Genomic DNA, 72,089 nt, shown 5'->3' on the forward strand with positions numbered 1-72,089 from the left:
AAAACTGCTGGTGCTCACAGAGGGGATCAGGAGGACGCAAAGAGCTTGTTAACTTCTGTCCAAATCACAGAGCGGCACCTGTTCAGAGTGCCTATAAAGAAATATGTCTACCTCTAAAGTTGACAGTTCCTCTCTATTTCAAGGAGATCTGAAGGTTTAACAGCAAAAAAAAAAATAACCTTATGTTTGTGCTTAGCAAATTTTTTTTTACTCAAACAAAACAAAACTATTTTGTATTTGAATATGCCTACTTTGCCAGTACAGAAGTGGTGGTTCAATCCTAATTTGTCCATGTAGTTTGCTTTGCTGACTAAAGTAATCATATGGCTCTATGTGAGGTGGAAGGCTGACATATGGAAAAAACCTGGGAAGAATATGATGAGTGGGACTTACCATTGTTTTCATGCTGGGATTTGTGCAGATTTAAGAGTCTTCCCAAAATCTGCTGTAATAGTTTCAAGAGAAGACTTCTGTTGAGCTGTTGGTACTTGCTTCTTTTCATTTAGTACTGGAAGACTGGTGAATTTATTAGATGCATTTGATTCATTACATTCATTAGATACAGAAAAAAATCCCAAACAACTGGAAGTAGGTGTCAGGGAACAGCCTGGGATTCTGGCTGCTCTGTGGATTTGCTAATTGCACATATTCTCCCTGCACCTCTTACCTTGTCTTTTATCTGAACTCTCCCTGAGTTCAGGTGACAGGGTTTTGTCCTTTAATTGGGCAGATCCTTAGGTAGCAGGGCAGTGCACTAAGCTTTTTTTCCTATGATCTGAGAAGCTTGCTTGCTTCCTCCCAGCTTTTCCAAGCCAAGTACCAAAGGGAAAAATGCATTACCCTCCTTAAAGGTGCTGGACCTGCCATCAGAGCTGACACAAATGCACGGCCATCCATCACTGAGTGGTGTTGGGGAAAGATTAGCTCCCTGCTGATGCACAAGAAAGCCCATATTGTTTGAGGGTTTAAATAGCTGTTTAATACATCCAAGCTTGGTTTTGCTGTTGTTGTTTGGATCTGTTTGTTCTTTTCAAAAAAGCTAGGGCTAACTTTCAGAAGAGTGAACTCTAACTTTGTGAAGAGCTGCAGACAAACACATTGGGACTGTGTTGGGACCATGCTTGAAAGAATGTTCAGGCAGTTTTCCTTGTCTGAGGGGCCTTGCTGTACTTTGAAAACAATTCTTTGCATGCATGTGAAAACATATTTATGCGTATCAAAGGGTTTTATGACATAAGGCAAACTGAAACACTAGAAATGGAAACCTGATGGCAATTCCTTTCTATATTTCTTCTTCAAAAGCTGAAAATTTGGCAAATGGACTAAACCCACACTTAGTAATGAGGGAACTATAGCAAATAATTACATGTGAAAATGATCCCCTGGTCATGCATGTGCCTATACAATAAAAGCTGGGATTTATGTATATATGTAGCCATTAAAAGATAAGTACTAGGGAATCACAAAGATGGTTATTAAATTATTTTAATTCCTGGTAGAAAAAAAGGCAAAGTACTGCTACCATATCATATAACATTTTAGGACAACAGCGGATGACCTAAAGAAGATAAAAACTGAATGTCTTACAGGACAAATCACTCTACTCACATAGCTAACTGTAAATTGCAGATTTTTATGATCTGACCTTTGAGTTTAATCAGTAAAACTGATTCCACCCAGAAGCTCTTTTAAAAAATGAGGTTAAAATAAGAAAGACATTTAGGGTGAGCTAATTTTTCCCCTTTGTTCCCCAGCTGATGCTCACAAAGGGCTCCCAGCCCTATCCAGCCTCTGATACATGGTGCTCTCAGGCCAGTCTGAGCTGCTTTTCTCTTCTTCATCAATAGATGTCAATAGCAAGCTTCCTACTCCGAGAGACTTCAGCCATTTCAGGGCTCTCACCACAACATTAAGGGGGAAATAGTGACTCCCTCCCCACCAAGAGTTCTGCTGCTGTGTACTTTCAGTTTGTCCTTAGAGGCTCATTCCTAATAGGACCGAGCATACTTCAGGCATACTTCTATATTTCACACTCTGAGACTGAAGCTGAGCCAATGTTTGTGAGCTTCAGTCATCTCATGACCCATAGAATCCCAAATTTTGATGCAGATTCAGTGAATTCAAAAGCATTTTGCAGGTCTGCAGGAACATGACTCAAAGTGAGCCCTTTCCTTGATGAATACTAAAGAAAGCACAAGCAAAAAAAGCTGGGCAGGGCACATGTTAATATCTTTCTTGTTTTTCCTCTTTCTTTGGTTTTGGTTTTTGATTTCCACACATGAAAAGTTCTGTCCAAGAATGTCAGTTACACACAAAATAGCCTTGTAAACAAATGACTACATTCTCCAGCCACATAAATTGAAGGTGAATGAAATTTAAATGCATTTTGCTTATCCATTAGTATATCACTGCAGAGATATCCTTCCTTCCTTCCTTCCTTCCTTCCTTCCTTCCTTCCTTCCTTCCTTCCTTCCTTCCTTCCTTCCTTCCTTCCTTCCTTCCTTCCTTCCTTCCTTCCTTCCGCTGCAAGACAGCAATCCACAAGTGATACTGAGCATGACAAACTCCAAAAAGAGTCTGGTAGCAAACTCTACCTGAATGTGCTGTGTAACTCGCTTTGCCACTTTCCTCTGAGTCCCAGCTAAAAATAAATAACTAAGAAGGTGGTGGTAGCAGCAGCCAAGAGGGCAGGAATGGCAATACCCTGTCTCTCTTCTATCACACAGGGATTTGGATTGCGAGGCAGGCGCCTGCCAGCTAAGTGCACTGCCTGCATTTTCCTGCCGTTCACCTGCCCAAAGAGCAGATCACAGATCATGCCAGCTGTTCACAGAGGCACCAGCAAATGTCAGAGTGCTTTGAGTGAAACAGCCAGCAGCCCTGCTGAAGCTAGCACATAGCTGTGATGGCAGGAGAAGCTAGCACATAGCTATGGTGGCAGGAAGTCTGTGTCTTCTGAACAGCTTTTTTTTTTATTATTATGTTTTGGATGGTAAGTGGAAGAGTGAACTCCAAAGAGTTATGGAGAATTCAGCTACTGATAAACACTGAAGTAAAAAGAGTTAGTGTCTGGAAATCCAGGGACCTCACATCAGAAAAGCTCTGTGGCATCTCCCAGTATCCTCAGATAAATTTGCTTTCACTGCTTTGCCTCTCAAGACAAGAATTTTCAAAAATAGTTCCAATTTCCTTATCTTCAAGATTTCTTTACAAAGAGGCAAGGAGATGAGGTATCTAAAAGCAATTGCAGGGGTTTAGTCTAGTCAGGTATTTAGAACCATATATAAATCACTATTGTCCCCATTTGGTCTTGCAATGCAAAACTTGAAATTATTATCATGGTAAATCTATTGCATATTATTCTCTGATGTTGCTATCTGGCAAAACAGAGAACTTCCAGAAGCCAAAGTAGGTTCTTGGAAACTGTAAACCAGAAGTTTTAGGGGAAAATTAAGAATAAAATAAAATAAGTAAAACCCACATTGGTATCTTGCCAAATGCATCCTTTCATATAAGACACTGTCATTTCTCTGCTAGATTAGGAGCTGACTAAAAGCATCAACAGTGGGAGTGTAAGAAAAGCACCTTAAGAACATGCTGCTGTTCTCCCTCAAGGAGAACAAGCTCAGACTTTTTACAAATCCCATCTCATCACCTTGATTGTCTTACAGAGACCCTGCCGTCATGATGAAGGAGGATCACAGCTTCCACTTCCTATGACTTCAAGAAGTTCTTCATTTCAGTTTGATTAAACTGATGTCTGGGTGTGCAGAGAAAGCTGCCTTTGCAGTGTCTGAACAAGAGATCAGGCACTGTCAGGGTGAGCTGTTCTCTAAAATGGAAAAGAATTTCCACCAACCTGAATTTTTTTATTTGCAATGAGAGTACTCAAGCTGCCACCGAGGGCTTTTGAATGCATGGGCTTCAGATTGCTGTTCACACAGCCTGAGACCCCTGAGCATGGGGTCAAAGTGATCCCTCCCCAAAAAGTCTATGCAATAGCTGGTTCTGCCAGGCTGGCTGCCAATCCTCAGTCACAGGTGTGATTCACTCTAGGGGGGGCCTACCTTTCTTTACCTATAAAGGGGACACATTGCTCTTGAGGCCCTCAATAATACAGGACTTTCCTGACTGAATTCTTGCTTGCAAGTCAAAAGCTGGCATTGAATCAGATGTGTCCTATATAAATACCCAGCCTTCAATTAAAATTTCCTGGAAGAAAACCTTTATCACCTCAGTTATTTCAATTGCCAATTTTGTTTCTGTCTTCTAGATTGTTTTTTTTGGGTCACTGAATGATATTGTATATTAATATCTCTTACCAGAGTTCCCTATAAGTTGTAATTACTGGCCCTGTAAATTCTTTCTGACAAGCTAGAGAGACAAAATTGTAGGGAAATCTGAGTTGGCAATGTTTTCTGGATCTTAAATTATTATTGTTAGAACTAAGGAGGAAGTAATTACTGGTAGTAAAGTCTTTTCTTTTCCTTCTCTCTGTCTCTTTCTTTCTTATAATGAAAATACTGAAATCTTCAAATTACTTTCTCTACTTAAGACAGAAGGAAAAAGCAAAATAACTTTTTTTTTTGTCCAAGCAACAACCCAAAGAAAATGGTATTGGATTATTTTTCTCTACAACAAAAGACATTTGCAGCTGAAAAAAAAAAAAAACAAAAAACCACAAATGACTCACACTGATTAAAGTGAAATTAATAAATGATCAATAAGAGTCTCCTAAACACTTTCAAGTTTTTCTGTGATTGACAGCACATTCAGAAATATTGGACAGAGATTCTGCTGCAACGCGACTTTGACTAGGAAAAGTTCAAGTACAGGCATCACAGTGGCACAAGGCCGTGCTACTTTTTAAAATTTCCATCCCTGATGCTGATTTCTGCCACATGAGTTCCATCACTCCTGTTTTGCATCACACTCTTCCTTTGCAGGCACTTTGGCCAACAGGCATGCCCTGACTCGAAGAAGTTCTGCAGGGATGTGTTCTGTCTGCCTGCCAGCTGGGGACCCCTTATCACCACAGCCTGTCAAAGATCCCCTTGTGTTTAGCAACTGTTGCTCTTGCTGCTCTTCTTTCTGCTTGGTAGCATTGTTATCTCCTCTGCAAGAACAGTATTCATGTCTGTCATTTCAACGACTCTGAATTTCTTATTTTTGTTGGGATGGATGGCAGTGCTGCCATTCCTGTTTGCTGTACACCCTCTGAGACTGACATAATGACTCATTCTAGTGTGCTCTGTGATTGTCAGGTCAAGTTCTTTTCATGCAGGGGAGAGGCTTGTAGAAAGATTGGATAAGGAATATGGCCCAACTAATGCCCTAATGTAGCTTTCCATGATGTGACTGGACAGTATAACTCAAAAGTTTAACATATAAGATTATTTTATTTGAGTAAAACAAACAAACAAACAAACAAACATCAAACAAAACAAAGACAAATAAAAACAGCAAATGAAAAGAAACAGAAGAGAAACAGAAGTTTTACAGTGGCTCATGGAAATATTCCTGTGGCTTTTCCAACAACAGCATTGGAAAGACTGTAGTGATTTGATACAGAAGAGAAATATGAAAGTGAGTTTGTTGAGCATGGAGGGAAGGATTCACACCAGTCACCCCTGGTTTTCCACGTAAAATTCAAATGACCAAGGAAACATTTGTGACCATCAAACTATTTTATGATTGTAAATCATTATTCAGCTGAAGTTATACAAGAATTGACCAGAAAAACACTTGGGGGTTTTTTGGCTTGGGGAGACAGTGAGCATTTTTACTTTTCCTAATTAAAGGTTCCTTTTTCCACCAAAGTGTAAACAAGCCAACACAGTTCTTGAGTCATAAATACAGGAATCTAAGTGTAGTTTGGTTAGTCCATATCAGAGGTCCATCCAGATGAGTGTCCTGTCTCCAAGAGTGTCTGTAGCAGATGTCTAGGGGAGGCAGAAAGAACTGTGCAGGTCTGCAATAATATTTCTTCAAAATACAACCTCAGTCTCACAGTAGCTGTAGCTTAGGGAGTATTCCAGTCTGGAACTGCTTTTTTGTTTACTGTTTCCAACTCAACCACCAGTTAGCATCCAAATTATTCAGTCACAAGGTGTTCCACAACTTACCACTGACTTCTGGAAGAAATAGACCCTTCTTCTCTTTCACAGCCATTAGTGCCATAGAAGGTCTCATTGTTCTGTTTTGACTGCTTTTGTCTTATAAGGGACAGTGGATATCTATTTCCTATTTGTCTTCTATAGCAGAAGCATGGTTTTAGAGAGCAGTACTGTATCTCTTGTCAGGTGTCTCATGCTCTCCTCAGTCACTTACAGAAGCTGTGCCCTGCTTTGACAGCTTTCTTGGCCAGCTCTTCTTTGCCAGCCTTTTCCCAGCTCTGTTACACCCCTTTGGATGGACAGAGGCCAGAACTCCATGCACTGCTCTAGACAGCTCCACCACAGGCTCCTTGGCAGCATAATCATAAGTATTTTTTGCCCTCTGTTTGCAGCCAATGCCTAACAATTATTTATTTTTTCATGGTCTCTGCAGATTTAGATGGTGTCTCAATGGAAGTGTGTATTGTAAGATCTCATTGGTACAAGGCTGTAGCAACAGACCTTGAGGCCCACCACTGAACAGGTAAAACTAGAATTGCTTTTTATTTAATGCATTATTTTACATTTACCTACATCAAATATCTTCTGTTTACTCAGTTACTTTATCTTGTCAGGTCCTTCTTCAACCATGAAGAGGCCCTTGTCCTTACCACCCTAAATAACTTACTATCATCAGTGTACCTTGTCACCTCATTATTCACTCCTTTTTCCATATCACTTATGAACATGTTGAACAGCACAGGCCAGTACACAGATCCTGCAGGATTTCACTCTTGACTTCTCTCCACCTTTCATTCCTAACCTTTTTTTCCTGTCTTTTAATCAGATAGAGACATGTCAGAGTTTTGGTTCTCATCCCATGGCAGCTTAGTTTTTGTAGCAGGCATTGGTGAGGAAACCTTGCTGAAAGCTTTCTGGATTTTCAAGAAGGAGAATACAGTTTCACCTTCCCTGATCTGTGTGCTTCAAAGAACTAATATGAAAGCTTGTAACGGTAAGCACTGAATACGTGGAACAAAACCTTAGATATTTTTTAAAAATGGAGATCACTCTACACATAATTCTCCTTGCAGCAATCAGCTCTGCCATGACTGCCATATCCACTTAGCTGACAGAAGACAGTGATGCTTATTTAGCCTCAGCAATATCCTTTCTGCTAATCCAAACAGCATTACAAGAGTGACTGTTGTTTTAAACTGTGACATTTTTTGCTCCACTGTTTGATTTTGTATAAGGCAATTGATAGCACAATTGACCCAAGGCCAAGAAGTGTGTGGTTTGGTTGTTCGAATGATACCTCCTGGCAAATAATCATCTTTTCTGCTCATTTTTTTGGACCTAAAACATACCCTGAGCAAAAATCCTCACTGAAGTCTGCTTTGAAAACACACATACCACATTATGAGCATGTACTAGGCTAAAATATTTTTGACATGTATATACACTCAGAAGGCTATTAAAAATATTCAGCTTGATATTACTTTAAATTAGGGAAACACTGAGGTATGGATATCAGGAGTTTTAATCAAAATTCCATTGGGACTTCAACGTGGGATTGAAGCTATACAAAATATTTGCATCTGAAGCAAAATCCACCAATATTTGGATTTTCATCAGTTCTGCTTGGATGAAAAACTGTCAGACTCTGCAGTTTTGGCAGTCAAAAATTGCTTTTCCTAAATGTTAACTGTGTTTCCCACCCATTGGAAAAATTGCAGAAGACCCAGGGGGTCTTCTAGCTTGTATAAAGCCAAGTGCCAAAGAAAAGAACTTCCTCAGGGGTTCCTTGTTTCTCCTCAGGGGTAGTCTGTCACCTCCAAGCCTATGCTTCATTTTCTTGGAGGAATAATTCCTTATGGCAATTTTCCATGATTCTGCCTTGGAACAGGGTAAGTCCCAGCAGCCATGGATGCTGCAGTCTTACGACTTTGTTTAAACATCTGCTTAGATTGAGAAAATATTAGCACAATATTGGGCACAATGGTCTTTCCATAAAAGGGCGGTAAAATGTATCTACTCACAAAGTATTGTTTTCCCTAATATGCAAGGGAGGGAACCAATGGTAGGTGTAAAATTTCACTGTGTGTAGATATTTTTCCAAAATCCTTTGATATTTTTCCTTTGAGAAAAATGTCACAGCTTGTGTCATAGCTTCAGAGATGGAAGAACCTAATTTCTGATGATGTCTGTGCTGAAACGTTATTGCATGACAGAAATACTGACTCATTCTCCCCTCTCAGCTTAGAATTCTCACATATAAATCTACCAATAAAGTAATCAACTTTTATGTTGTTTTATTAGCTTAAGATATCTTTTTCTTATAATAATAAATTCTTTAGTGAAGGATTAAGCAATTAACAGAGGAAAATCCAGCCACTTTTCCTCTTTTCTGATTTTCTTCTAAGAACAACATTGTTAATACACAATTTATCTTTCTAGATATTTAGAATGTACATCCCAATTATAAGTAAAGATTAGAAATTTATTTTTAATTCAGCAATGATCCCTTCAGCAAATGTAAATGAAAAATGATGTGAGACTTGCTCATGCTGACCATGTTCTGTGGCTACTATTGCAAGATCTTTTTTCTCTTCATTGACACCTTGGGGTCTGTGACTGACTAAAATAGTTAGGAGTCATTGCTGTCTCCTGCCTGAGGAGATGACTCCTGAAAGTGTAGGACTGTTTCCAATATAACTATTCAGGAGCTTGGAGCAGTTGTGTTTGCATTAGCACCCCTCCTTCTCTGAAAACCTTCTCATTGGCACGAATACAGAGACATGGGAAAGGAGGGAGAGCACAGAAGGAAACCAGCCAACCTATCTAAAGAGATGCTTCTGGCTAGTGGGTGGGTGACTTATTGCACACCAATCTCTGCCCTGCAATTTCAGTAGAAGAATAAAGTAGTGGTGTTACGCAGTGGATGAAAATATACAAAGAAACAAACATATAGATCCTTCCCATATACACAGATCAAGATTTCATTTTTGCCAATATATAGATCTCATTTCCTTTTTCTTTTTTTTTTTTCTTTTAGGGGCTGTTCAGCCATGTGAAGTTTTTGTGTGGAAATTTAAACCTTATTGTCCCATGTATTTTAACTATAAGCCTATCCCTCCTGCTAAAAATAAGTTGACTCCAGCCTGAGCAAAGTATTGGACTGAGTTTTGTGTCAGTAATGAAATCTTATAGCCTGTAAAGTTTTAAGTTTCATTGTGAACCTTTCACTCTGTTCTAACTTCATAATTCCTTGAAAGCCTAATGCTGAAATATTTTTCCTTATCAGTTTATGTGTCTATGTATGTATGTGTGCATGCTCATAAGTACTCATATAAAAGAACAAGTTATATGTGTAAATTTTATATATATAGAATATGAAGGCAAGATTGTGTGGCCATTGGTATGAAATAGAAATGATGACATTACTCATCACTGATAAAACCATGAATGCTTTTCTCAAATGAGTGTGACTACAATGTTTCAGCCATGTAAAACTGGTAGAAGATTAAGATTAAGAACATTATAATTAGATATGTAAGTGGGAGCTGTAACTGGAAGTTTCACTTCAGTCTTAACTGCAACAGTCACAACTGCAACAATGTGTTTATTTTAGCATAGATAAATAAATATACAGGGCTAGTTTACTGCTATTGAGTTACACTGAGTAAAGTAACAGCTATCCACTCTATGGACACTACCATTATTTACATGACTGCACAATTTTGTATCAGTTTAGTTCAATTTTATGCTAAAAAAAAAGCAGGAAAGAGAGGAACAATCGGCCCACACATAATTCTTAGTTATAGTAAGCCTCTTTGAGGTCTTTGACAAAGGAAAGGGATATTAACTTGTGAAATTACTGATGTCTGCTCTCAGGATTCTGTAAAAAGGCATGGTGTAGCAGCTCTAGTCAAAGCCTGGTTTAAGAACAGTGGTAGCTAAGTTGTGTTGCCAGTGCTTTACAGTGCTGGAAAAATTAGGCTACACCTGATGTTCAAAACACTAAGGTTTTAGGTTTCTGAACAGACAGTTGTGCATGTCCAGCACCAAGTGCAAAATGTTCCCAAGTGCCACTTCAGGAGGAGAAATAGAAGTAGCTCATGTTCAGCCCAGCAAAGTTTAGAGGGTGTTGCTCCAGGCACAGGTATAAATGTCACTCTGTCTAATGGATAGCACCTTGCAAAGCACTGATAGAAAAGCACTTCCTTTTCCAAAGAAACCACAGGACTGGAATGAGCAAATCTTACACAAATGACAAGTTGTTGTGTTCAAGGGCTGGGCTGCTGTGTGTTATATATTATGCCTGCGTATATGCAAGGAGATCCAGAGGAAGTCAGAATCATTAGGACACAGATTTTAGATAAAATTCATCCCACCTGATTACAGAAATCTTGTTACATCTGAGCTGGGTTTCTGTAACTGCCTTCTATAGTTCTGGAAGAGTTAGCAGTGCTTGTAGAAAGTAATTTATCTAACCTGCTTTATATATCTTCTTTGGGGGAAAAAGAGGAATGGAACCCTAGAAGTTTCAACTTTCTGCTGTAAGCTATAAAGTAGTAACTAGACAACAATCCATGTATTGTAGCCATGTATGAAAAGCATGTCTAAAACCTGTGTACATGCACAGACCCCCATCTTTACAAATGGTAGCTACTCTCTTTGTGTTTCCCCAGCTGCTGGTAAAGCTTCCATGGTACAAAATTACATGACCACAGCATGGCATGTTCATGCATGCATGATACATTCACATTTCACTCTATTTCAACGTTGTTCTGTTCTTATTCCAGCCTTGCCCCTCACCACACCCCAAATTCTGCCCCTGGAGGTATCCTAAATGATGCAGAAAAGATAACAACAGTGGTGAGCTGATCCTTAACCTTGCTTGTTCAGAGAATCTCTTTTGTGTGTCACTTTGATCTGCTGCTTAGGCATCCTGTTAACTAAAAAGGGCAAGAGCAGCAGGAGCAAAGGTAGTTTCTGCTCACAAATTTTACTTGAAAAAAATGTTCCCTTCCAATCTAACAACTTCTCCTTTCACGCTTGCGTCTTTTTGGATTCTCAGTTAAACATAGATAAATGTTTCTGTATTTTAAATCTGAAGTTTTGCAAGCATCACGATAGACAATCATATCCTTACAAAAAACACAGCATGGTTCTAATTAATTTTTTCAAACATCAGTATCTCAAGGCTTCAAAATATTTTTCTTTAGAAATGCTAATCATCAAAATTAAAAAAAAAAAATTCTCTGTATTCACTGAAGTCTAATTGTTTGCAACGATTGTAAATCACCACCAGTTAGAAATCTGTTTTTTTTTAACATCCTTTGTTTCCTTTTTTGCCACTTTTTCTTTGTAGGGGAAGGTATATGGAAGTAATGAACAGTATGTTAGAGAAGAAAAAGCAACAAGGCTGACAGTTTTTTGGGCAAGTTTCAGTTCGATGTGATTTCAAGTGGCAAAGATTTAGAAACCCTCCCAAATCATAGCTGACAGGGAGAAACAAAGCAGTATCTGCTGAAATGTATTCACTTTCCCAAAACTTAGATGCTTCACATTTCAAAAGATTGCAAAGTGCAGTGTTATGCAAAATCTTACTGTTTTACCTTTTGGGATAAGACGGCAGTGCTGGCAGCTAATAATATACCACATCAAATATACTTTTTTTTTTAATAGGAAACCCTTATAACATAGCTTGGTCTTAACACCTGGTGTATAGAAACAGCCAACCCGAGAACAACAAGATCTTAAGAACATGTGGACAAAATCTGCTCATGTGCTGGCATTTTAATTATGCTTGCCCTGACCCTTTTCCCATGTTCTATAAAACAGACCAACAGAATGGGGGATGGAGGAACCCACCTCAGTACCACCACCCCAGCTAAAACAGCTGAACACCATGTTCAGAATACTATTAGCAAATAGAAACAAAACAAAAAAATATATTGGAAATGAACAAGGAAGTTGAAGCTGATACTCAAAATAATTGTGTAAAGAGCTGTCACATAGTTCCTCTTAATAGCTTCAAGGACACCTTCCTCTGGCTTTTAAACAGTCACAGGCAGTGTTTCATGCTTTTATGGAGTCAGACCGTTTCTCTTCCCATCCACCATGCAAAAGGCAAGCAGGGTGAAATGGATTACAGGGATTACAGATGCTTATGACCGAACACACCACTGAATCAGGGGAAGCGCCCTCCGAGGCGATGAATTCCAGCCCCCAGATTCAAACCTGAAAACAGCCTGGGTAGAATTATTCCATTTGGAGTGTGAATGGAAGAGCCAAAGTTCAACACAGCCGGGACCCTGTTGACGGCCAGGGCACCTCCCCGGGCATGAGCACTATGTGAGGAACCCTGCTAGTGCATGCCAAGAATGGGTCGGCGTCACTTTTCTAATGGGGAAATTGCACTGCGTGCAAAATGCTATCACATTGCAAATTCTCCAGCTGAAGTTGCCAAAGTGAATGTGTTTTTTCTTAAAGTTCAAGCACTCCAATAGTCAAAGCTTAATCTTACCACTAATAGCACTGCTTTGTCTTGTTGTATTTTCCAAAAACTAATTAAAATAAACTGATAGCAAGTCCATCTGGGACACGTTTTTGCCTCAGAGTCCTATCATTTAGCAGCTGAATAAAGTTATGCATATTGCATCTGGGAATATGAAAATCAATAACCAAAGAAACAGCACAGGGAAGGCTTATTTCCTCCAACAGTAACACTTGAACTAGCAGTGACAATGGACTGAGCAGAGCATGGATTCCCTGTCCTCAGCTTCCAAACAGCAAGAAAAGAAGCAAGTTAGCCAGTGATCCAAGCAACCACTGTCCATAACACCTCGTGCAGAGCAGTAAAGAAGGGTAAATGCCTGGGCAGTTCTGGGAGGTTGTTGGGGTACCTATAGGCTCCTCAGGGATGATCTGAGGCTCTTTCACAAGGACAGGTTATTGCAGACTATTACAATGATTATGTGCTTCCAGAGAAGTGCCACTGCAATACACACTGTGTCTCTGCCCTCCACCTCGTGTCAGCAGGAGCAAGGCAGCACCTACAGCCCTGATCCTCCTGCCCTTACCATTCTGCTGCACCTCACTTGGGGTGTGAATTCACAGCTCCTCCAGTATTAACATAAAGCCCATAAGCCTGAGCAGAGGAAGGAAGCTGAAGTGGCAGGGACTATGACAGATGTTGCAAAACATCAACTTATTTATAACAGAAAGGCGGGCAATCTTTTGAAAGTTTTTTCTTTTCCCTCCACCCCCCCCCCCCCCCCCCCCCATTTTTTTAATGTGCAGACTTCAAAGCAATGAATTGTGGCATCTGTAACAGCTACCAAACCGTGCCAGTTGAAGCCAGTGGAGCACAGTCTACAGTGATAGAATGCAAGTCATGCAATTATTCGAGTTTGCAGTCCTGGTTTTTGAAAAAACATATGGTCTGCAGCAAGGAAGCCAGGATATTTTAAAAGAGCTCCTACAGGGTCTCAAACTTTGATTTTACAGAGGTGTGGGAAAAGAAGCAGACTCTGATATTTAAATACATATGTTGTCGTTTTGCTTGCTGAAGAGAGCTGTGCTGTGCTTTTACATATGCAGGGTGTATCCTCAGTTTCTAAGACACAGGCAGCAACATCTAGGCATTTCACACATTTTCTCCTTTTTGTTAACATTCAGGGAAACAGGGTGCAGTATTAGACCCTTACTGGACAACAAGTGGCATGAACAGCTTTTTAGAAAGTCTAACATGTGAGAAAATTCTTATTAATTATCACAATGAAACTGTCCATCCAAGCATTGTTAGTCACTGACTATATACTGAAACACTGTTGTCAATGCAAAGTGAGGATCCATGAGGTCCCATCAGGACTTACAGGCATAAAACCTGGTGAGAAAATGGTGTCAAACACTCTGGTTTAAACATCTGTCAGGTCAAAATGGTTGGATGAGTATCTGTGCTGTGTCCTTGCCTGCTCAGACACAGGGCTGCCAGAGCTGAAATATGAGCCTAGCCAAGCTGTAATACCATGAACTCCAGTTTGCATGTATTGATGATTTATATGTGCAAATGTCCCTTCAGTCTCCTCATCCCCTCTCGACCATGAAGTCTTCTTAGTCTAAACTCCACCTTTTAAAAGACCTGGACCTCCAAATCAGGCTTCTGTGTCAGCACCTGTCTCCAGGACACTTTCTTTTAGCTTTGGTACCTATATTTGCTATAACAGAAAGAAAGCTATTAGTGGCTCTGATAAAGCCGCTCTGGCTTTATCTTATAGCGAGCTACCTACAGTCCTTCAAAAGCCCTTATCACTCTTGGATGTTGAAAAGCTAATCCTGGACATAAAGCAAGCCTTATATAAAGCATAAAAAAATCAACACTAGGCACCACCACAACTATGGTATAGGATGTTTCTGTTTATTACATGTCTTATAACTCCATTTCCAACTTTTTTTATTGTCTGCCTTTTAAATATATTTTAAGCATCTATTGCCCAAGGCTAAGCTCCCAGGAAGTGTGGGACACCTTTTCTAGCTTTCAACACCAGAAAGTATCCCTGTCACATCTGGTTTAAACCTACACCTGACACAAATCAGAGCCCTGACTAGTAACTCCTGCAACAGGTCCAGATTATTTGACTGAGCTGCAGCTGCAGCAAAGCCCTTTGACCTCAAATACAAGGAAAGATATTAAACCTGTTCTGAAAAGTTGACTGGGTTAGCTTCAGAGTGTGAGATCTTAAGTACATATTTTTCATGAAGAGGAAAGAAACAACAGTTAGCTCAGAAAACTGGACTTGTTTCTTATCAGCAACCAGGTGCTGGTGCTTTATGGGACTACCCAAACTCTTTACCACATGGCTGTGTAAGCTTTCACCAATCTTCTGCACTTACTACTCTCTATCTCCAGAGTCAGTATCTTCCTACATGCATCATACTGGTTACTCAATTCTCTCTGGTTTAGCAGCAGTCATCCTCTATGAAGCTTCTGCAATTTTCTACTCTGTGCCCATGATCTGCGTAATGCAGAAAAGAGTCATGCAGGATGGGAGACCCAGCAAAGCAGTTTAATTTTGAGAGGCTGAGGGCCCAACCACTCTGCTTTCTGCTACACACTTGCTCAGAGATTCTGATGCTGCTTCAAATTTTCTTCTGGTCTCCCTGGAATGTTTTCACAAGGGAATGTTGAAAGAGTTAAATGCATATTGCTTGGCTACAGGATCACTGAAGAAGGTTATGGTAATGCCTGCTAATATATGAGGTACATAAAAAATCTGTGCAAGAGTAATGCTATTTAGACTCATTAAGAATGTTGAATTATCAAGAATGGGATGGTAATTATTGAAGCACACAATGCAGAAGTGTTTCCTAGCAGGAAGATCTATGGCTTATGAAATCATCCCTAAAAGTTATCAGCAGCCAGGTCTCAACTGTAAAGCAAACAGAGTATGTTATTACTGACACGGAAATTACTTCTATCTGATTTTTGCCTTGGTCCCCAGGAGCCTCCAGTGTTCACATGGTTTGTACAGAACTGACAGATATTTGTAAAGTCACTCCCTTATTCATAGTGAATCACTAGTGCTCCCATTCTAAACAACCTTCTTCCTATTTCTCAACCATCAAAGCCTTAACTCACACTTCTGTGCAAGGGGTCCTCTTGCCTAATGGAGTGTATTTGGATGTAGTCGGTAAGTCTCATCCCCTGCAAATTGCTGCAGAGAAGGAATGGAAAAGAATGCACTCTGAAGTGGTTAAAGTAAGTTCCAAACCATTTTGACATGTTTGGATTCTTGGATCTAGTCTTAAGGCTCTGTGTCTGCTTATAGAATAGAGGCTGAAGTTTTCCATTTTGCAGCCTTGGAAAAGATGTGCTAAAGAAGTAATTTATATTTGATTTGGTTTGAGGTATCCTACAGTGGTAAGTGAGGAACCTTCTTCACCAGCCATTATGCACTTAGGAGAGATTTTTGCCTCTCTGGAGAATGAAGCCACTTCAATGAGGTAGCTTAATGAATCCTTTTTGCATTACATACATTTTGCATGTGGATAGACAATCTGCACATAGCAGATCTTGTGCTTATGCAAACACTCAAGTAGCAAAACCCCAACAAGTACAGTTAAAAAACAACTAAAACACAGTCATTCCAGCTGCAAATTTGGTGTGCAGAAGCACACATGTAGGAGTGCAAATCAACCCCTCATGGCTCCTTTTAACTTCCTTTGAAGTCAGTAGCAAAATTCCCATTGAGTTCAATAAGAACAAGAGGCAGCTCTTGAACTAGTAAAAAGTCCTTATGACGTTTTATAAGCTTTTTATACAAAACTTTATTCTAGTTGTGTATTAAATATATTTTGACCCCATATCCATGCACAAGATTGTGTGGCTGGTTGAGAATAATGTGACACCTCCACTCTGCCCAGGCTGGGACTGTCACTCAAGCCCTGGCTGTGCAGATGTCTGAGGGATTCCAGATTACCTAAGCAAGTTTTGCTTTTCAGAGAAGAGCCACTAAAGAGAGGATGACAGCTCAAGCAGCTCATGTCCAGCTATTCAGGAGCAAGTTAGGTCAAGGCCATTTCTGGCCACTGATCCAGCCTCCCTCATGACGACGGACACATGACAAATGTCCCAGCTAATTCTGCTTAGTTTTGTGGTAGTCTTGGACACAGATCATCACAGAGTATTAATACCAAGACTAGGGAACCTGGCACAGGAAAGGAATTGCATTAGAGCAGTTCCCTTCCACTCTTTTCTGACCCTGTCCAGAGAGTGGTGATGGGCAGCTATTCCTCTGCTTGAGGGTGCTCAGCTGTGAATTCTCTAAGGGATCACTCATGTTGCTTCAGCTGTTCTACATTTATATGAAGTCTCTGCAAATTTGTGAGGCAATTTGGGAAAATTGTTATACTTGGTACTTTGTCTGGTCTCCAGCTGACTCAGAAACCATGGTCACTGGGCTTAACCAGTACTGACAGAAGTAATGTTTTAGCCAAAAGCCAGCTGGCAGAAAGTCTCCCCCAAAAATATGGAAAAGACGGTGATTGGCAAATATAAACACTCTTGGCCCTGGCAGCAGTAGAAGCTTCAAGGTGGTGATTCATACCTCTGTTATCTCAGTCTGGTGGCACCCAGATTAGGAAATCCATGTAGATCAATTAGGAGAAACTCTGGGGATTCCAGGCAGCTCCATAAAACTGCTGCTCAGAGACTCTGTAGTGGCTCTAGAGAAAATAATCCACTTCTGCACAAATGCTGGGGTCATGCAGATGAAATGCATGAGCAAGCCTACTCAGTCCAGACTTTGTAGCCCTGTGCTTCAGCCCTAAAAAAAACTATCAAACTGATCCACAATTCATATTCTCATCTTGAAAGCATGAGTATTATCTGCCTCGTGGGAACTTTGCTACAAAGTATGTAGTGGGGTAGAGACCAGGAAGAAATGGCTGCTTTATGGTTGATTCATCTACAAAAACATGAATGTTCTGTTGTTTAAAATATTTACATGAAAACAAATTTTCTTGGATTTTTGAAAACTTCCCAATTAAATTGTACCCAAATACTGGAAGAACTACTTCACGAAGACAGACACTATCATGTCAGGTATTGAAGTCCTTCGACTATCTGGAACAAAGGCAAACATTTTGTGGAAAATACACATTTCTAGTCTGAATTCATTAAATGCTAGTAATTTTAGCTCAGGTTAAAACATCTGAGCCCTCAATGGGTTCAAGGGCACAGTATTAATCAACAAAGAAAGCTTCTAATCAAATTTGGCCTTGAGAAATTCTTATATTCTTTCTGGGTGATGTTATTGTTTTTGGGCAGCTTATCTACTATCTTGCTGGGAACAACTATCCACTTTAATAAAGTGCCTAAAATAATGTAATAAACACACAGCTTATATCAATAGCATCATATTTCCCCACACAGTAATTGTGTGTGGTTTAATTAGATGGAAGGATTACAGGAAAAGTTTGTGTCATAATGATTCTTTAAAGCGAAACCATAGATCAAAGTTCATAGCTGCCAAATATACAACTTTCAAAACAAGCTCAAGTGCTGCTATTAATCATGGCTGCTGGGGGATTTGATGACAAAGATTAAACTGCTGTAAAGGATACTGCTGTGCATCAGATTCTTGCAACTGTCATCAAATAGTCTGCCAACTATTAACAGGTCAGAAGAGTTGTCCAGCATTTACCATGGGTGGCTCTGTCACTGCAGTTGGTGAGGCTGTCTATGCCATGGTGACAACCACACCCTCCCAGACAGACTTTTGTGGGTTGTTATTTTTTATAGTGTGGCTGAAGCCTTAAGGTCTGTCTGTAGAGCAAACGAGAGGGAAACTGCACAACTTCAGCTTCAAAGCACTGTATCCTCACAGGAACTTCCCTTGTATGGAGTATTTTCTCTCTTATTTTACACGTGGAGCACCTTCTTCTAACTGCATGTTAAGAGTGCCCACCTGTGGAGCTGAGGTGTTGTAAATTCACTCCTAGTTTATTTCTCAGCAACCACTCTGCATAGATAAGCCCTCAGAGAGTACCTCAAGGAGCAGCTTTCATCCCATTTGCAATTACACCAACCCTCTCTCCTTCCACACTTGATCATGTAAAATCCCTGTGGGAAGCTACAACTCTCATTTACACAGAAACATAATATGAAGGAAGCATGCAAAGCATACTTGGCAGGGTGGGAACCAACAACCTATGACCCACCAGCCAGAGCTCCGTGGTGGGTCATGGATGTCCACTGGATGGCACGTAGAGAGTTGTTAACCTACAGACCCACAAAATGCTGCTGTCGCTGCCCATATGTAACAGTGTGCTTGAGAAGGGGCCTGAGAAGGCTCTGCTGAGGCTGAAACTGGTATCAACCGTCTTGCACCGAGCTGCTGGTGGAACAGATGTGAATGACAGTCTGACGCAACAAGCAACTGGAGATCCAAATCCAAAACCACAGATTTGACTACAGTCTTCAAAGTTGAGGGGACTTACAGATCTGAATCCAAACTTCACAGCTGCAGCCAGCTATAAAACAAACTTATCTATATAATGGGTTTAATTCAAAATATATCTAAATATCTGTCATCTCTGGGAAAGTTTGGAGACATATCTGGCTGGAAATTTTTTAGCAACATCTCATCTTTGCTAATAGCATCTTAAAAAAACCAAAAAAACCAAAACAAAAAACCAAACCAAAACAAACCAAAACAAAACCCCAAAAACAAAACCAAACCAAACAAGAATACAAGAATGTTAAGACTTAAAATGGATGGCATTCAAACTTAGATTAAGTAGTTCAGCTTACCAAAATCTTTCATTCTACCCAACACTTTACAGATCACTCCTTAATGTAACTGTTCTATCCTCTACTGAATGCAAGGATGTGACACCACACAAAGCATTCTTAGACATTCATGATGGTATATTTTGATGTCTAAAGGGTCCTCACACATAGACCAGTCTCCATTTGCCTAAATTTAAATTTTGTTTTCCAAGGCTACTCTCTTTCCACAAAAAAAAAAATAGTGTGGGACTGGAACCTTCAGTGCTATAGCCCATAGATATTTAGACTGCTTCTCACCCTCACCAAATGTTCAGGAAATTAATATACCCAGTTATAGCAAAGTGAAATAAATGCCTGCTTAGATAATTGCCTTTATACTCACTGTAAAATGCTTTTGAGTTACCACCACAAGGATGGCTTGGCCTGAAATGAGTTCTCCCCAAGACCTGGTCTCTTAACACAGCTTTGGGGTCTGTTTAATACTTGTGAGGCTACACTTCTGCACAGGATTAGTAAAACCACATAAATGGCACTTGCTTGCACATCCTTGTGTGACACTGACAACACCCTGCCTGTGCATGTTGCAGGTAATCCGTAGTGCTCACTGCATCAGCAAGGCCTTTATCACACAACAACAGCAAACGTCTGCAGGACCTATCAAAGGTCTTTGCAGATGTGTCTGGAAGCATTAGTGTCCATATTGCACTTCAAAGAATACAAAGACTATCTGGGAACACTTCCCTGAATTGGGATCCATTTTTCTGCTTTTCTGGTTTCTGCCATCTTACATTTAAGTATGGCATCTGGTTTTCTTCTTACTGAGAACCATATACCGAGTATAGCAACCAGGAAAGGGTGGAGAGGCATTTTCCTTTGGGTTACTGAAAAACATTGCCTGAGGAATGGAAACACTGCTTTGGTTGTGATACAACCTCTATTTTTATTACTTTTCTCTGTAAAATACAGAATCATTGTGGGGAAATATATAGTCAATTATCTTCAGTGGAAAGGATACACCATCCATCAGCAGAGCTTCTGGGGGATGGAGCAATGAGTTGCAACTTTGTCTTGTCTTTCAGTCTATGCCTCAAAAACTGCAGAATCACAAATATAAAAACAAAATATGAGAATGTGAAATGCAAAAAAGCCAGTTATCCATCTGAAAAAGATCACAAATGGACAGAAAAATGGCCAAGACATTATGACTACAGCTGCTGTGTGGGTAAAGAAGTCTGGAACAGAAAGGGGGATGTCTTAGGGACTGGAAATGTGGTATCCATAAAGCTCAAGTCAGTGGCAACATTACCAGTGGCCACAGTGGGTCCAGTTTTCCTTCAATGTGCTCTAAATTTATTCTTGGCTCTCTATTATAGCATCTAAATAAAAGCAGTGGTGTGCAAATGAACATAAGGGTGTGGATTAGTCAAAGTGGCAGCAGCATTGACAAATGCCAAGTCTGTTCTGGGTTATGCTTAACATCCACTGCTGTGGCCCAGCTTTCAGGTAGACTAAGTATTTTCACATCATACTTTGCCCTTCCCGGCTAGGCCTTGATGTCAGTTCTCAGTTTAGGCTACAGCTGCCTGTGAGAGGTGCACTGAGATATGCTTGGCTAGAACTGTACATTGTGGGTGTCCCCACAGCACCTGTGACATTCCAAAAATGTGTGGTGGCACTGCAGGCTCCATATGTGTGATCTCCATATCTCCTGCCACTCCCTGCTGCAAAACTGGAACCCAGGTGCTTGTCTTGAAACCTGGGTGCTACCTCCAACATTTAGAAAGGCCTCAAAGAAAAAAATTGGAAATTTATCCATCTCATGGAAGTTTCATGTTCATTCTGCAGTAGTGGAAGATATGAGATATTAACTATTTAAGTGCCAATAAACCTCTGAAAGTGACACACAAATGAAATTCAGCTGAGTGCTTCTATATGCCCACAGTATTTGAGCAGATTTACAGATGATTCTTAAAAACATTTACTTTATGTACCTCAAATTCTAAAATTGAGGCAGAAGATTCAGATTCTTATTTTGTTGTAATTGCTCTGTTTGGGCACCAGCTAACTGAGATGGATTTATGGCCAATTCAACACTCTTTTCAAGAGTAAGTGGTGAATACATAGGATTTCAAGAGTAAGCAGTGACTGCAAAGGACTTCTTTTTTTGGGTAACAAACATCTTTTCAGAGTTTATACAGAACATCACTGACAAAAAGCATTTAAAGCAACTTGAATTCTCTAGAAATGCTATTTCTTAATGATGAAAGTCATCACCTCTGAGAAGTGTGTGTCACCTTGTCAAGTCAATGTTTTGAATCAACCATGTAACTGAGGAATATGATGGAATATAAGGCAAAAATGAATTTTCCTGTAATTTTGCATATACCAAATTGGCATATCTACAACTTTGTCATAGATACAAGGCAAAGTATTGATTCTTGAGGATCACATTAATGAAGAGCTCAACTGACAAAGTAACAGTTTTTGTTAACTGCAGTCAACCCCGGAAAAGCACTAACTCATTATGATGAATGGCAACCTTTTAAAGCATAGTTCTATACAGATTAATTAGATATATTATCTTTACAAGAAAAATATACCCATATAGCTTGTGAGCTACTTCTGAGGACTATTCATATTTTTCTTCTGTTGAACTGCTTAAGGTACAGGCTTACTAGCTAGCATTAATGACAACAATGCCCATGACTTTCAAGTTGCTCCAGTTGTCCCTCTGCTGAAGCATAAATGAACCCTCTTAGAGTCTGATGATGCTATAGAAAAAAATAAAATAAAATCATAATAAAAAAGGACTGTTCTCTTATTAAAAACAGAAGCTTTCATTCTCCCTGGAGGCCTGATATTTATGATCAAGCATTTCATGCCTACTTCTCTTGTCCTAATTCTGGTCATTTGCAACAATGCTGGTGTTAAGTGACTATGAAACCCTAGTCTCTGAAGTAATCAGATTTTCAGGCCCTGTGCCCTATGTCACATGGAATCGTTTATTGCAGTACAATAGGAAATAAGGCCACTATGCCTAACAGTATTCCTGGAGGGAGAAATGCTGCTCATTGCTGAGTAACAGTATACCCACATGATTATTGGTTGTAAATTCTGCCTTCAAAATCAATGGCTTTTTGCATTTAGAAGTAGCAGAACCAAAGGGCAAATTACCAAGGAAATACAGGGAGAGAAAATGTGCAAAGTACCAAGCCCCTGCTCAAGAAACTAGTTGCATGGAAGCGCTAACTTCTCAGATCCAGTTGATACAGCGCAGCTGAACTGGTCTTGGCAGCTAGGATAATATGGGCTGTGAGAAGTATCAAAGTTCCATCACTGGCTAAAGACCCTGGCAAGCAGCTCAGTCCATTTTCCCCACATAAAAACCTCACAGCTCTGCTTTCAGCCCAGTATCTCCTTATACACAGCACTTGTTGGGACTATTCTTTTGCATAGAAATAACAAGAGAGGTTCAACTGCAAGTGGTTAAAGAATTGTGGACTTGTTGTATTAAGTCTCTGAAATTCACAGCTTACCTTCGAGTCACTGTCTTTGGTCTTGCTGAAGCTGTAATGAAAAAAATAGGCCCAAGTCTCTCAGTTTTCCAAATGTAGTAAAAAGTGTTTGAATACACATTTTAATATATTTTCTGTGGCATTTTTGTAAAATACAGATATATATAATTATAGATATAATGCATACATAGCATTTACTGTATTGATAAAAAGCTAGTCTTTTCACAATGACAAACCAATATTTACAATATTATTCAAATTTTAAGGAACAAATAAAACAATATTGTATGATTATATGACAAGAATAATTTGAAGAAAAATAAGAGACCAGTTCTAAAAAATTCCCAGACAATAAAGTACATAGTCTTGACAGGAGCACCATCATGAATATCCATGCACAACCCTTTTTTTTTCTCTCTCCCTATAGGAACATGAATGATTTAGCTCTTCCATATTTCTACCTAGTCACAGCTGATATGTTGATATGGCTACTTATGCTTTTTCAAGTACAGATTAATTGTATCATCTTTCCACTTAATATTTTTCCAACTGCAAAATTTCTAAGTTTTGCCTAGAGCAGGAATAACTATACGGAAGTTACTTCTTAATTTAAACCAATAGAGCTATGATAATTTGCACAGCTGAAAATTTTCCCATCTTCTACAGACCTTAGAACCATCTCACAAAAAAAAAAAAGCATGAGTTTGAATGACGTTTTAGCATCGCATGTCTTCTAGGAAATATGCCTCAAAGGATACTGCACTGCCAAGACCAGCAACAGACCTGAAGTACACAAATTTATCTTGTTATATTCATATATGAACACTACCCAGCCATTCATCTGTAATATATTGTCCACAGCACATCAAATGTAAAGATGATCTTTATCTTCAATGTACTGTCACCCATTTTTCAGAGGAAGAGAAGTGCTATCATCATGTTTTTCAGAAGGAAAAAATCTGATAGAGACTGAGTGAACTTAGGTTTACTCAGAAAGGTCACTTAGAAAGTTTAAGAAGGAAGCCCACATCACCTCAATTGCATCGTCTTCTCTTTCTAACTTTATACTTATCTTTAACAGAAACAAGTTCATAACCAATAAAAATAAAGCATTCTTCAGAGAGTGCTTAAGCAGAGGCTTAAAGATTGCTGCTCTATTCCCAGATAAGAGGAGGTAGCAAGAAGGCTGTTTCTGCATGTGTTATCTCCATCCCACTGAAGAAATATTAGCTGAAATGAGTCTTTTTTGAAGTGAGAGTGAGTAAGCCCACTATTTTGCCTGAAAAGATATAGGAACACTTGAGACACATGAAAATTCACCTTCACCAATAAAAATCCAACAAACATAAACCTGAAAGACCTTAATCTCCTTCAATGCTGACTTTGGAAGCATTTTCAAACACATCTGTATCCACCTTAGAATGCCTTTACATCACAATATAAGTGAGGATTAGCAAACTATAGGAGATGACCTGTTCTCTCAAGCACTAAAGTTTGTTTCACAACCCCTGTGGTTCAGCTCTGACAGATAGGCAGCTGAGAAGCAGCTTTTGCAGAAGGACTGGTACACACCTGGGCTGCGCAGGTGCAGGTGCAGATGAGGACAGAAATTTCACCCTGGTAAATGCCTCCCTGTTGTCCTTGTCACTCTGGAGAAGCCTGGTCAGGAGCAGATGGTGATGTACATTCTTACAATGGCCATTTAGAAACCAGAGGTGGGAATGGAGGAAACCTCTCCTGTTCCAGGACAAAACCTGAGCAACAGGAAAGCAGCTATGACAGCATTCTGCTTCCAGAAATACTTTTGGGCAAACTGGGTCATCTGCCTAATTGATACAGGTAATGTATTTTTGAAATACTGAGGCTGCAGGACCTTTTGCCCTTCTTAAAAAAAAAAAAAACAAACAAAAAACAAAACACCCAACCAAGCAAATACAAAAGAAAAAAACCAAACCCGAAACATGTCTCTCGCACACAAAACAGGTAAAACCAATAACAGAATTTCTCATCGTGCTCACTTTTTTTTTCCTAAATCAAACTGAATTGTTCTTTAAAAAAGTAAGAATACAAAAACAAAGATACATTAGAATATCTTACTGTCCAGTAAATGTCTTATAGGCAATATTTGTGGAGGAAAAATGCATCAAACCCTACCTCTGACAAAAATTAAGCACCCCAATGTTCATTTCATACAAAGGAATGCTGCTTCTAGTGCTGTTTGTTTGAATTATTCCTATCACCACAATTTGGATATGCATTATTTGTCTTCAAATATATAATCATAAATCTAGACTAATGCTGAATAAAACCAAATCTTCAGTGAGAATGCTGTGCCATTGATAAGTAAAAACAGCATATCATGCGAAGGCAAACTAATCTTTCTGTTTACTTTGTAAATAAACCATTAGCTAAACTTCTATTTTAGGCTGGATGCTTGATGCTTAACACTAAGAAGTCCAAATATCCTTTGTATCCCTTATAACAGAAGAAAGTTGTAAAATGCCTTTGGTGCATCAGCTTATTGTATGAATGCTTTAAAGAAACTCACTATAGAGTACTATAGGAAATATAAGTGGGCTTTTTTGTGTTGTTTAATACTCCAAGTGTCACTTCATTCTTTAAAGGGGTTAGAACAGAGGAGGGGGAAAGGGGAGGAAGTCTTACTTAATTTGTTGCATATGTCCCAACGTGTTATACAACTAAGTGTATTATACCAGAAAACTAAAGCAGTCTGCACCGCAGCAAACTCTGTGTAACTCAAAATAGGAGAATAATCTGGCCACAAGCAAGGCAAAATTTCAGTGAAACTTCCTCTCATATTATATATACACACACTTTACAAGCTACATCGAGTGTCCTTTCATATTCCGAAAGAAATACATTGTAGACACCAAACATACTGTACTTTTACTTAAAGGCTTCATCAAACCATATGTGCAGACACTTGAGAAGATGAGAGTGTCAAGCTTCCTAGGGTCCTAGAGTCAAAGAAATTCTGCTGCCCCCCACTGCTAAGTAAGTGCACTCCTTCCACAGGGGGCAACATCTGCCGATCCGTCATGGTTCCACTTGGCGAAGACCCCAAGAAACTTCCTTGGGAAGAAACTATTTTCTCAGGACTGGCAGCCAGTTTAGGGGATGTGGAAAAGTTATATCCATAGAGTGCACAGGGACTGTGCAGTCTAAATGTGTTGTAGGAGCCTTGGTGGGTTTGATTAGTGGTAAAGGCATTGCTGGATGGGGAAGGCATGATGTACTGGAGCTGTGGAGACATCCCTGAAATCTGCATGGATAAGCCAGTCTGCGGGCAGCTGAATGCATCCCCATCATTGCCGCTCATGGACATATTCACAGTCGTGCTGCTCGACACGCCGACGTAGGAGGGAGTCCTTGGGGGGGCGAAGGTCTCACTGGTCTGGTTGGTGAGCCGGTTGTAGGTTTCGGCCAGGGAGGTGCTGTATCTGTTCAGGGTCAGGCCCGAGCGGGCACAGGCTGTGTAGTCAGCTGGAGCAAGGGTGCAGAGCTGGCTGGTGTTGGGGCTGAGGTGGAAGGCGGGAGAAGAGCAAGGGGAGCCTGGTAAAAGGTGGGGGTGGGTAGATGGCACTCCACTGCCAGTTCCCTGGAGTAAAGTAGAGGAACCTGCATTTCCTGGAAGAGAATATTACAGTGTAAGAAGCACACTGGGAAAGGCCCCCTTCCTAGGTGAAAGATCAAGACCTTTGTCTTTTATAATAACCCTTAAGATTAAATCCAACTCAAATTAATTAAATTTTTTTACCTACATGCACAGGACAATGTGTGAATAAACCACATGCATGCTAAAGAAACAACTTGACCAAGAAAGAGAATTGAAGTTATGTTTTTACAACCATCACTCAGTATTTAGAGCCCAAAAGGTTAACTACTTCTTATATGACATGGAAGGAAAATGCATAGCAGTTAAGATGTAGCGAAGTGAGTACCACATAACAGGGAGCCTTCTTCAAAAGTAGGATTTTTAGCTTGTCTACGCTCTTGCTACAGTCCAGAATGTGTTTCAAGTACTCTGTGCCTGACTGTCACTGTCAGAGCACCAGCTGAGGAACCAGTTCCTTGACTCAGAGGCCCTCACAGATAACAGCTTCAGGAAAGTTCCCAACTTCAGAACAAAAAACTTCTGACTTCAAACCAAAAAATTCTGAGAATAACCAAAAAATTCAGAACACCTTCAGGAAAAGTGTAGGCCAAACACTGCACATAGCTGCTTCATTTCTTGAATGGATAGGTTTGCAGTAAATCATTTGCATATTGTTCATTTGCCAATATCAGAACTTTTTATGCTCCTGAAAGCAAACTGCTTGCTACAGGTGAAGCCTTTTTTCAGGTCTGAAAGTTTCCCAGCTGCAAGGAAGATTTCCTTTCCTTAAAAGATTGCATCTTCCTGAAAACTGAGTGTGGAAAAATTAACTGGGGCCTTTTACAGTGTCCCAGGCAGAAGACACTTAACAAGAAAGACCTCCTGCTTATGAATCACATTAACAATCAAATAGCTTGATGCTGCAAAGAGAGAAATTCTGTCAATAAGTTAACAGACTATCATAATAGGTGAGCTAGTAAAAAGAAAAATGCATTACTAAAGTATGCTGCTTGCTGCTGCTTCTCTGTTAACAGGACACCACAAGCACAAGGCACCATTATACACTGCCACATTAGAGAAATCCTGGTATAAGAGACATTTTTATTTTAATCTCCATCAATGCCTCCACTATCTGAAGATTGGCACTCTCAGTGTTAAAAAACAGGACAAATTTCTAAGGGGGTCTTTTGCAAAGTCTCTATGTCCAAGGCACAGATGACTAAAGTTTTTGCAAGGATCCCAGTTTCCATCCCCAGAATATCAAGAGTAACTTCAACAATCTTCTTAACCTGAGGCAAGGTCAGAAAGGGAAGCAGGAAGTTCATGGCAGCAGTTCCCCTGCTCCCAAAAAATGCTCCTACACACAAACAGCCAATAAAGCTGATCTGTCTCCTAAATGTTACCTTTCAGTCTTACACAGTCTGAAAAGGTATTTCAGGTCTCATTCTATCTTCTCATTAAAAGCCGTTTTGATGAGACCATCCCTCACCCCCATGCTATGCCCAAAATTCTGCCAACACTCATCCAATGTATCTATGACTTGGCACAAAACCTTCTTTTAGTGGCCAATATCAAGGACTGAAATTCAAGATTTCTCAGAGGAGTGGACCAAAAAGCTGACAAAAGTGATTCCTCTTAATTTCTCTGTGTTCTGGATTTTTGCTCTGAAGATGTTTAACAACTTTGCAATCAATACATTATCAAGAAACCAGACTGGATATTTGTAAATTTGGTAGCAGAAAATGCAAAGCATTGGGAGAAATATGTCTGATTTAGCAGGGAAAAGGCTGAGAGGTTTTCTATGTGCGTTGGTGTATATTCCAGAAACAAAAGAACTCCGAAAAGAGTACAAGTCCAAATGGGCCATTTAAATATTTTCCTCATTCATGACAAAACCTGCACAATGGAGAAAGTGGAAACAAAGAAGTTTCCAACAAAAAGTAAAGAGCAGAAAAGAGCAAAACAGAGAGGAGATCCATTTCTTTAAGCTCTAGGATGCAGATAAAGTTTGTTGGCCCATTTACTGAACAATTTTCAGGTCTTTAAGAATCAAGAAGGTGTTCTAAGAAGAAAACAAATTAAGCTTCCTCCAATTTACTCATTGCTTAAGAGACCATTTCTTCTCTCATTCTTTTTTTTTCTCTCTTAAAAAAACAAGTCATTCCTACACTGCAGTTTGGATGTGTACAATAGAACATCTGTAAGTGATCTCTACCTTCTGTATCTAGCCAGAGCATAACACTAAGGAATAGCTTATTCAATCTTTAAATAACTGGCATTCTCCTCCACATGTGATCTGATTTTTCTTTACAATCTAACATTTTTATCACCATGGTGGTTGAGTTAGCATTAGTTTTCTAACTTAGAATAACTCTGATGAGGGAGGATGGCTGCTCTGTGGTTGTTTTTGTCTTGTGAGTGACACACTTACCTAGACTTTCATAAGGTATGATGGGCACAGCTTCATCTTTCATTTTTGTTTTGAAAGAACAAAGATGCTTTTTACCTTGTTTGGGTATCCCAGGTATGTCCTCAAATGTAAGTGTCCTCAGTGAAGGTCTCCAGAAGGCGTAAGACTCTACCAGAGCTTCCAGTCCCATTCTATTTAGAACAAAAGAATTATGGTGTCATGAAAGCAAGCTGTATTTTGCCACACGTCTCTGGATACTGGACCTCAGAAACATACAAAAATTAGTAACATTTCAGGATTATTTTCAAGTTGATTTTGCTTTTTAGAAAAGAGCCTTACAGCTTATCCATGAGACCACAGGGACCTGCAACCACTGGGCTAACAGCACACAAAATGTTTTCCAATTCTACAAGCCTGGCTCTCTATTTCAATATTTTGCGACTTTTGGGCGGGCTGTTTGAGTGGGAAGATTTGGCTAAAATTATTTTAAATGTTTTGCTAGTATGATGTTTCTTAAAGAGATCATCCCTCTGGCAGTTAAAACTTTAACTGCAAAAGGGATGATCTGCTATTTCTTCCTAGAATTAAGATGATCCACTGACAATTTATATTAAAACAGAATTCCCAGTCATTACTAATAAGCTGGAAAATCACACTTAGAATGTGAGCAAGGCAAGGATGTACAGCTATTTTGCTAATAAAATCATATATAAAACAATGTTGTTTTGCTAAACAAAGTGCCTTTAGAAACTAAAAGTCTTCACTCATTTTCTTGAAACAGTGTCCTGAGAAAAGAGAAGTAACTGTGTAGACAATGGTGGCAGACACTATTTAGAAGAATCTGTTTCCTGAAGATAAAGGCCCATTTGTTTTCTGACAATTATTTATAAATAATACACCTCAGAGGTATATAAATTTAGAGGTGTAATTTTGGTGTTATTTTTGGCTGCTGGGCCCCAAAGGCCTGTTGAGTGTCAGCATCGGGCACACACCAAATACAAGTGCTTGCCTTTGAGCAGCAGTACTTTGTAAAATTAAATTATACAAATACCCCAATCTGAAGCAACTGACATGTTCTGATCCCACTCCTTCCAGCAGGAACACAAATGTCTGTCAGGAAACACTTACAAAGCGTTTATTAGCTGAACCTGGACTTAAAAAATAGCCTTAATTTTCTGCAGTAATGGTGAATTTTCATTTCTAGTTAAAGCAGAGATAAAAGCCACCTCCTGGAGGAGTGTGGCCAAGGTGATAATTTATACAAGATGCCTTTGAACAATTTCCACATTTTATCACCACCCTAATTTGTGTTATCAAATGCCCAAGTTTATTTAACAAAACAGTTGTTTTTCCCAAAGTATTTAAAGGGAGAGATTCTGGTCCTTTCCTGAGTAAAAGTTTTTATAGGGTAAAACTTAAGGCCCAGCTGAAGAATGAAATTACTCTCAGCACCTAAATTCTGTTGCACTTTGCAAATGCACAGGGAATGTTTATAAAAGGTGAACCCACTGATTTCTGTAAAATGGCCTGTGGGACTTAATGGGAATGACCTAGAAGGGCATATTTTTAATTCAACAGAATTACTGCATGCAGCAGTGGAGAGTGAGATAGCTGCATTAAAATAATATTGAAAAGCTGGGTATAATTTTACCACAGTATTTTTTAATCCTGTTTCAGACTAAAATGCCTCAATGATAAACACACCAGCTAGAACAATGAGGATAACAGAACCTTAACATTTAATTTCAGTGTTTAGTAACAGAGCAAAATAATAATCCACTGAATATACCAATAGAAATTTTCCTTGACAATTAAAATTCCGAGTTGAATTCCCAAACATACTTATCCAGTAATGCAGACTATAAAAGAAAACAGCAATACTGACCTCAGTAAAACAATGTCAATTTGCAACAAATGAGAGTTTGCAGAGTCAATTCTGTAATGAGTGTGTTTGTAGAGTAAAGGTACTCAGACCTCATCTAAAGGCTGCTCCAATTTAGAGATTTTCCATTTTAGAGATTCTCCATTTTAGAGATGCTGGCTCTTTCTTCAGGCCTTGCCTTCTTAATTAATTTCCATAAAAAATAACTTTCAATCAAAATATCCTGCTTTTTTTCTAATGACTGAACCAGACTATTCCTAGCAGCCCAACAAAAAAAAAAAAAAAAAAAAAAAAAAAAAAAAAAAAAAAAAACCTAGTCACATAACTGTGTTTGTGTATTTGCAGATGCAGTACTCTTACATCATCCTCAGGTAATTCCAGAGCTGTCCCACCACATTAAAACCTGTTCAATTGTTTCTGAACAATTATTTCCTTTCTGTCTAAAAGGGTATCTTCCCTTGTTTCATGTAACATTATGGAAGAAATTCTAAGTCCACCTAAATTTGCATGTTTCAGAGGACCAGGGTTTCTTAGGAGGTTCCATAGTACTTATTTTATAGTTCTGCAAACGGCAAGCACAGCAGAGACACTGCCTATGTGAGAGACAGAGAGCTTTCAAACAGGGTATGTTTGGCAACCCTTTTCTTCCTAAAGTACACACAGCATGTTTTGCTTCTTAAATCACTGCATTAACCTGGAAGCTACTGTTCACTTAATTTCTAATCAGAAGGCTACAAAAGAGGGCAAAGCTCTATTTATGTCAGTGGCCACAGAACATGGATACTTATTTCTTGATAGAAGACAAAATCTCAGACATACTGAAAAGATACTTACAGTGAATGCCTGCAAATCTTTACAACTACATCATCCCTTAGAAAATGAATAAGTATTCATTTTCCAAAAACTACTTTCATTTGCTGTCCAGTTTCAGGTTTTATGTAACTCAGGTCTTATGTAAAACAGTCTTTAATGCTGTAGCTTCTGCTAACAGAGAAGCTCAATAAAACAACTATCAAAAAGAAACTCTCTGATCATTCCTACCAGCACAGTCTGCTCCCTTCTCTGCAAGGCCTGGTCATAAATATAGCAGCTGCAGACACCAAACACAATGTGGTAGCTGGAAGTGATGTGTACTGTACACCACAATGAAATAGTGCTTTTTTTGTAGCTGAAATGGTTTAACATACAATTCAAAACAGGCTTAAGTAGCTTGCATTGAACAGTCATCAGGCAAAATACCTCATTGGCACTGGCAGCCCAGGCCAGACCTAAGTCTCCACCTTGACTACACAGATTTCCCACTGCTATCTTGAAAGATTAATGGATCAAGAGAGAATAAGCAATAATCAGTCCATCTGCCCCAGAAGATATGGAAAGCAGTCTCATTTCAAGGTCTTCTAACCTGCTAGAAAAAGTATTCACCTAAGGATTTAAAACTCCTTACAGTAAACAGACACTTGAACACAGGTCTCCCACCTCCTAGGCAAGTAACATAAGGTTACTGCACAAACCAGTTTCTCCCCCTCAAAGAGAAAACAAGCCATTAACTCATGCTATGTGCAACTTACGTGCAAGAGAACCTAAGCTTGTAGTTTGACAATGATATCTGCAACTTGTCTCCAGCCAGGAGAAAGAGGAGATTTCCAGCACAGCCTGAAATCACGGACCTGACTATACATTAAGTCCATTTGCAACCTTTATGGTGTGTCACTGCTTCTACTGAAAGGAAACTTGAGTACATAAGTCAAGCCAAGAGCCAGTCTGTTCTTGACCTAGATGGTCAGAGGTGTAGCAATGGCAACTCACAACAGAGAACATTACTGAGAAGTTGGAGTGGTCCCTCGTGGAGTCTGAGTTCTCAAATTAGTTTGTGTGTAAGTACAAGTGTTTGCCTTTAACAGCCTTCACAAACTGATTCTGTAAGCAGGAACAAGCCCAGCTCCTTCCCAACACCTACCTGTTACGGCCCGAATCTCTAAAGCCTTTGGCAAATGGATTCCTATCAATCTTCAGACGAGTTATCTGTGAATATTATTAAACTCAGATAAGTAGCTCAGAAAACAACTCTACTGACAGAAAAAAAAAAAGTTGACAGAGGAAACATCTTCATATTTATATGGTTTAAGATGGTTGTCCTGAAATAGCAAAATAAGGACCAATCCTCTGATCATTATTTTTGCACTTCCCTGGAAAAGCTAATAGGTATTTAAAACTGATAAATGGCAGTAGGAATTACTGAGAAAAAACTTCAGGCAAATGTCCTTCTTCATTTAAGAGAGTACACTAACTGTAATAAAATTTAAATTAAATTTTATTTCTGTACTGGTCAAGAAGGAAATGTGAAAAGAGAGATTATCTCTAGGTTATTATCCTCCATGAAAAAAAAAAAACAAACCAAATTAACCAACCAACCAACCAACAAAAAACCCAGCAAAACACACCACACCTGAAATAACCAGAATTTATTTTAATAAATGGGAAATTTGCCAAATACTTATATTTCATGGCTATCCTGCTCCTCTCTTTGTAAAGTTATCAATGAGTATGTAATTTCAAAAAATACAGCTGAAATAATTTATATAGAATTAATAAAATGTCACAACACTAATTATGGTGTCATTGTCTGCTAAAACTTAAACAAGAAGTAGAAGAAGCCGAGTGATACAATCTGCAGTTCACTTTTGACTTTGAATCCATGTGGATCCAGATAAATTGTCCTTAATAATATAGACTGAATGCAGTTAATAAAAACAACTGAAACTTTCTTCAGAACTCAGCTTCTCTGTTAAGGTCCTGGGAGTATTAAAAGCACTGGAGTCAAGAACAAAAGTGCTTTAAAAAGCCTCTCCTGACACGTATCTACATTTAAAGGTACAGAAACACCTTTAAAAATTAGACTGCTCTTTGCCTTGCTCTTCAATGCTGTGTTTAGAACCAAGACACTGTTAAGCAAGCTAATTGGACTGTGTGATCTCCATAATAAGAAAGATTTTTTTACATGCAGCATCTCTGAATGCCCAGCTATAGCCTCCAGGCACTACAGCAATGCTAACAGCGAAAGTTACTTTTGGTAAAAAAAGGGTTTTGATCATTCTATTTCAATAAGGGATATAATGGCAGTATCTATTTTTCTCCTATCTCTTACATCTCTAGTCTGCTCTGAAAAGCCTGTAAAGTGCTAACCAGAAAGCCCAAATTACCTGTTGATTTTGGTATGCTGTGACAGTAGTGAAGACTGTCTCAGGGAAGGAGAAGGCTTTCACCCCTTCTCCCGAAGGGATGGGCTTGACAGGGGACAGATCATCTCCGCAGTCTTTTCGGATGACGTGGACACGAGGCTGATATTTGTGCATAGAGTGAAGGATAATCTACGCAGGGAAGTCATGCAAGGAAAAAGACAACATTTGTTAGAAAGGACACCCTGCTGTTTCAGGGCTAATAGCTTTTTGGAACAGATTATGGTATGTGTTTACCATGCCACTTACTGGAAATCAAATGTTTTCTTTAACCTCTGAAGGTTCTTGTTACAGTAGTCTAATCCCTATGCATTTATGTTATTGCCAACCCTAAGCATTTAAAAATTACGACTCAGGAGCTCCAAATTCAGAGACTGGCTCAATTGAAACTGGCTCAAAAAAAAAAAGGAAAGAAAGGAAAAAAATTAAAAGAGAAATCAGGAGTGAAGTCCAGGTCCCACTGGAATTATGAAAGTTTTGTCACTTTTTTCCACTGAAGTCTGGGTTTGACCCAACAGGATTAACAGCAGCAAAAATTTGCCTTTTGTTTTTGAAACCTCCAGAATGGACTATTGGAGCAATTTTTTTCCTTACATCCCAAAGGCTGGAAACAAATCTTGATTGGAACACAAACTGAGACTCTCACACTGTGAAGAAGCATAAACTTAAAAGTAAAATGATAACAAAATCCAAAACCCTGAAGTGTTAATAACAATCAATCTATAAAACAGACAATGAATTTTAATTGAAAAACCCTCCCAGCATATAAAAACTGAATCAAAAATAAATCATAAAAGAGAAGTGGATGAACTCACATTGCATAAAATTAAATACACAAATACCTCTTGGTACTGCACCCCAGTTTTAAAGAAGATTCAAACCACAGAATTTTTCCTCTATTTTACCCCACTTCAGGTAACCACTGTTAAAGGATTTCAAGAAAAAAAATACTGAAGTTCTGCTATTATTGTTGGAAGCCATAAGAAATTAGTAACTTGATAAATAAATAGTCCTATGGCTATTGGCCTGTGGAACCACTAATCAACATTCTGAGGAAGCTTTTTAATTTCCTGCTCCTTGAGTAGGCTCAGAATGTACATGTGCTCAAGCACTCAACAGAGCCCCTATGTCAGACACTACGGAAGCTCATTCACCCAAATTATATCAAGGACATTACATTTGTTTGGATAAACTGGAGTTTGGCTAGTTTAATACACTTGGTCCTGTCCAGATTACATGACCCTGTTTTGGTATGGCAAGTTTCTGGATAATCAGGGGTTTCATTAGCCTTTAAGTAAGGTTTTGACAATGACATCACAGGCTCCAATTAATTTGCTCAGGGAGTGCCCTATGGATGTTCTCATATGAAGTCTTTTTCAAGTTTCTTAAATCTTGAGCAGAGCAAGATATTTCATCGTGCAAAAGCGTTTTCTCTTATACAACACTCAGTTCTCCAACGGCAAAGATCTACAAAATGAAAATGCAGAGAAGACAGCACATTCCTCACCCTGTTTTCCTGTGAACACCCAGTGGTACCAGGGGAGATACCGGTGCAACAGAAAAAGAAATTATCAAGAAGAGATGTTGCACGGCTCAAGTCCGCTGCTGTTCCGTGCCTCGCTATTTGTCTGTGTGTCACTGAGCATGCCATGTTCTCTCCCACACGGATTACTTGACCCCATCAGCTCTGTGGCGCAGACCACTGCTGGCCCACACGTCAACGATAACCCTGGCAGCCACAAAGAGCGCTGCTCACACATCAGAACAAGTGATATCAAAGCAGCACAAAGATGAACACCTCCCACCGCTTATCTGGGTGGCTATTACAGCTAAACTGATCCATGTCATCTCCTAAGAACAACCTGTCTGGCCTCTGTCCTGTACTGAATTTTCCTGTGCTGACACACTGTTTTGGCAGTTAACAAATCCATAACAATATTTTTTTTCTTGATTTTGTACCATGTCTTCTAACAATGGGATCTTTGTTTGTGATCTGAAGGACTCCAAACTCTAAATAATGCATAACTGCAAAGCCCTTGTGAATTAAAGTGCAACATATGAAGACAGGACATAAAAGGAGAGGGAGATGCAACATGCACTCCAAAAACAGTCTGCGAAGAGAAAGCTAAGGAGAAGGAGATTCCAGCTTTCCATTTCACAGTGCTTGCACATTTAAAAGCACCAATAGGACCTAACAGTTTATCCGCAGTAACAGCAACTTTCCCTTCATGTCTTTCAAATCCAACACCAAAAAAAAAACCCTATCAGAAATCCCACTGTGTTCCCAAATATGAACTGGCATTACATTCAACTCACAGCTGAATGGCCTGCCTCTCTCTCCAAAGTCCTCACAGAACAAGATGAAAACATTTCATGCGGGAATAAACCTCTCCCACAAAAAGTAAAATTAAACTTTGGCCGCAGCAGCTGTCAAGAAATCATGATCACACAGAAGACACCACAGCAGGGAGCGCACAGGTAAGAGGCACAGCAAAGGCCACCAGAACACCTGCAGCCACACAAAGCTGGCATTACCTTTGCAATGGCTTTTGACAGCTTCTGCCACAATAACGCCTCAGAGCTGACCCTGAGCATGAGCACCACCGTGGCACAACCATCTCATCCAGAGCAAAGGAGAGACAGATGCTCCTTCACAGGGGAGACGCCAATCCTCCAGCAACATGACTGTGCCAAGAATACAGAGTCACCTCCCCACTACCAACACAGTCCTTGCTGCTGTTTTTTGCCAAAAATCCTCCTTTATCCTCCCTCCAAAGCACAAGCACTCGGACAGTTAGGGAAGTGTGTAGAGCTGAGGAACATGGATTCCCTCTGTACTAAGACGAAAACTGCAAGTGCAAATACTGATGTTTCACAGTTTTTCATTGTGACAAGAACATATAACTGCCCAGTGACTGTAAGCAGAGCTCGCTACTTGGAGCCAAGTCTGGGCAGAGTTACAGTCTGCCTCCGCTTCCAGCCTCGCCCCACTTTCAAATGGGGAAAAAAACCCACCCCAACCACCAAGGAACAATTAACACACTAACAGCCTCATTTTCACTGAAAGTTAAAAGATGTTCCTCGGCATCAAAAAATACTCAGTTGAAAAGCATGGAAAATAGCATAAAAAATATTGACTTTTCCCCTCCACTGAAATTCAGTTTAAAAACTGCATTGAAATAGAAAAATTAGCCAGCTCTAACCAGCCGGAGGGAGAGACTGCTTTTACAATGCAGCACTCACTCCGCAGATGAGAGAGGGACGAGAGGCATTAGCAAAGAGCATCCAGACGATGAACTTTTCTGTGACAACTGCAAAATCCAGGTTTACTTTTCCTTAGCATCACAATTTACATGAAACACACAGAAGCCATAGTGTGTGTCTTTAATGGCTCTGTAGGAGTACAGTATTTCCAAAGAAGGAAATTCACTCTATTTGATATCAGAAACACACAAGGAAAACATAGCTATACAAATTTTGCTTCATCTCCACAGACTGCAAGTGGAACCCATGTATCAGAGAGTGTCCTATGTACAGATATGCACTTCAAAAATCTCTGAGCTGAGCAGCACTATAAAATTGCTCAGTCACAAAGTCCCACTTGAAATGCTGATGAAAATAGCAGCAGGCAGCATGGAATCTGGAAAGTGCTCGAGCAGTGAGTCTCTCAGAGATGGCTGATCTCCTTTTACAGAATGCTAATCCCAGGGCAATACGATGCAAGGGGAATGAACTGGCTGCCACCAACTACTACCACAACATAAATACTGCGTAGGATTTATACCTTAGTGCCTATTTGCAAACACTGTCTCTATTCCCATGGACATGTACCACTTCTCTCAGAGATTCTGAGAGTTAATACTCTAGAATAGGTGAAAGGGCTCTAGACTGACATCATGCAAGCTCCTTACCTCAAAGCCTTCAAGATCAAAGCCTACCCCCAGGATTTTAACACAAAAACTCTGCAAAAGTTTATACCTTTGACAAGCACAGGAAGCATAAAGGAACAATTTCAACACGGATTAAATTGCCAGAAGCAGAAAGCAGGGAGGCATTCCCAAAGAACAACAGCTAAAGGCCAACACTGCTTGGTGGAAACCCCACTGAGGTTTCTCTGAACCACTCTCCGACGCACGAGAGGAAAATAACCTACTTTCTAATAACCTAAATATACCCCATGTCCATGCAGGGGAGGGAGAGTCAGAACTTCTGATACAAGAACAGATATTGGAGGGATTCTACACCCTTGACTCCTAGCTCTTCTAATTCGCCATCCGTCCCGTTACCCTCCTGAGAAAAATGGTTTCTTCCTACTTATGAGAAACAATTGTTGGGTTTTTTTTTATATTCATCACAAAATATGATTATTCGTTTTCCATTATTGCTAGAGGCATTCAGAGGCTGCATAGCTTTTTCAATACAGCATTCCACACTACCATAGCTTTAAAAGAAAAAATGTATCCATTGGAAGAGACACTTTTCTGCTTTCTGCTTTTGCCTTTTCTGGTAATTATGAATGACATGTTTGCAATTTTCCAGATTTGAGAAATATGAAATTATTTTACAGTCATCCTTCTTTTGTCCTTTTATTTCAATACTTAAATTTCCATTTTGGGGAGGAGGGGCACTGCCATAGCTCTGAATCAGTTCAATGTGTCTCAAATCACTGTACTTGAGCTTTGCTTCACTCATTTCCAAGCCAAAATACTTAGCTAAAGACCAGAAAATTTATATCCCCCTATATTACAAATAATAGTGTGCTGTGTACACTACACAGGTTTCAGTTCAGAATTAACACAAAGCTAAAATCTGGGATGGAAAAATAGAATAACACAATTCTCTGCATAGCTGAGATTTTATCACAGGGCTGTTTGCAACTGCAAGTGCATGGGTGGACCACACAGTACCCACAGACCTTCCCTCTGCACCCACCGAGTACAAAAACCAGCTCGCTGCTGGAAAAGCAACATTTTATCCATTTGCATCTGCTTCACTTTCAGAGCCCTTACGATAGACTCAAGATTCAGGGAAAACAAGTCCCTCTTGAGAGGAATCACAAATACACAAACACTGGGGAAACTGAGGGAACTTCATACGCTAACCTTAACTCAAATGGACACTCCCAAATAAGACTCGATAACTGTAATTCTGGAATGAAGCAATATAAAACCTCTTTGTACCATCCAAGAAAAGCACTGCTAACTGAAGAGGCATGAATACCCCTACATTTCTTTTAAGGAAGACCAAAATAAAATAAGGAAAACTATTGCAAAAATGGAACTCTTTTTATCCTTGTTATCACATTTTGTTAGGTCAGCCATGCCCCTGTATTCCTGCCTCTGTTCACTGCATTTTCAAACACAAATAAGGAGGAAAAATCTCAGACTATCTATTAGCAAAATACCTGGCTCAATGTCACAGAGTTACAACCATACTGAAAGATGAGTGTGGTGTCTTTGTGCTCTGCACCAGGTATATTTTCTTTCACTCCTTTCCTTGAAGAAGAAAGTATCCTGGTTAATAAATTGGGTTACACTAAGGACAATGGAATCTACATCCTGTTTCAAAACTTTTCCTCTAACATCTTAAAATTACCACTTGGAAGTTGATGCTCCTTTTGAAAGGATGCCAACATTTGTCATTTATTACAGGGGTTTGTAAAATCAAAGACTTCACACCGACTAAAAACAATCCTCATTTTTTAATTATTTCTTAAGGTGTCAAGTAAAACTATTTTAGGGATTGCTGGAATGATACTGGCTTACATCTGTCATGTTTCAACAGTTTTGAAGAGAAAAGGAAATATTAACATAACACATTTTGTCACATTAGATAATGTCATAACTAAACAATTTAGAACTTGCAAACAGAACACTCATACTGCATACGTCTTCGCCAGCTTTTCCAGAATTAATGAGCCTCAGCTGTGAAAGGGTCTTGCTTCATAAGGTATGCAATAAATCATCATCGGAGCAAACCCAGCTCCCATGTTGTTCGTTTTTGACTGCAATTATTAACACCTCATGGGATTTCACACAAACGTTTAGGTTAAGAAAATACTTAAGTGTATTTTTATTCACGTGAAGTTATTGCACACTATTAATGTTTCTCCTAGCGACTTGTGAATTTAAGTGTCCTTTTCGATCGTAGGAGAAGTTGCGAATAGCATGCTCCGTGGGAAATACTGAGAGCAATTCTGCCCCTCTGTATTAGGCAATTTAGCCTTGTAAAGACGTACTTTGCAGAAGGAGCCCTCTATTTGAGCGGGGAGTAAAACAGCAGGCTGTAATAAGCAGTTAATTATCAGGGCAGAAAGTAAGAAGCTTTTAGATGTGGACAGTAAAGTTCCAAAACAACTCTGAAAAGTAAAGCCTATTTCTGGCGCTCCGAAGCTGTACATCAGAGCCTCTCAGGGTTGAGCAATGCGCCTACACATGATGCCACCAAGGAAAGAGCGAGTACTCACATGCCCTTGATCATCCAGCTCGTTATTGGTAAGCTTCAGTTTGTCAAAGCTGATCACTTGTCTCATCCATGTCTCCCCCGAGGCAGGTGAATCAGGATGAATATAAACACGAGGCGGCACCGGGGAGTCAGCATTACCAGCCACCATCCACTTGGAACTATGATAAACGTACCTGTAAAAGGAAAACAAACACCTTTAACCACAAGCACCAAAAGAATTTATTAGACCCATTCAGCATAAATAATTTAGGGTCCATGCTTACCGCAAAAACCCATCAATTAACAAAACATGAAAGGACACAATTTTGCATAAATAAAAATAATTCTTTTTTGATTGTTTCAAAGCATCATCCTGGCACCTGCAAAAATAAGGTTAAAAATCCATACTCTGACCTGATCTTACTCTTCCTAAAATCAGTCACGGTCTCAACGCTAGGTTTCAAAATGAGCTTTAAGGTGGTGTCAGTTCATTGACTGCTACAGCTCTGCTCTGAAAAGGCATCAGCAAATAGGGAAGAATCTGGTCCTTCTTTTATCAAATTGAGTAGTAATTCCATATTTGGAAGATTTATCATGTTGAATCTAACATAAGACCCTATAAATAAAGCTATTGAAGGGAAAGAACATTATGATTGAGAAAAACAATGAAAGTATGTGAAACTATGCTCTTGATATTTTAGTATACATGATTAATAGTCTTGAATAGTATTGCAAAAAAGTTAAAGATGAAAACATGAAGTCTGTATTTCATTTGATAGGCCAATGCTGACAAGATGATTTTATAACAAAAATTGTGCCTGCTTTGGTTAAAAACCTATTTTGAAGGCAGGCATTTCACAAAGCAGTTTAAAAAGCATTAATTGAAAGGGTTTTTTTTCAAGTACAGTAAAAATCCTGTAATTCATCTGTCTTTTTAAATGAAAACAATAAAGACTTTACCAAATTATATCTTTGCACAATTCCGTTCCTTATTAGAAAAAGACAAGCAACACAGTCAGAACAGAAAACAGAATGATCCAATGCAAGAATCGCTCCATACAATTCAGATCAAGCTGCATAGCTAAGATCTAGGATGCTGGTGAAATTCTCTACTGGAGACAAATTCTCCACCTCAGATCACTGTTGTAAACATTTTTCATTTATTTTATATTTCTTGGTTTATACTAAATAAATGCTTTCCCTAGAAAAGTAAATAAAGTTATAAATACACATAAATACAAATTTAGTAATAAATACACATTTTGAGCTACAGCGTAAGTTTCCATATATTTGTAAGCCCAAATTTTGCTAGAAATACAAACCTAGATGTAATTTTCTTTATTTCCATTAGTTTTGCTATCTGCTCTGTCAGCTAAAGACTAGACTCCGTGTCACTGTTGTCATTTCTATGAAATTTAAAGATCTGCAAGACAGTGTGTGAAGCTGCACAAACAGCCAGAGTTGAAATAACAGACAGAAATAAAAAGCACAAATTAGAATGAGAAGAGGCACCAGGTGGAACATGTAAAACACTAAAATTCAGTGGAAAGGTTAAAGGTATAGTTACTAATACATGAATACAAAAAATTCTTGGTTGCCAACTAAGAAAATACTGCTCTTCATACAACTCTTTTTACTTCAGTTATCTGGGCACCATGTACCACACTGTGAAGACAGTGCAGGTTAGTATGACTGTAATTATTTTAAATGAAATGAGGTTTAAACAATTCATACTCAGTATAACTGCTTTTAATTTTTAGTATTAACATTTAAATTAATTTGGAATAACTACCTTGCTTTTTCTATTACTTGTTCAGACCTTCTAGGAATTATATGTTTAGATTGTTAAATAAATGCACAAAACACAAAGCAAAAAAAAAAAAAGAAAAAAAAAGAAAAGTTTCCATTCAAACTGCACTACACTGGTACAAGGAAAAAGAAACATTTTTTCGTCTATGGTAGAAACAGGAAAGACTCCCCTGACTGTATATGCTGGGCATTGTCAGCCCTGGTATCTGGTGCCTCTTGTTGAAAAACTCAAAATCTAAAATGGTCCTAAGAAACATCTTATACACCACACAAGAAAATTACAAAATAGCAGTCAATGAGGTAAGTAAAGAAAAAACACAGGGCAGCGTTTGCTTAGGAAACAAGGCAGCATTCCTGCAGAACCAACCTTTTAATCATGGTCTGAAACATTCCTAGTTCTAGAATTAATTCTGCAGTGGTTTTCCCTACATTATACTAAGTATAGGTTAAAACAATCAAACCCGCAATTGGTAAAGACCTGATCCTGTCTCCTCTGAACTACTCTGGCCAGGCTTCCCCCCGGCTACTCTGGAGCATGGGATTGCATCTGTAAAGCAAGACCTTGGAAACGGCTTCAACTCACAACAGGAACTGCTGCGGGCTCAATCTTGCAATCATTTCTACAGGACAAGTGGCTCTGCTGAGCCCATCCAGCTCCCACAACTACCCTCAAAACAGTGAGAGCTTCAGCACAAAGTTTCTACTCCTAAATATTCAAAGAACAACCTCTCGTTCCTCACATCATTCTCCAGACAATAATGCCATTAATTCTTTAAGTAACAGTAATTAGAAATATTCCATTCTTTTAGTTTAAGCAACCAAATATCTCAGTGATAAACAGTTCCTAAATTAAATTCTATAAGCAATTTGAAGCATGACTTATTTATAAGATAGCTTGTAAGTATTTAAATCAGATATCCATGCTATTAATGTTATTAATAGATGTTAATAACATTTGGTACTAAAAAATTTACATTTTTGTATTTATTTGTTAATAGGAAATAATTCCCACTGACAGGAGAAGGAATAAAATATTATAACATTTCCTGACCGCACTAGAGCTGCACTCTGAAAGCCAAACCTGGGCATCTGCCCACAGGACAAACACAGTGTGAGGCAAATGTATCATAAAGAGCTTCAACACAAATTTTAGTTGCCTTTGCATACTTGGTACAATATGGTCTTTTAAAATACACTGTGACGAAAATAAGAACCTTCAAGGAGAGTTAAATATGATCTTCTGCTAATTTATGTTGTGTTAATAGTTTCTTCCAACAGCCAAGCACCCTATAGCTTACATCATATGTTTTTTGCCTTAAAGTCACCATACCTGTATCTTTTGTTATCCACTGGCACAATATCCATAGCAATGTAATACTGCTGATGTGGGTCTAAACCTGAGATCTTCACTCTCATTGCAGGAAACATCCGCCTGAACATTGGAAAGAGAGAGGTCATTTTTAATACGAAACAGACTCAGGAATGGTTGTTTAGGAAAAGTAACTGCTTCGTGGGATTTTTCTAGTTCTTCCTTTTAGCCTACAGAGTCCTTTTGGACGATTATAGTTACATAGCCATGAAATGGCCCATTCGATATGTCAAAACAGATTTCTAAAGTGCATTTACTCGAACAATGCTTTGTATGTTTGGGGATACGCTTTGGGAGTACAGCTATTACCACATCATTTCAACTTTATTGTTAGACAGTAAATCATTTGGTTTGAGACTTTACTTTAGCAGTACACACATTTAAAACCCATTTGAGATATTAGTAAGAAATGTATTCCTGGAGATGTGCAAACACCACCTCCACCCAGGAAGCCCAAGGCTTACAGAAAGGCAAATTGCCACTAAAGTTTCAAGTGACAGCAGAAAAATTGTGTATCATTGCTGTAGCAGCGAATTAGAAAGCTAAATCTACGGTGATACAATTATAACACCGCAAGGATGCAGTTATAAAAGCCAATGTGCCATGCTCTAACCCAACAATATGGTCTTTATTGACACGGGACTTCCTGTCTGCAACATACTAAAGGTGAAGTGCGAGAGCTACTCTGTCTTTGAAAGGTATAGTAAAACTTCTTTATTGAAAGCAGAAACGAATCTATGAGCAAATTTCTGAAAAAAAAATTAAACAAAAACGGTGAAAATCCAAACGTTCAAGATTTAGATCCTTCTGTGGAGAAAAGGATTAACTAACCAATGGGTGGTTTGAACATAAAACTGCCCTTAGCTCTTATCTTGGCATGCTTTTTATCAGAAAAATTCATTTATGAAGCACAAAGGAAAAAAAAAAAAGAAAAAAGTAACTTCCTGACTGCAAGCTAATAAAATACTCTCCTGCATTTTATAAATCTGAAAGTTATTCCAGTTTACTTAGTATTTGCTGCTGTGCAAATACACATATATATATTAAAAACCAATCTATTAAAAGTAGTTGCTGGAAACAAAAAATCCTATCTCCACCATTTCTGAATAAGTAGGGAGGTAAAAACCTGACTATGGCTAACTAGTTTTTGCTGTTATTTCAGTGCACCTGTAAGATAAAACAAAAATTCCCCGACTGGACTCCTTTAAAACAAATGCAGCTTTGTGCTGTTTAAGGCTGCGTTTCAATCATTAATAAAGCCTCTCTGGAAATGCAGACGGTAGCATATGGATTCAATAAAATATGTTTTTGTAATTTCTAATAAGTTCAAATACTTTTATACTTCCCAGGTTTTTACCATGTGTATCCCCTGGAAAGGGGAAAGGCTTCCCCCCAGAAGGGCACGGGGCTCCCAGATCTCGCCCTAATGAACAGGAAACCCGAAACGCCACATGTTCCCGTGCCCATCTAACATTATCGCCATCTACCTGCCTCGTAAATCTGGAGGGTTCCCCCGGTTTTGGGGCGCTTTGATGTGCCCGCCCGCCCCGGGAGCGCGCGGGTGGCGGCCCCGCCGTGCCCTCACCTTCCCGCCTTGGTGATGATCATCTCCGTGCCGATCTCGTGGAAGCGCTTCCAGAGCTCGGCGCCCTGCAGGTCCACCCGCGGCGCCTGCGGCGTGGGCAGCGGCGAGCCGGGCCGCGAGCCCTTGGGGGAGCCGCCAGGGGAAGCGGGCGGGGAGCCCGCCAGGAAGCCCTCCTCGCAGCCGCCTGCGGAGAGAGCGGAGCGAGCGCTAGCGGCCGGGCCAGCGCGGACTTCGCCATCGAGGGCTCCCTCAGCCCCGGCCGACCAGCCAGCCCGGCAGCAGAGACGGCCTGCCCCGGCCCGGCCCGCAGCCTTGGCTCCGGGGAGGAGGCAACCCGACCGCGGCAGCACGGCCGGGCTGCCAGGGACAGGCTGCCCCCATCGCCGCGCCGTGCCCGGACCGAGGCGGGCGGCATCCCGTCCGGGGAGAGAGGACGGCGGCGCATTTCGTTCGGCCACGGCCTTCTGCCCCGCAGCGTGAAACTGCGCTCCCCTCCACACACAGCAAATTACACACACACGTATATGTGGGCGTTGTGTCCGTGTGTGTATATATATATACATATATACATATATATATATATATATATATATATATATATATGCACACATAATTATATACATAGTTGCATATGCATTCTCAGCAGCACACGTACGCATATGTGTCATATAAGCGCTTTTGCCTTTCCTCCGAAACAGGGCTCGGGACAGCCCCCCGCCGTCGCTCCACCGCGCTGCGGCACCGACAGCCCCGCCGGCAGCCGCCCTGCCCCGTGCCGGCGTCCGAGGGGCGCCGCGGATCCTCACCGCCAGGCCAGCGGGAAGGGTGGTGGGTGCCCACGCAGCGTGGAAAGACAGAAGGGATAACGGGGAATCAAAGCGCCGGTCGCGGCGGGGAAAGGAGATCCCGAGGCCGGCCGAGGAGCGGGGCCGGGGCAGCGGCGGGGCGAGGGGCGGCACTCACCGGCGGGGGCGCGGGCGGCGCAGCCCAGGTCCATGTCGCCGCAGGTCCTGCCGGCGGCGGCGGCGGGAGAGCTCTTGGCGCAGCAGCCGCTGCCGCCTTCGTCCTCCGCCGCCTCGTCCTCGCCGCCCAGCTTCCTCCGCTTGGGCAGCCGCGGCGGCGGCTGCTGCTGCTGCTTCTCGGCCCCGATGAGAGCCTCCACGGAGAAGGCGTGAGCCTTGAGGCTCATGGTGGTGCCTGGCGAGGACCGCCGCTTGTCGGCCATGCCCGCCGCCCTACAGCCCGCGCATCCAGGCGCCCCGCGGCCGCAGGCACCGGCACCCGCGCCCGGCCCGCCGCGCCGGCCGCCCTCCCGTCCTCCCGACCGCGCAGGCAAGGGGCTGGGGCTTTTCCTCGCCTTTCTTTTTAAATCCGAGTTATCAGCCAAGATTTTTTTTTTTTGGTTTTTTTTTTTTTTTTTTTGGGGGGGGGGATTGTTTTGAGTTTTTTTAAAGTGGAAAAAAATTCTATTCCTTTCTGCAGATGCGTTCCTTCTCTCCCCCTCCTCCTCCTCCTCCTCCTCCTCCACGTTCTGCCCCGTCTGATGGGCCAGGCAGGGCTGACATGGGTAACAAACGCTCTGCGGACACAAATTAGGGCTTGTAATTGAAATTTGTTGCCTTGATCTGTCAGCACTTCCAGGCAGGAGACCTGTGGGAAGAACTCGCTCATTAGTGTCACTGCGGCGGCGGGGGCCGGGCGGAGCCGCGGGGCGGGGGCGGTGCGGCTCGGCCGCCCGCAGCCCAATCAGCGCCGCCCCGGCCCCGCCGCCCCGGCCCCGCCGCCCCGGCCCCGCCGCCGCGGCCGGGGGGAGCGCCCCGCCGACCCCGCGCCCGCCTCCGCCCAGGCCCAAACAGCCCCGAGCCCCTGGCCCGCGGCAGATGCACCCGCAATGAACGCTAAAGGGACACCCCCGCCCCCAGCCGTAACTCTCCCCAAAACGCAGAGGGAAGGGGGGGCTCCCCTGGAGCGCAGCGTTTCGGCCGGGAAAACGATTCGGACGTTAAAAAATGATGTTTTGTCCTGTTTTGCTGTAAGGAATTAGGAATTATTGCTGTTACTGTTGCGTTTGGAGATTCATCGCGTTGTTATTCAAGCTCTGGCTGCAGTGAGGTTCCAGCGTAGCATCCACAAACCTACGCTAAACCCAACCCATTAGCGCTGAGGTTGCAATAAAACGAGAACTAAACCGAACCTTGTATGAACATCGATGCATTCAGCCGCAGCAACTTTAGTAATAATCATATTCAGGTGCATAAAATAGTCACAGGGAAAATCTTCTTTTGTATCTTTCCAGTGAGTAAAACTACTAAAGTTTTGGAACCAGATATTCTTTTCTTTGCATATTCAGGGAAATGTAAAAAGCTAGTGAGATTTTTGTTGTGTTTGGGGTTTTTTTGTTGTTGTTTTGTTTTGTTTTTATCCTTCTTTTGTTGGGACATTTTTCCTTTTTTTTTTTTTTTTAATCCTCAGAACTAAATGGAGTGACGTCCTCCCTTGAAAGAATCAGAATAGAAACCCTCCAGCTGAAAAAAAAAAAAAAAAAAAAAAGAAAAAGAAAAATCAGTGGGGCAGATTTCACTGTTTAGGGGACTAGGATCTCAAACTGATGCTGTTTTGGGCAACGGAGAGAAGTGATGTGGTTCGCCTAAGTCACAGTCTTGGAGGTCCTGTTCGGGCCGTCAAGTGGCACAGCTAAGATTTCTGATCGTAATCTGAAACGGAAATAGCTGCTATTTAGGAGACGTAACCGTTTCCACTATCGCATTTTACCTACCCGTAAAATGCAAATTTATCGCTAATTTCAATAGCTGTTTCGTCAGAGACTGTGAGGAATGGGCTGATTAATAAATATACCCTAGAGATAAATTATCCCTTCGAATAAGGTTATCGGCGTTAAAATTGTAAAAGTACTTTCCAGACGTGAAAAATTAGGTATGTGACAGAAAGATAATTAATTAAAGAAAAAATAAAACAGAGACGAAACCGCCGTAGGAGCACTAACTCTTTCCACATTGGAAGAGATGGCAACTTGTCTGAGAAAAATTCGTCACCACGAAAAAATTGCCCTGCAGTTGCTGCCGCTCTGAATTGATAGGAGAAAATGCTTAGTGCCTGTCACCGACGAACAGTGCTGCTGTGGAGTTAATCTTTACATTAAATCTGGGACACATTAACTATTCCGTGGTCTAAAGTCTGTCTCCTCTGCCTTTCCAGCCTTGATTGAATCTGAAGGAAATCAGATGTGCGAGAGTGATCGAAACGTGCTAAGATAGAGGATCTTGCAGGAGTTTAAACGCCGCCGTGGCGGAGATGAGATCGATAGAGGAGAGGAAGGAAGGAAATGGATGCTATCTGTCCGAGGGCGCTCCCGCAGCCTCCTCTCCCGCCCGCCCATCTCCGACGGTACCTTCCGCCACCCCGCTCCGCGCTCCCGCCGCCCGCGGCCGCCGGGCCACACACGCCACCGCCACCGGTGCGACGGCTCCGGCGAGGCCCGCGGGAGCAGGTACCGACCCGCGCCGCCGCGGCCCGGGAGGGGCGCGGAGGAGCGCGGAAGGAGGAGGGCGAGCTCCGTGGCGGCGGGGCCCGGGTGCGAGCGACGGGGAGCGCGGGGGCTTTAGGGCGAGGCTGAGCCACCGGAGAAACTCGGCGCGGGCGCGGAGTGCGGGGCCGGCCCCGAGCGGCCGCCGGGACCTGCCGGCGTAGAGGCGAGCTACTCCGCTCCTCTGCCGGGCTCTCCGCGGCGCAGCGCCGGCGGAGGGCGGCTGCAGCGCGCAGGCAGGGACGGGGACGAAGCGGCGGTGGTGCCGCGGAGGTCCTGCAGAAGCTTCTGGGCACGGGGTTGTTGATCCTGCCCGTTTGTTATTTTTTTCCTTCCCTCTAGAGCCAGCCGCCGCGCGTTCCCGCCGAGGAGACCCTGACCCCTTGCTCCGCACTGCTCCGCATCTCTCCGCGCCGCACAGAGGGGTGCGCGCAGCCTGCCGCTCTACGGCGGATGGACAGATCGCCCGGATTGTTTTTATTTTTAGAAGAATGCCCCTTGTTGTTGGTTTTTTTACTCCTCCTTAGATTTCTATAGGTTATGTGGCATGTTGTTTTCATTTCTTGATTTTTTGAAATAACTATTTGGATTTAAATTTATCGAACAACCTGTTATCCATATGTCTGTCCGATTAATTTTTTTATGGGATGATGAAAGAGAGAAGAATCTATATATATAGTGATCTCTAATGGAATAATATATATATCCAAAACACCTTTCTGGGGTTACTTTTATTTCCGGACTTTAAAATGCAGTCTGGGTTTTTAGGCAATTGGTGAGGTAGTGCTTATTTGATGTAGGAGAGTAACATATTTAGACTTCAGGGGGGAAAATATATTGTTTTTCACTAGAAAGATATTTTCCTATCCTCCCTTCGAAAATCTTGAGGTGCATTTACAGAAAGGTTATGGCCATGTTCTCCCATTCACAGTGTGATTTTTGCAAATCTTTATCGAACATTGAACCCAGACGCCACCAGAAAGTAAAATATCCATAGGGTCCTTTTCCCTTCAAAGACATGATTTTCTGTAACTACCCAGCAGGGATCCATAGAAGCGGTCACTAAGGAAAACATATTTATATCATTAGCCTCTTCTTCCCTCCGCCCCCCATGTGAGCCTAATCGTCTTCACTAAGAAGACGTGGCGTGTAAAACTGACAGCAAGGAGCTGACGGCGGCTAGTCAGTCAAACATTATCAACCCCAGGAAAAATTATAGGCGCAGGTTAGATACTCTGTAAACCCTTTTTCTGTACATCCCAAGTGCACCTTCGCCCTCGTCCCTTTTCCCTTGCCCTTGCTTGCGGCTGAGCGTGTGTCGAGGGCCAATTAGCACTGCCAGCTCTCCTATAACAGGGTGAACAGCAAGCTTAGAACGACTGTCCCAGCGATACTGATGACCCTCAAAAGGGTTGAGAGAAGGTTAAGCATGGCTTCAATTTAAAAGAGGCAGGAAAGTCCCCTGGAGCGCTCACGTCCCGCTCCACCGGAGATTCTCCGGCCGGGCTGCTTTCGGCGCTGCCAGGTGGGCTGCAGCCCGAAGGAAGAGATGGCACCAGGGAGCCGGCAGGAACGGTCGCACTGTGCGGCGGCGAGGAGCTCTTTATTGGTTTCCGATGAGAGCAGCCCGGCCCCTGCTCCCACTTGTGTGTGTCGCCTTCCTCGGGCGCAAAACGAGCGCGGCCCACAGCGCGGGGCGCAGGCGACCTCCCGGCTGATCGCACGCCGGGCCCAGGCTCACGGTGCCCCAGGCCGTGGGGAACCCCCTGATATTCGTCCCGGGGTCTGTCCCGAACACACCGCCTCGTGCGCCCGCCCGGGCTTTAGCTTTGCGGCCGAGCCGGAACGAGAGGGAGCCGGGTCGGTTGCCCGACACTTGGACTCCCCGGGTTCAAACTACATAGCTCGACTGACCCCAAAAGAGGCGGATGACGAGGCCGCTCTGTACCCAGCCTCCAGGACCACAGAGCATGCAGCATCCCATTCCGTGCTCCTAGCTCAGGAGCCGAGAAAAGAGAACAGGGCTGGGGAAGAGAGGAGAAGCCCCCGCGCTTCCATCGCGCACAGAGCCCTTTGTCGCCTGGAGTGCCCCAGCTTTAGCCTGAACCGCGGGGAGTTTTGTTGCGGTCCAGCCGAAGCCAAGCCCAACCTGCCAGGAGCCGTGGCCACGGCGGCCCTCAAACAGCCGCCGCGAGTGGGGTTAGGGGAGGGCTCATCCATACTGTGTGGCAAGTCTTGCTCCCGCTTCAGCACGGCGGGACGGCCGCGCACCGAGGGAGGCGAAGGGTCCGGGCCAGCCCGCCGCAGCCGCGACGGGCGCGGTCCGCCGGCCGGCGCGGTCATCCCCCGCGGCGGGCACCGGCCCTTCCCCGAGCGCCCGCCGAGCCCCTCGGCCCCGTCGTCCTCACCGGGCGCTACTCCCGCAGCCTCAGGTCTCGTTTTAAAACTTAGAGAAAAAAATAGTCGCTCCCCTGCTGCGGTGTATAAATAAGATCAGTGTACGGAAATAAACGCTCAGCCAACCGACCGGCTTTCCGGACGGATGAAAATGCTGAGGAACTACATTAGAGCATTGAACACACAGTTTAAAGGCATCGGTGTTAAAATTATAAACATTCTGGTGACCGCGTTTTATAGCGCTTATATTACTGTCTTAATTCCTAATTACACAGCCACGAGTATGAATAGTTTTTAAGGAAATCTCCAGCCTTTAATACGCCGCTCCCACTTATATTTATTGTTCGTTTCAGACAAACGATTTTTAAAAACAGCCTTTTCAGTACTCCAGTCACAAAATAAGCATTTACAAACGCTAAATGAAGGTTGAAGAAACCTCTGGCTTTACTTTTTTATTGCTTTCCTATAAATTTAACTCATATTTTCATTATTGTCTCAGGGAAAAAATAAAAACGTGAATGGAATAAAATTAAATCAGGTAGCTTTAAATCACTGTAGTTTGGGGTAGAGTCACTAATTGGAAATATTTACGTTTGCAAAGCTGAGATTTCAGCAGTAAAAAGATACGGTATATCCCCTTCTTATCATAAGTGGGTCTACGAGAACATTTATATCATGCCATTGTAAGAAATTATGTGTAGTTAAACAACATTTTTTTAAGCAAAGTTTGTGTCTTTTTATGGTAACCCTCCGTCTTTAGTCAGAGCTAGTTCTCATATTACATGAAATGTACTTTAAGAAGTACTACCTGCTCCAGCTGTCCAGGAAAAACTGAATTATGGAACTAGGAAACATATGGCAGTTGCATATTGCACGAGTAAGGTACATATGAAAGTTATAAATTTCTTTTTTAAGTAACCATTGTAAACGCATTTTTATAGGTTTCACAGTATGTATTACATCTGTAATTTTAATTTTTGCAATATACCTTTTTAAAGATATCTATGTTTTCTGTACTCTGGGGGAGGAAATGCAAAGCGACATTTACACGTTAAAAAAAAATGCTGCAAGCAAAACAAACAGGACAGGTAAATAAACGGGGAAGCGGAGCTTCCTCACAATGGAAAGGACACTATGCCATCTATTGGCAAAGCAGTTATTTACAAAGCCAAGGGTACCCAAGCCAGTATTTTCTGTTCTTTCAATGGTGTGGCGTGTCCCAGTTGTAGCTTTCGTGTATTGTAACAAATAAATAAAGACATGTCCACGGAGATCCAGGGAATAAGAAATAAATTTAAAAAAAGAAGAGAAAGAAAAAAAAAAAAGGAAGAAAGCAAGACAGTCCGTGAATTTATTCCTCACAGATTAGGTCATTAACTCACAGGGGATTTTGCAGCTAATTGCGAACTCCCTTCTTGCAGCGCGCGAGCATGAGAGATTTAACTTTTTCGATTGTTTTATTAGTGAACCTTATCAATGAAGGCTTTTTTTTTTTTTTTTTAACTTGTCTTGTTTTCCCCCTGTGTTTTTAATGCAAGGTTACCTAAGGACTTTACGGCCACGAAACAGCCCAGCAGGCTGCTTCGGAAGCTGACCTTGCGGTCTCCGCTCGGTCCGGGCGCTGGGCGGGTGTGACTGCAGGATCGGGCCTCCTTTTCCGCGCCTCGCAGGGCTCCCCCGAAAGGCGAGCCTGACCTGCGAGGCGCTCCAAGGCTCTGTCGGACACGGGCGAGGGACAGCGGCGGGGACAGGAGGTGCGAGGAGCAGCCCCCGTCCTGAGGAACCCGCGGGCAGCGCTTGTTCTCGGTGGCAGAAAAGCTTATCCCGTAGGAGAGAGCCACTAGTGCTTTTCCTGTTTCCAGGAAGGCGAGGGAGAAGATATTCTCTCCATTAGATATAAATAAACCGAAATAATCGGACAGATGTGAAGGGAAGAGTCAATTTTTCCTGTTCCAAGCGTAGACCAATTTCTGAACCAAAGTCCCTGTCTCTCCGTCTTGAACTGGCTTTTTCCTTCTTCCTTCACTTGCTAAGGACTCGACTTTTTCCCTGCCATGACTAGCCCACTACTGCTCGGTGGGAAATACGAGAGCCCTTTGTTTTAACTTTCAACGTTGTAATCTCTCTTTCCCTGTGCCGTAGAACCCAGTTTGGCCCTTTTCTCCTAGATGTGTGAGTCGGGGGGCGGGCGGGGAGAGAGAAATTCCTGGAAGCACCTGTATTTCTCAGCTCTAAAGGTTAATCTTTCTCCACACAGAAAAAGAAAAAAAAATCCCTAAAATAAAAAAAAAAAAAAGACACAATCCTCTCCGTCTAAAACCAGACCCCAGAGGACAGGAAAATATAAAATCCAGACCCTGCACTCATATCCTTTTACCGCTCTTCTCGGTGTGAACGTGTGAGTAGATGGTGTTTTACAAAGTTGTCTGAATTTCATGAAAGGCCGTTCCTGTGTTTATATGCGAAGGGAATTGCACTGTCTCGCTGACTGAAGCGCACCTTCGCCGATTGCTCTTTACCCGAGCAGTGGGACGCGGCGCTGGGAGCCCGAAGGCTTCGCATCGCAGCCTCACGCCCGGATTTTCGGATCAGCCCTGCGCGTCTCTCGCTGCCGAGGGAGGGCAAACACGCTCATTCTGGGGGCAGCACTCACTTTCTGCTTTTTTTTAAATTTCCTCCCTGCAAACGTCCCCGAAGCCCAGGCGAGCCCCGGGCTGGCGGCGGCCGCGTCTGGGGACGGTGATGGGATGGGGGCACCACGCACTCCGGGACCCGCCGCGGTTCCCCGCAGCCCCGTATCCGTACTGGAACATCTCTACGGCCCGCAGCTGGGCTCCCTTGGTTCCAGGTGCTCGCTTTTTTGGGGGCAGTCTGCCTGGGAACGGGGCGGTCGCCCCCCGGCGCCCGGCTGGGACACCAAAGAAGCAGCGGGCGAGCGCCTTATCGGGGAGCTGTCGGAGAAAGACGCAGGCGGGTAGGCTGTAGGGTTAGAAAGGCATCGATGAAGGAAAAAACTGAGCTCCATCTGGGCAGCGGTTTTTGAAGAAGGCATCAAACATGCTTCTCTGCTGTGCAGCCACGCAAGCCGGCTCCCCCACGCCGCCCCCGTCGCCCTCTGCAGCAGCCGAGCCCCTGAGCATGGCCCGTTTCACCCTGTCACCTGAACGAAAGGATTTGGCTCGTCAAAATTAAATTCATTCACAATCAGCCTGACGAAAATGCTTTCAGAGTAACATCCAGGAGATCATTTCCCCCGAGTTACCTATCAAGTGTTGCATAAAAGATATATATTTTAAATATATTGTTTTTTCCGATGATGAACTGAAAGGGAAACAGTTATTAAAACTGTGCGAGCACTCAGCTCATAATTACCCGGGGAAGAGAGGAGGCAACGAGGCGCTAGTGGGGGACTCAAGAAAAGCAGGGCTTTAAAATCGCTATCCTTTAAAGTTTGCGTGGGTAAAGTCCCTTGGCGCCTTTTTAGCAATAAACAAATGCCTGTGTGTATATCCAGTCACACATACATAGTAATATAAATTTATATGTATGTCCAAATACATATACACACATGCATGTATATCGTTTGCACTATTCTATATTAAATATAGAAATGCCTTGCGGTCCAGATTCTTTCAGTCATTTATGTTTGTAGATAAATTAAATTATTTAATTATTTCCTTTAGTGTTTTCTTCTTTCATTCTATTATTTTTTTCTTCTTTTTCCTCTTTTTTTTTTTTTTTTCTCCTTCCTTTCTCCTTCTTTCTCTTTTCTCAGTGGAAAGTGCACAGTAAGTGTGAAATATACATCATCGCCAGAGGAATTTGTCTTGAAAAGTCCTCTCAGCCCCCTGGTGTTCAAAGACTAAAGGATGATTATTGATTATTTCACTAGATCAGAGCCCGCATTGAACGGCAGGGGAACGAAGCGGCCCGGCTGCGAGGGCCCGGCTCCCGCCCGCGGTACCCGCGGCTCTCCGGGGCCGGGGCTCCGCGGGCCGCTGCGCTCTCTGCCGCGCTCCGCATCCGCGGAGAACGGGACGAGCCGAATGGCTCAAAGCCGCTTGGGCACGGCCCGTGCCCGCCTGCGCGCCCGCGGAACCCCGCGCAGCTGCTCCGCTCTCCCCAGCCCCGCGCTCGCCGTTTCCTCCCGTCCGGCAGCGAAGCACCCGTGGTGTCCTGCAGCAGCGCGGCCGTGCCATCGGTGCTCAGCCTGGCAGTGCCGGGCCGCAGAGACACGCCTGAGATGTCAGTGCGTATATACAAATATGCGCGCATGCATAGAGAGGGCTTCCGCTGGCTGCCAGAGGCCATATGTTTAGAACGATGGGCTCCTGGACATACTTTGGTGTTCTTACCTCACTCATGCACCCTGAAATCCACTACCTATTCCATGGAAAGTTTCACTGAAGGGGCTGAAGGGAATGCTGAGGTGCGGGGCGGAGGCTGAGAAACCCACTGGCAGGAGAGCACAGCGGGAGCATCAGTGCCAGGGTGTGGTGCGGGATGGAGTGGACGCCTCAGCATCCCACTACAAGCACCCCGCTCCACGGAATGTGAGGGGTACGCCACATCCCTTCCCCCTGCCTGACCACCACTGCGTGGGGGACTGGGGTTCTCCCGGGGCTGTAGGTACCCCTGGCTTTTACTCCCCGAGATACTGCATCGGCGCAAACTTCCCCCCGTGCCTTGAAAAGGGTGAGGGATTAACTGGCGACTGCAAGTTCTCCAGAGCCACTGCTTCTTTGCCCAATGAAAAACAGAGAGAGCATCTTTTGTCTGTACAAATTGACTAGCAGAGAGAAAAGATAATGCTGAACATGCTCCATTCATCTGGAGAGTGATGGTGCTGTTTAGGGAGGGGGGTGTGGATGGCAAATAAAAGAGGAGCTTTGGAAAGCACCGTGACCTTGGGCTTTAATTTACAGCAAATTTCGTCTTTGTATATAAACAGAAGATTAAGTATATTGTGGAAAACTTCAAAATGCATTTTAAATTTTATTATTTTTCTCTTCCTTTGGGCTGCAGACACTTGAATTCATGACAATCGAGAGGATTTTCTGTATGAATAAGAACATCAACAACCCCATTGTGTCCTGTCACAGAATCCTGGTATTTCTACATCCTCTCTGAGGTTCACTTTGAAACTTGGAGGAATGTGATCTGGGAATTAGGTTTTGGACCATTTTGCTTCCATTTTGCAAATGCAAAGATGCTAAAGTGAAACACACAGTGGTTTCTATTTCTTCCTCTCTGTAGGCATGTTTAACTCTCATTGACACTGATGTGAGTTATGCACATGTCTAAAGAGGAGAAGGGAGCCTTAGATCTTTTTCTCATCGTTTACATGAGATCAAAAGAAATCAAATAGAGTTAATGAAGGGCCAGATGGTGCTCTATTTGTGCTCTGGAAGAGCACAGTAGAAGAGAATGGGAAGGAATATCTGTAGTTTAACCTGGCAAAGAGGAGGAAAACTTACTATCTCATTTAACGGGTACTGAAGCAAGTATACCGTATCTTCAGAAGTGGGAATGGTTTGCTTGTTTTCTCTCTCTTTTGGATGCAGGGCTACGGTTGTTTTTGGAAGGCATCGATTGAAGGTATTCCAGACTCTGAAATCATTCACATTTGTCTTTTTTGGAAACACAGATTTCTTTGGACTGGGCAATTCTTCAGGTTTTGCTTTTAAGCCGTAGGACATGGGTGCTCCTCTAGTCCATGGAAAATGTGTAATCTAAGCTGCAATGAGGAGGCAGGGCTGCAGAAGTAGAAGAGCCTTTGATTTGGATCCTCACTGTGAGCAATAGTTTGGCAGGAGAGGCACAGGATGCAGTAAACTTTACCAACTGTGCACACAGAATAACTCATATCCCAGAGGACAGAGACAGGGCTGGGGCCATCCTGTGCTGTGCCTCTGTGCATCTCGTAGCCCTTGCATCTGACTGGTAGGTTCATAGCTCAAGCACTGGGCATAGCTAATGAGAAATTACTTTTACCCTCACTGATGGTAGGACTATCCAAAAGGAGATGAAAAGCTTGTTTCCTCTGTAGACCTCACACTGATTCTGGCAGGCTCTTTCTGATATAGAATACCCCGAAGTGTCTAATTGGTAAATGTGAGGGAAAACAGAAGTTTTACAGAGGATTACCCCTGCCTATGATAATCTTGTAGGGATGAGTCTGTGGGGGCAGTAGAGGCCATCTTATTACTTATTCTCTGTACATCCCATCTTTGTTTTAATGCATGACACACCTATTTGAGGATAACTTAGTACCAGACTACAGATTTCCCAATAGCTTGATGTCATGCATTGGTCTTGCATGATATTGTAATGCCAGCTGACCAAAAAAAAAAAAAAAAAAATGTCACTTTTGTGTTGTTCCCCAAGGCTTATTTTTTTGACAAAGTAGCTCTCTGGATTTGGATGTCTTTGCAGTTGAACTGAAGGCCTAGAGGCTTTCCTGTTTTAAAAGCAATGGGAAGAGATGCAACTAACATCTGTACATTTGTTTAAGGATGCCAGAAGTTTTTTGTGTTTATGATTTCTTCTCAGAAAATTCTATCAAGAGTACTTTAATAGCAGTACAGCCACATCCACTCTTTGCCCCCTGGTACAAACCTAACATTACAGCTGCAGCTGACATTATTTCCACCTGCTTTAAATGTGTTCATGTGCCTCTAATCCTGTGTGCAGCTTCACATTTGTACCCATTTCCTGTATTTTATAGGCACATGTGGTATGTCGAGGTTTGGAAATGTAAGCCCTCATTTTGTGCTGCTAGTTTTCTAACATTCATTTTCCCTGGCTGTACTCCTTGCTTAAAAAAAATAAAAAAAATCCAAACAAACAAACAAACAAATCCCAAAAATACAACAAAACAAAAAACACCAAACCAAAACAATTTTTTTTTCCCTGTTGAGGTTTAAACAAAACTTTGAAAACTTCCTTGCTAGTTTATATATCTAGCACTTTTATTGAGTGAGTGTGCAGTAATTTGGTGGGTTTACTAAGTAACTTGACAGTTAATGGGATACATCTGCAATAGATTCCAAAATAACTGGCTGCCTAGAAATATGGAAAAGACTAGAATTTTCACTCCTTTTTGTTCTTGTAAGAAATTCCTATCTGCTTCAGCTCCACAGAAGTCAAGATTCCATTAAAGATCCACGTATGCCAAGAGCTGCTACCAACAATAGTAAAACTAATTAGAGCTGACTCTTCCAAACTTTCTATTATATTAGAAAAATATTATGTATTTTAATCTAAAGCATTTAAGAAGCCAAATTAAAAACACACAAAACATACACCTGGAGCTACACAGTGGCTTTATGAGGCTTGAGAGCATAAAAAACCCCTGAGCCATGAAAGAAAGAGCCCAGACTTCATTTTCCACAGACAAATCGGCTGCTTCACGTCAGTGACCCGTACTTGTGTGCGTACTTGCTCCTGTGCAAAGGAGAAGTGTAGCAACAGCAGTAATTCCTCAGCTGGGGCACCATGGCCCAGAAGGGCCGGAACTCTTTGGTGTTAGGGAGTGTAGACTCAGTCAATTGGGGATGGAAGTCCCTAGGAGGAAAACCTTAACAAGCAATCCCATATCCCTGGGAAAATTTCTGCATTTCCTAAACTAACTTCTTCATGACAAAACAGGCAAAAGCTATTCCACCCTTTACAGTAAGGTTGATTTTTAGGGATAGCCCTTACTTAAAGGAAGCCCATGGTAGTGTGAATCCATAGGAATTAACAGGATGGGAGAAGAAAACCAGACATTCATGCTGGAGGTACTAAGTTTGAGTGTATGTATCTAGTGTCCTGTGGTTCCAGTGGGAATAAAGAAAAGGAAAAAGATGAAGGAAGCTGAACAGAGCTCTCCTGTGCCTGGGTAATTTTCCCTGTGAGGGGCATAGTTGATCTAATATCTTCACTGCAGCTTAATCAACTTTAATTTGCAAAATTTTAGATGGCTTCAGATAGATATTTCATGGTAATGAAGATGAAGAATATTGGTAAACAGCTGAAATGTCCCAATGCCCTTCATGACACTGATGTGTCTGGACTTGCAATGCACGCATCACTTTTCACTTCTTGGGATTAAAAATTTGGTAAATGGAAGATTCACCTCAGATTTCTTCTGCAATTTGTGAACAAATTCTCTATACTCCTTTGCCAAATGTTTAAATCCCCAACATGTGTCTGTTTATTCATTAGAATTCAACAGAAGGGTAGGAACATAGTGCTAATGTTTATGTTTCAGTTAAGGAATTCATTTATGTTGCCTCACTTAAACATATTCTTCTCACAGAAAATATAAGTCTGAAGTTGATTTATCAGGTTTAAATTTAAGAAAACTATATTGTCAGAACAACCACACATTCCTTTTTGCACCACTTTTGAAATCTGTTTCCTATTACCATCTCTGCATCAGACAAATGCAACCAAGTTATTTACAGGCTGTGAAAGATACTAAATCTTTTCTGAGCAATATTACACTGGATCACAAATTCTCACTTTTAATAATAATTGACAACAAACTAAAGTGAAGGATATTCACAATTAGTAACAACAGCACATAATGCTCTCCCTGTGCCTTGTATCTCCAAGACCCAGTGCAGACGTAAGCTGCTGAAGTCTCATTAACATTTACTTTGGAAGGATGTTAAGTATTGTTATCTCCTGTTTACAGATGGTGAAAGAGGCTCAGTAGGATTGTGACTTGCCTAAAAAAACTTAGAACAGTTTAATTGCAGAAGCAAGACCAGAACTCTCAAGCTCTTGGCTCCTATTTGTGTGAGAGAGCGAAACACATTTTAAGAGCATCCTGTGACTTAGGAATGCCAGTTCCAGCACACACCAGGGCTTGAGCAGCGCTGGGGAAGTGCAGCTCCTCAGGGGCGCTTTGGGCTCCCAGCTCCCATTAACTTGGAGTGATTTTGGAGCTCTTGAAAACTCCTTTCAGTCCGTGGGGGGAAATGCACAACACCTGTGATTCATAGGAGCGGCGCATGGAGAGGCAGGGAAAGGCTGGGAGCGACAGCCAGCTCCACGCGCAGCTCAGCCGCGATCCAGAAGCTGGAGGGCGAGTGCTGAGCCTGTGCTCCAGTCTGAGGAGCCGGGGGAGTCGGCAGCGGTGCTGCCAGCTCTTCTCACTGACATGATTTTCTCGGGAGCAGAGCCAGGAAAGATCTAAAGACAGAACTCCAGCCCTCTAATAAATTTCAGCTTTGCCTTTGGGAGGAAGCCCTCCTTGCCTGGCCCCTTGCGCCTTGCCCCTACACCTTCAGGAGAAGGGAGCAGCTCAGGTGGATGCACATCCCCGGGCTTTCTTCCTGGCCAGCCCCTGCTGCCATACTTGGGAAAAGTGGGAGCAGGAGGATGGGCAGAGAGCAGTGGAAATCCCTGCAGAAGCACATGTACCAGCAGTGTGTCTGTGTATGTGTGAGGGGAATGTAAGAGTGAGGAACCACAGTGCAGATAGGGAAGCAGCCCCCAGGGGTTGGAAATGCTAAATGAGTTAGAGCTGGGCAGCAGGAGCAGGCAGGGGGCAGATCTGGGGCAGGTGGAAAGGGGCAGGAAGCAGCATCTCTTGTTGTTAGATGGAGAAACGCACTGGTGCAAGGCATGCAGGTTGTCAAATGAAGCAAAGGCCAGGAAAATCCATCGACATCTAATGCCCAAAGACCCAGGACAACTTTTCATGTCAGGACTGGGATTAGGATAGGAACTGGCTGTGCATCTCTCACCCACCTGCACACAGCCTTGCACCACCATGCACACCACAGCCTTTGGAGATGAGGATCTGAAAGGAATTCGGGCTCAAAGAAGGTATCAAAGTCATCCCACATGCATGTAGGTATCTGGTAGTGTCTGTGCTTTGCTGTTACCCAATTTGTTAACTTCTTCCTCTGACAATACCAGTGTACAACTGACTGGAAGCCTGGAATAAGAGTGGTTAGAGCTGAGGAGGAAGATTTCTTCATCATCAGGAAAGAGACTGGATGTATGAAGTTGATATTGCTTCCCCTAAACACTGCTGAGAAGGGAAATAAAACCTTGGATGAGGCAGAGGATGCTGAGGCACGTGCAGGGAGCTGGGTGAATGCCAGCTCTGGAGAAGGCAGAGCATCCCTGCAGCCTTGGAGGAGGTGCAGCCCTCCTTCAACAGCCAGATACTGAACCTTGATTTTCATGGCAAGGTTTTAGACTTGCTTCCTTGGCTATGAATTCTGGCCTTAGACAATGCTCAAAGGGATGCAGAAACCATTTACAGTACAGTCTCAAATTTGCATCTATGTTTGGAAATGCTCAACAGCTTCATCACATTAAAGCATTTTAGGAAGGTGTATAGCTAAGCAAATACTCACTGCTAAGAAGATCTTGAGGTAATTCTGAATAAGGAAGAAAGGTGTTCCTTATGTGGGAAAAACTACCAGGCCAGAGGATCAACTTTCTAGGCCAAATCCCATTAAATTCAAGGGAAAAACAACTTTGAGATGGCCTTGTGCCTACACTTAGAAATTTAATTGAATCTGGAATAGGTTATATAGACTGAGGGACTCACAGCATGAGATAAATTGTTCACTGCAGTGATGGCAAATGAAAGCAGTGAACTGGCCAGCTGGTTCTATCAGGGGTATAAAGGAAATCTAGTCAGGATAAATTAGGTAAAATATCTAGATGGTGGAATGTCACTCTAGGGGCCAGAACAGGGAAAGGATAAGGGTCTCTGAGAAAAAAGTTGCTTTTTAATGTCCTTTTTGCTTGAACATGTTAATGTCCCAGAGGGCTATTCTTTACATAATTCTATTTGCACAAGATGAAGGGGGTACCAGAGCTTTGCCAGCTTCATGTAGCTCATTGCAAAATCCTTGAAAATACTGTTTAAAAATATTTATGCAGCAAAAAAAACTATTTCACACATTTTGAATCAGCAGCCAGGTTTTAAAATAAACCAATCTGTCCTCAGAAATTAAAAGAAGAAGAAATAAAGATCAAAATTCACAGTTGGTGTAAATTGCCAGACTTTCAGTGAAGTCAATGCAGGGCTGCCAATTTAAACTAACAGAGAAACCAGTCCAGAAACCAAGAACGTGTTTTTAAAAGTTTTCAAAACAGAGTTTCCGAAACATTACGTGGCCACAGAGTACCTTGCAGAATGATAAAGCATGGGGTCAGTCTCCAGGTACCCTAGGACAGAGAATAATAAATGGCAGCACTAGGACTGAGGAATGTCAAATCTGTTAACACACAATGTTTAAAGAGTACCAATAAATAGCATGTGCCAATCAAGAATTGCTTCTCCGTTAAAAATCTGGCACAATAACAAGAGTTTTCTCATGCTAAAATAGTTAAATATTTAACCAAATCTGCTAAAGCTTTTTTTTTTTTTTTACATTCTTGATATAAATGAATGAACAAATGAGATGTGGGCCCCTCTGTCTCTCCAGCAAATCACTTGTTTGACCCATGGAAAACTTCATTCAGACAGGCTGTGTTTGGTGACATCTCCTCTGTAGCACTTTTTCAGGGCACTGTACAATTTTTAAAGGTATGTCTGAGAGCCAGAAGTTGGGAGCATGTACATCTTCTCTTCCTTCTGGATGTGAAAGGGTGATCTTGGAATCCTGGGAGGGAACGTAAGCCAGTTGTTGGTTACCCTAAGCCATTAAAAGTCTCTCTTTCAGAGAAACTGTGACTGGAATATTCCCATTGAAAAACACACTGATGTTGATGCACAGATCAGATATTCTCTTACTTCTTCTGCAAGGGTTGCTATGACTGCTCTATCTTACCCTCTGCTTTATGTTACATCTTATAATTTTCTTTCCAGCAGACTTCTTGAGCTTGCAAAAAGGAGGGTGAAAACCTGCCCTCAGCACAAAAGATTGGGTATTTGAAGACAGGCATGGCTGGTGTGCACCTCATTCCAGTCCCTTGGGTGCTATTGTAATATTAGCATTACTCTCCCACAATAATAACAAGAGTATATGTTTTATGAGAATTTCTAAAGGTCCAGAAAAAGCAGTCAGTGTTGGAAAGGGAATAGAAAGATTTTTGGCTAAAAGTAACCCAGTGAATTTCAAGGCAGGTTCCTCAGAGCAGGGGCCAGGTCCCTCAGGTGACAGAACCTGGCATAGCTTTGCTGGGTTGATCAGGTCAATCCTGATGCATAAAGATTAAACAAGAACTGACTGTACTGAATTTTCATTTTGTTTACTCCAGTGGTTGCCACCAGGCAGTCCAGAGGGGCTTTGCAGGCCTCTGAGGGCATGGGAAAATCAGTGTGTTTAGCTTTCCTGGGCTGAGCACTGGGCTCAGCTGGAAGTGTGGACCTTGGGGTTAGCCTTACATCAACCGAGGTGGGCGCATAAGCCTACCCTCTGACTTCTGCCAGAGCTAAATTTAAATCCTTGATGGCTTAAGTGAGTTCTGTGGCAACACAGTGATAGATTTGAAAGGGAATGAGAGAAAAAAAAAAAAAGGAAAACGCTCCCCAAAAACAACAACAACAACAAAAAAACCAAAACCAAAACAAAACAAACAGGGAGAAAGAGAACACAGCTATGACATGTCAAAAATGGAGAAAACAAGGCACATATGCAGTCAGCAGTTCAGAACATAGCCTAGAGGGGCACCAAAGACTTTGTGCCCTTGCTCTCAGATGAGGAATGTCCACTTGGTGAGGAGCTTGCACCAGCCACAGCTTCCTGGCTGATGAGCAAATTATTTTGTCATGTCTCTGAACTCTTCAGGGAAACAAAAATTTTGCTCTTACGTGTATGTGAGGTGTCTAGAAGAGGCAGGTCCTGATCACTAACAGAGACCTCTAAGCATCAGCAAGACAGCTAATACTGAAGACCTGTTTTCTAGGTCAAGGTCTCACAGAGCCATATTGTCCTGGTTGACAGAAAGTGCTATTGTATTTCTGCATGAGAGGGCTGAGCCACATTAGTTTTACAGAAAAACATCCAGGGGGAAAAATTTATGTATTTGCCATGAAAAAACACCAATTCTTGTATTAAATTAAGTTGGACTGCTTTATGTTACAGAAATAAATGCATCCCCATGGAAAAAGAATGCAAATATTTGCATTATTTGTAATGTCCTTCAACTATCTGGCTACATGTGCACTGTATATTAAATGCATGCTTCGCAGTAATATGTTTGTTGCATACTGTTGGATAAAGTCTATTATTAATAGAGATTTGGTAGCTGCACAGCAAAAAAACTCAGCTTTCTAATTTGCCTTTATCATTTTATCTTTAGCTATAACTAGTAATTGTAAGAAACATCTCTGTCCAAAACAGTCTCAAAGAAGTTTCTTAAGCAGATCTTCACATTTAAAAAAGCTGTCCTGATAGAGTCCTTGTTTCATGGAGGGGAGGGGAGGGGAGGGAGAGAAAAGAAAAGGGAAAAATAGAAAGAAAAAAGAAAAAAGAGAAAGAGGAAAGGACAACTCTTCTGCCAAAATAAACCAATTAGCTCATGGATTAAATGTTTCTTCAGAAAAATGTAAAGACAGGGAGTAATGTTCTCCTTTTTCTTGGAGGAAGTGTTAGGACACGAATTCTGTTTCTTGAAGTGTAGATATTATTTGTTCTTTGGCAGCAGTCCTCTCAAAAATGTTGCTGGTGTTGCAAAACTGTAACTACAGGTCCAACACAGCACAAATGGTTTATAAGCGACAGATTTGGACACTTGCAAAAGAGCCAGTTGGATTCCTGAATAGCATGAGCTACAGTCCAATGCTGGATTCACAAATAGTCTGGGAACTATAGGTCTGGTAGACAGGTAGATTCAGCATTTAATAATATCTAGAAACTACAATGTGCCATTTCCCCTTCTTAACAAAAGAAGAGTACCTATAATGTCATAGCAAATGAGAATAAAGCGAGATAATTACTCTATAATTTCCTTTTACTGACCCATTATTTTTCCTTTAGTGTCATTTCTTACCTCCTAGGAGCAAATAACAGAAGAGATACTATAAAAGGAAAGCTAACTATGAAAAGCATTCCTAGAAATCTTGTCCTAATTACTGAAAAAAAAAGATGGAAGTTATGAAATTGGAAAAAAAAATTGGAATATTAATATTATGGTGGTATACTTTATATTTTCTTATTACTTTTGTTTTAGCTATACTTTAAGTTATATAATGCCTGGATAGTAAGCTTTCAATTGGAAGTTCATTTTCTGATTTGATTTAATTTCTCATTTTCTTACCATTGTTATTACCAGATAGATGCAATACTTATTCTTCAAATTTGTCTGTTGCTATTATTGTTATTTATAATTCTGTGTTTTATTATTGTGACTGAAATGTTCTAGGACCCATTAAAATCATTGTGATATTGAAGACAATTTTCTGGCATTACATTTGGTTCAGGATTCAAATGCTATTAATTTGGAAGGGGATTTCTGTACAGTCATCCCACCCACCTCATGAAATCAGTTTCAGAATTTTTTTCTGATAATTCTTTACAGTCACTGTCTGAGTAACAAAAAGACTTTGATAATGTACTATGAGACAAATCTTGCAGAGCAAAAGGAATGAGTTTAACTGATTTTGGTGGAGATATTACAAACGTCATTATGATTGAATGAATCTTCTAACAGGAACCAGCTGATTTTACAGACAAAAGTCCCGATCCTCACTTTGATAAATCTCTTCTTATTTGAATGAAGATTGCAGAATTGGACCCACATGGAACTTGGTCAGAGGCCAATAATGTGCTGTGAATGGAAACATTAGTTTGTGATTAGAAATCTGATTCTATTGTTGTGCAGATTTACTCAAGCTATTGTCCTATAAGAGTGAAAAAGGGCAAATGAGGTAAAAACCCTTTTCCCCCAATAAGAATTGCTTTTTATCCATGCTCACAAGACCCCTGTGTGCTTGTTTACTGCAACAGCCTGTTATGCATGAATGGCTGTATGCCTCATTTGCACTAAGATGGGAGCAATCTGAAAGTGCACATCCTGCTCCTATAAACTCCCCAGGAAGGCTGGGAATCTGGTGCAGATGCTGTCATCAAAATGTGCTTGCACATGGCAGTTAATGGTAGGTGCTCCAAAAGTATTCCCATGATCTTTGCAAGGAGGAGAATGCTCAGCTGGAAGAAGGTAGGACTTCCACTCTTGCACCTCAAAAAGTTCTTCTCAGTCACAGGGTGACTTAGTAGAATTCTGGGTCAAGCTTGAAGAAGACAAAATGTAATTAAATACTCTCCTGAGAGTTATAGGTCAAGTATTAAACATTGTGTAAGACTGTCAGCCCAAAAGCATTCTCTGCTATATGAAGATCTTGGAGGAATAGCTCAACTCGTGACATTTATGAGGAAATGTGAGTTTTTCAGTTTTTTGTCTCCCATGGAACCAAAACTAGGAACAGATTCAGCTCTGCATCTATTCCCAAAGCTTAGCTCTCGACATTAAATGAGCTCTTGCTCTGTGCTTTGGCAGCTTCCACCGACAAGGCGCGGTTGGATCCATCTCCACTGTTACTTTACAGATATTGCACTCATTGCTCACGCTGGATCACAAAACACATGGGACTCCAGTAAATGTGGAAGTACCATCAGGTATCTTTAGTCACTATATTATCCAACAATGCCTGTAAACAGGCATTTTAGTTGTTTATCAAATCTATCAGGATGGTGGGTTTATTGCCGAGTTCTGTCCAAATTTGGATTTAGAAAGCATGCTGTGCTCATTAACATGCACTTAATTAGTAACAGTGGTGAGTGTCTGGAAAAGCTACTGATGTTTAATAAGTCTTTTGTGTCTGGCTTCTAGAAAGTATTAGGAGAAATGTGATAGATCAGATTCAGACAGCAGTGCATTACACACATTTCTTAGGAAACAGCTACTGTTGAAATGGAATCTTTATTAAGAAAGGACATAGCTGTGCTCCAAAATCCATCACAGGATTAACATTTACCACTCCGTTTTCAGATGTGTGCTGGAAAAAAAAGTGTGTTTTGGTACATATGAGGTCCTTAAGGGGAAAAGAAGCTATGCTGTGTAGAGCAGCTAGAGAAGGCTGCATTTAGTGGCATCCAAAAGAGAAGTTTGTTGGGTCAAATTAATCTCTGGCTTATTCTCAGGCAGCTGAGTAACCCCTTGTATTTTTGTCCTGTCACTTCTCTCTCCCCACTCCAGAAGATTAATTATGACAAAATTATTACAAGTATTTGACTTTCCCTCTTAAAAGAACCTGGATGCACCTGTATGAGGGTACCTTCTGTGGGTATTAAATATGAATTCTGAGCTGTCCTCAAGGAAGGACAGGTGTACAAATCCCCAGATGAAACACCCTGGGAAGCAGAAAGGAAAGTTTTATGTCGTTACCTGCCTACTACTTGAACTCATGAAGCTGTAAAGAATTCAGGTCCTAGGATTTTAAGTGCTTATTTCTGCCTCTTATGTACATCCTAAATTTTAGGATGTTCCTTTCACCATATTTACTTCCTAAAGAAGCTTTTGGAAGTGATATTATTCTTATATTGTAACTGTTTTGCAGAATTAATAAAGTTTGAATATGCAACAGAACTTCAATTATTTTTTAATAAACAAAATTTTGATTATTAGACCTTAATGAATTATAGAGTTGTTGGCTTGCTAAACTATTATATTTTTCAAGCTTTTTCTGTCGATCCACATAAGATTATTTTGCCTTTCCTGTGTGGTGCCATTCTTTCTTCCTCCTCAGTTTTGGCTCTGCCTAATATTACAAAAACTAACATTTTTCTGATATCACTGTTTAAGCTGAAGAATAGCTGTACTGTTAACAAAATTCTTATGGATAGAGAAAAGAGGGGGAAGGTGACAGTTGTCAAAAGTAATAAAAATGTGCTACAGAATCTTTGTGCCAAAAGGTGATTGACATTATCAAAGTCCCTGAGAACTCTGCTTTACAGTTTAATATATTTAACAAAATTTATATATATACATATAAATATTTATATTCCAGGCTTTTGTTACTCTCTATGCACCCTTAACAGTAATCGAGTTTTATGTTTTAATTTCCTTAAAGGAAAGTCTTCTTTGGAACCCATGAATACTTCAGTGTTTTGGAAAGATCTAAATATATGTCAAATATCAGTTGAGACTTATGATTTTTTTCATTCACTCAGCAATCATTTCATGTATTATTTTGAGAAACAGCACTATATGTACTGTAAATAAAATGAAAAAAAAAGTATTATCTGATAAGCTGAAATAGCTCTGTCTGTTGGTTAATTACGCAAATACTAAAGAAAAGTTAGGCTAATGATTTCCAGACAGTTGTCATGCCATATCATGTTAAAGCAGCTGTTAACCATATGCACTACTGTAGCTCTGCTTATATTAACCATTATGAAATTTTCCTTGGGGAAAAATGCTCACGTGCTTGCAGAGAACCTCTGTGCCCTCTTTAAATGAAATAAGTTGGTTATTCTTAGAGCATGGCAAATAATTTGTAACAAATCACTTGGTGATTTTCTCCTGCTTGTGAATGGAGATTGTATTTTCCAAAGCCACCGTGCACCCAAGGAGTTGAAGTCTGGGAGCTGCACTAGAGCTGCACTAGGAGAGACTCCAAAACCAGCCCTGCTGCAGCAGTGCAGCACTGATTCTGGTGGTCTCATGGCTTTGGGACACAAGGTCACATCTCCTCATGGCACTGCACCCTGTTGTATCAACCCGTCAGCTCATCTGAGGCTAACACAGGAATCCCTGACACTGCTGTTTTGCACAGGAGTGTGGACCTGGAGCACGATATGGTTTCACCTGACCTTTTCCTTTTTGTCTTTTTGAGAGGGGGAGACAGTGATCCATAAATTATTAGAGGCCTGCGGTGGTAAATATCACAGTGATAACCACCAAAGAAACAAGATCTATGGAGATAGGCTATCTCTTTTATTAGGCTGACTAATATAATTGGAAAAAAAGAGATGAGCTTTCAGGTCAAAATTCCATTGTCAGGTCCAAGACAGAGGCCTGTTTTGAGGACTGCTTGTGGATGATATCTCATTGTTTTGGGATTTTTTTGTGTATTTTCCCTTCTTGTTTAGAGCATAAGAAGACCATGTATTCTTTATAAGCACTGCCTCATTTTTCTTAAAACATTAAATCTACAACATGATGTACATCTACTACCAGTTTGATGAATATATGCAATTTTATCTTCTCAAATTTGCAGAATAATTTATAATCTTGCACCAACCTAAAGAAAAGTACCTATATTAACTCAGGATGACATGACATTTACACTTATTTTAGGGATATCTGAATCTGTTACAGCTGCCTTTGTGTCCTCAGTTGCATACACCTTCTGTGTGTATTCAGGCAAATGTTCAGGAAAATAAACGGAGTTCAAGATGAAAACGGTTTTATTGGATAAAGATCACAGAAATGTTTTGTCTTACAATACCTACCCTGGTCACAGTGTGAATGATTCACATCTCATCTCTCTGCCTCCTAATCCCAGATGTTAGAAGAAGCCAGCTGACAGGGATATCATGTAAGACATAAGTCATATTCCTTCTATTCATTGTGTGTAAACTCTGGGTGTTGCATACCAAAAAGACATGGTGGGCACCAGAGGAGGACATTAACAGTGGGCAGAGGTCTGAAATCACATCTTACAAATAACAGTTGAAGGGATTTAGACTGTTTAGTCCTCAGAAGAATCAAAAGGAATTGTGTAAATAGGCTTCAGAATACATGAGGGTAGAAGCAAGAAGAATAAAAAAAAATTCCTTTGCCCTTTGTGCATAAAAAAATTAGGTCATTTAAACAAGGCAAAAATTCTCTTAGGTAGCAGAAAAGTAAGAGTATTGTTTCTGTTGTAATAAATAAACAACAATTGAAATAGATTGTCTAGGGAAACTGTGAAGCCAAATTATCAAAGGGATGAAAGAACAGGTTGGAAAAGCAAATGGTAGGAATTATGTACATGTAGTTATATGCCCTACCATGCAGGAGGTGGATCAGCTAAATAACATCTTAGTGTCCCTTATAGGTGCCTTTTTTCTGACTTTATGAGTGATAACTGTATAGTGATGGCAAAAAAAAAGGCACAAAAATTATACCCCAAAATAAGTTTTCTCTCTTCAGTATGACTGCTTGACAATGATTAAACAAAGGACTTTTTCCCTTTAAAAAATTGTCAGTGTTTTTAATCTCAAACCTGACTGTTGTGATATAGTGGTGTTATACTAGCACAATTCAGACACCCTCATAATGATCAGTAACTTAATTTCACAAGTGTATTATTAGATTATAGTATAAGTAGATTATTGAACAGAAGGAGCCCACTGATTCAGTGCAGAGAAATATCCAGATAACAGGAGCTTCCACTGTGTCGTAGTTCATATTTCTGAGGCAAAACAATTTCTCTCAGCAATCCAACCACTTGTTCAGATATCTGTTCCTGCTTGTGACATATCTGAAAAATTATGCTTTGCAAAGAGACCAAACCTGCTCAGACAGTGACAAACAATTTGAAAATAACTGCTCTGACTGGGTGTCCAAACTGCTGACAGAAAGGAAATTTTCATATGTGCAACAAGCATGAAAGATGAAAGCCCTTCCCTGGTGCTGTTCTTCCGCTGAAGCCCTTACTCCGACCTGTGGCCTCACGAGATGACCTGTGAGCAGAGAACAGGGAGAGTATAAGAAAACAGTTCCTACTAAAGCTTATTTTCTGAAGGAAAGTCTGCTCAGATGTTCCAGTCATATTTTTTCATATTGCCTGCTAAAAAATCTGTTAAAGGTTAGTAAAATGATCTGTAAAACTAGTAAATTTTGCCTTTTGGATACAGAAAAACTGTATTAATATTTATAGTACATATTTATACATTTTCTCTTTATATATTTGGGTCCACCCAGGGCAAAAACTGCAGGGGTGGGGAGAGCTGTGCATGTCTCATTCACACCTCTCCTTTCTTCAGTGTCCTATGGAGTCCAAAGGCTCTGAGGCCAAGAGTTTTGCTTCTGACTGCTCAACTTTTCTTGCTAGGTGGGAGCCCTGTACAGCCTGACTCTCACCTTCAGCACCTCCTTCAGCACTCTCGCCTTCAGCACCACCTTTGTCACCTTGCATGTGAAGTATTTCATACCTAGGAAGAACTGAAAGTGTACTGGCGCAGCGACCGCTTCACCCCATGAGCAGCTAGACTGTTAAACACAACAATATTCTTGGCTGGACTACTCTATCCGAGTAAAAATAACTCCCAGAACTCTATCCACATGTCTGTTGGTCCATTAGTCTTGCTTATCTCGGAAATTAGGCAGAGAGTTTTTTCAGATATTTCCCATGGGCAAAGAGCTTTGTATGATCAGATTATGCAGAGACACTGCTTTAAATGACCTTGTTCCTGCAAAATTATGTGGGTTTCAATCCACTATCATGCCTTTTTAATAGTTTAATCTAAATAAAAGTGTTTTCCAATCCTTTTCATCTTGTCCACCTAAGTTTTACCAGTGCAATGCCTGCTATGGCTGCAGCACAATCCTGGCTGGAATAAGTCTTAATTAGCTGCCAATGATGTCATGTCGATGTCTGTGTTAAAGGCACAGGACTAAGTATTCAACCATATTTAATGTACTGTAGAAATTCCATTTAAGGATAGCATTAAGACGCTTCTGAGCCAATCTTGTATTTCCCCCCGTAGTTGAGACGCTTGGCCTTCAGCCTTCTGACACTACCCCAGTTGTGCTATAATGGTCCAGAAATACACTGCCTGTTGTGTTTTATTGCTCATGTGAAAACTGTCCAATTCCTTGTCAGTTGACAAGGGAGGAGCGTTGCAGTGAAGGATTGCACAGCAGTGTGTCTGGGAGCGATGTTATTTCACACCAGCAGCAACCTTTCAGTGTTTGTGCGGCAGTCCAGCAGAGC

The 72,089-nt window shown here is 41.4% G+C and overlaps 1 protein-coding gene across 1 annotated transcript; it reads right to left on the reverse strand.

Annotated features, from left to right (window-relative positions):
- Positions 1 to 22,998: 22,998 nt before the first annotated feature.
- Positions 22,999 to 46,970, reverse strand: TBX18 (T-box transcription factor 18). The gene is made up of 8 exons (XM_077782313.2): positions 46,228 to 46,970; positions 45,265 to 45,448; positions 43,641 to 43,742; positions 40,524 to 40,695; positions 34,022 to 34,189; positions 32,779 to 32,843; positions 29,036 to 29,130; positions 22,999 to 26,561 (listed from the first exon to the last, which is right to left on the reverse strand). Exons 1-8 carry the CDS (start codon positions 46,487 to 46,489, stop codon positions 25,837 to 25,839), a joined length of 1,773 nt encoding a protein of 590 aa, XP_077638439.2. The 5' UTR covers positions 46,490 to 46,970; the 3' UTR covers positions 22,999 to 25,836.
- Between the last annotated feature and the right edge of the window lie 25,119 nt (positions 46,971 to 72,089).

The sequence above is a fragment of the Lonchura striata genome, chromosome 3 (genome assembly GCF_050655825.1).
Source record: "Lonchura striata isolate lonStrDom1 chromosome 3, ASM5065582v1, whole genome shotgun sequence".
NCBI classification, from domain to species: domain Eukaryota; kingdom Metazoa; phylum Chordata; class Aves; order Passeriformes; family Estrildidae; genus Lonchura; species Lonchura striata.

Excerpts from the sequence above, each read along its gene's own strand:
- TBX18 (XM_077782313.2), bottom strand. The coding sequence starts at position 46,489 with ATGGCCGACAAGCGGCGGTCCTCGCCAGGCACCACCATGAGCCTCAAG. Across the intron at positions 40,696-43,640 it reads GTGGATAACAAAAGATACAG|GTACGTTTATCATAGTTCCA; the intron begins GTATGGTGACTT and ends TTCCTTTTACAG. Across the intron at positions 34,190-40,523 it reads AGCTGGATGATCAAGGGCAT|ATTATCCTTCACTCTATGCA; the intron begins GTGAGTACTCGC and ends TTCCCTGCGTAG.